This window comes from Alosa sapidissima, chromosome 15 (genome assembly GCF_018492685.1).
Source record: "Alosa sapidissima isolate fAloSap1 chromosome 15, fAloSap1.pri, whole genome shotgun sequence".
Taxonomy (NCBI): Eukaryota; Metazoa; Chordata; class Actinopteri; order Clupeiformes; family Clupeidae; genus Alosa; species Alosa sapidissima.
In genome coordinates, this window is record NC_055971.1 from 25,161,231 (window position 1) to 25,232,756 (window position 71,526).

Sequence of the window (71,526 nt, forward strand, 5' to 3'; positions counted from 1 at the left end):
ATTACATCAGATTCTGATCAGCGGAAGCACAAAACCTTTATGTCCTCTCTTCTCTCTGAGACGAGCTTGAACGTCCCCCTGACATTCGATTCAGATTTCCCTTTGACACTATGCACCTACACTCTCTGACAAACATCTGGATAAGGGTTATATCCCCTGGACCATCTCAGAGGAAAGCACTAGATCTAGGCCCACTGGCTTAGACTAAAACATCAACTATGGATTACACAGGTCATGCCTGCTGTCATTTTTGATGACTGCTATCTGTACCACTTTAAATCATGCGCTACGGGCTACCTGTTTGTTCTCTTCATATACTGTAAATACAATATATCGGAAATCATACATACATATGGGGAAGCATCCTTAAGCATAAGGATTTGATCAAAATCCTTGATACTCCCATTTGATATAAATTTGTCCATTCAATTACCAAAAGAATGTTTTGCCAAGGTATCATTATAAAAAATCATTACAAAGTTAAACACAATTGGGAAACCCAAAGAATAGCCTCTCACTATCACATTCAAACTCATATTATAACCCCTATAATCAGTGGGGTTGTTTTGTAAAGGTATTCTAGCTAGCCGATGGGTTCTACAAACCCATCCTCAGCACCGTCTCTTACCACAGGTAGACACAAGTCTGTTAGTGATCTGATGGATTATGGGACTGGTCTCCCAGCATGCAATGCAGTTCTGTGCAGCACAGAAATTGAACACAGGGCTGATGAGTACATCGGCCATGTTTTTGGGCATCCCCCATAACAGACGCTTCACAAGTGGAGACATCTCACAAAGTTGTAACATTAGGCACCATCATGGCTGATTTCACTGGAAATCCTTTCATAACACTTCACATCTGGACACATCTCACACGATGACTGGACGATGGTTTGTGCCAACACACTCTGCATTGTTTTACTCTGCTGAAAGTTGCCTAGTAAAATCACTGGGGGTATGGAGGGATTCTGTCAGGGTGGAAGCACTGCGCTCTTAAAAAGTGCTTGGACACTGCTTAAACAAACACTAACCAACTCCAACAAGCACCAGCCATATATCAGTCTGTGTTTGTTGCATGGAGATGTTCCGAGTTCGACATGTCCAAAAGTCATTCCTTTCTATCGCTGTCTAAACAGTATTGAGCTGGGAGTTGGTGTTCTGAACATTCTCATAAGACTGCAACCAACAACTGCCAACTTTTGAATGTTGGGGTTTGTTGGCGTTTGGAGCAGTGTGCAAGCACCATTTGATTTGAATCCTATTTTTCTGAGCAGGCAGCTCACTGGCCTACCTAAGCACTACCTAGCCGGATAGTCACCATCAGAGTATCATCATTGTGCCAAACATAGAAATAAACACTTACGTCATCTATGGAGTCAAAATATTTCCATTATTATATCATTGACAGAAGTCTGGTATTTCAGTCTGTCGTAAATTCGAAGTGATATTTGACTGCGTCTTGTTTATACTGACAGATACATTCATTTAGATATTTTCTCATATTTACCTACTTGTTTAAGGGGTACACAAATGAACGGGAATACTTCAGTAATGATGAGACATAAAGCCCTATGTGGAGCACACATAAACCAGTCTCTTGTTAGCCCAGATGCAAAGGCCAGTTTGTGTGGGCTCCCTCCTACCCTGGACCCTGAGTGGCCTCCCCTCATGTAATTAAAGGAGGAGAGCAGAGCGCCTCCTGCTGGAAATGCTGGTATTGCACTTAGAAGCAGGCAATATCCTGCAGGGAGGATCAACTGATTCCATGTGGACGACATACCGGTAATTTGTGGACAATTATGTGCATAATTTGTGTCATTCATGTGGATTGGCTGATCGTCCCAGCAGGAAATTGCCAGCTCAACCACCAATCCACATGGACGACATAATGTGTGGCTTTCAGTAATGTGGCACCTGATTGGCTTGTTTGTGAAGATGTGAGTGGAACCAAGTGAGCACATGGTTGCGGCCAGCTGGGAGGCTAACTGTCTGAAGCTAACCCTCCATATCCTGACCCTGGGGTTTTGCATTGCCTTACAGCCTTACAGCCACGTCTGCTTGAGCTTTGGCCAGAGACGTCCAGAGATGTCCGCTCCTTCACAGGGAAGACTCCCTCCCTCACTGGCACATGACATCTGGCTCCGAATGAGTTCAGTTGTGATTCTGATATTCTGCACCCAAACCCGCTTCACAAATACTCCACCCTTGGCCACACCTCTGCCCCGCTAACTGAGGGCGCTCAGAGGGCAGATCTAGATAAAGAGGACCCCTGGAGGATGACCCTTCTGTGTGACTAACCGGTCAGATGAAGAACTCATCGGCCTGTAGCGTGCGGTTCTGCCCCAGAGACGGCCCCGGGTCCCCCCCTGCTGTCCGCTCCTCTGTGGTCCGGACGTCTCTGCCGGGGGTCATGCACGCATCTCCTGGAGACGCCGCCGTGACCTCTGCCGCCTGCTCGACGCCGGCCGGAGACCCAGGCGGCCACATCCTGCTGATGCATGCCGCGTGCTGGGGCGCGTGCGGAGCCACGTGTGGGGGCGTGTGCGGGTCGGGGAGGCAGCGGCTCAGCTCCCTGGCCAGCGTCTCCAACGCTGAGGCCCCCACGGCGGCCGGCCTCTCGACCCGCGAGGACGACACCACCGCACAGCCTGTGTCCACGTTGGTCTCCGGCTCCTCTTCCTCCTCCTCCTCCTCCTCCAGGAGCAGGAAGGAGAGCGAGGAGGACGAGGAGGAGTGGTGGTGGTGGAGGTGGAGAGGTTGTGCCGAGCCGGGCGGGTGGGCAGGCGTGGGCGCAGGGGCAGGCGCAGGGCTGCTGCGCTGGGACGAGTAGCAGGAGCTGCCCGGAGGGGTGCTGCAGCAGCTGTCCGAGCCCACGCTCTCCCCACCCCCGCCTCCAGTCTGCCGCGGCGCATACGGCCCAGGTTCGGCCCGCGTTCGGCCCCCAGTCGCCCGACTCTCTCTCAGCTGCGCCAGCCGGCCGGTGGGGGAGAGGCCGGCGGGCACCGTGGAGCTCCTCGGGATGCCCGCTCGGGAGACGGGCAGGTTGGCAGGGGTCAGGGGGAAGGCCGACACCAGGGGGCGCTGTGCCTGGACACATCCTTTCACCTGGAGGACAGACAAGCAGAGCAGGCGGCTAGTGAGGTTTCCCCTTCACTGCGAATCGCTTTGGGTGCATTGAAAACTGTTACATAAAATGCAATGTGTGTGTGTGTTGTTACAGAGGAAACTAGAGCTACACAATGAACCGATTTTCAATCGAAATCGCAATTTCAAAGGCTGCAATTAATCGTGGAGGACGCCACTCTGTCCCAACGGTTAATCTGGTAACATCTATGATTTTTATATTCATGTCATCCTCCTTGTGTGACAGACAGTAAAGCTCACCAATCAGGGGGTTGTTTCTAGAAAAGTTAGTGAAGTTAACGACGTTGCTCAACCACCGTGGTACAACGCAACTTGCGACCAAACAAAGACATTGTTACACCTGTACACCATAGTTCCAACAACGTTGTTGATGATGCAGGATACATATCATTGGTGGCAACGTTTAATACCCCACCCCCTAGAATTTTTCTGCCACGGCCTATGTGATTAATGCTGCCATTGCATACCATCAGCAAAAACCTAAACCTCTTACAAGCATATAAAACAGTTGACTTAAGCCGACCAATATGAGTCATTATTTGTGTTAAATATCTAGCCTGGACGATTTTCTGGGTATCGCATAATTTATGAACTGTCTCGTGGCTTAACGGCAGCGCCGGCCAGAGTTCGCATCCTGTCTTTTCTTTTCACCTCTGAGTAAGAGTAGGCCTACGAGACACAATAATAGGTTTTGAACATACATTATATATGTATAATTACTCTACATCGAGACCAATAGGTACAAGACATCAGTCAAAAACATCTACGGGTCACACTAGTTCACCTGCAGATAGCGAGAAGCAAGAGGACAATCTCACATGATAAGAAAATGACGCTGGGATAACAGGTCACCTGCTTTAGCCACTACACCATTCATCACTGTGCTGATTTTAAGAGTCTGTGAAGATTATAATGCTAGATTTTCAAAAAGCAATACTCGAATTAACATAAGCAAGAATGAGCCAAGTAGGGGAGTCAGTCTCTTAATCAAAATAAAGCTACAGGATAGATCAATCATTGAGTCACGAGTGCAGAGGAAATTTGAAAGACAACCGTTTATACCGCCCCTCAGATTGAGCACTGCCAATGGTAAGTTCCCAGACCCTACATCTTGATGTGGGTCTGGCTCGTCAGGCTACTTTTCATGCACTATACATGCCCATTTAATCAGAAGTGGCCCAACTTAAAAGTGTCATTTGGAATATTGAACTGAAGCTTGACTTTTAAAAACCCTCTGTTTCAAACAGGACCAGCATTATGCAACAACATCCCACTATTTTAGATTTGTTTTCATACACAAAAAGGGCTGGTATAATTTGCAGTACCGGTAACAGAGAGACTGTTATCCATACAACTTTGTGAACCATTAAATCAGTGGGTCACTAGTGTACATGCTAGTGGAACCCGGGCCTACAGCACACAGGAAGAATCTGGTTAATCATTATATTATTTTTAAAAAAATGTAATGAAAGGATCATAAAGAGCAGCTGCCTGTAAAGGAAATGTTGATGGAAAAATTACTTTTGGAGACAAAAGGCTGGACCTCATGCCCAACGCCCACTCCATGTGCAGAGCACGGTTCAGTGACCCTTTCCTCTTCATTTGACTCCCATCAGTTTGTGTTGGTCGGACATCTAAAACCTTTCCTTGGCAGCTCGATAGCCTGTTTGTATTGGGACTGACAACCCTCACTGCTTCAGGAATTCAAACGTCCAAGCAGAGGACAAGACCGAGGCATCTGTACCGTGGCAGATTCCTCCCGGCGGGAAAACTTTTTCCATGGCTGCGTGCAGGATAATTACAGAGGAGCTCTCCCCGCTCCCCCGGCCTACTCAGTCATAGAGAATGTCTCTTGGCATGTCGGCACACTGAGAAAGCCACAATGACTGAGCACGAGCACAAGGACAGGCACAAGCACGCCAACCGCCCTCCCCCCCCAAACCCCCCCCCCCCCCCCCACCAAAACCCCTTCCCATAAGCCTCAGCGGAGCGACAGACAGAACTGCGGGTTTCCACTACCAGCGCTCCAGGCTTCCGTGCTGAAGTGAGACACAGAGGAGGAGAGCAGTGGAGAGCAGAATGATGGGGAAGAGAGGTGGAGAACAGAGGGGTGGAGAACAGAACGGTGGAGAACAGAACGGTGGAGAACAGAGGGGTGGAGAACAGAACGGTGGAGAACAGAGGGGTGGAGAACAGAGGGGCGGAGAACAGAGGGGTGGAGAACAGAACGATGGGGAACAGAGGGGTGGAGAACAGAGGGGTGGAGAACAGAACGGTGGAGAACAGAGGGGTGGAGAACAGAACGGTGGAGAACAGAGGGGTGGAGAACAGAGGGGCGGTTTCACGTGCACCAAGGCAAGCGGAGAGTAGGGGAGAGAAGAGGAGCGAGGTCGGAACAACGCAGCACTGGTTTGAGCCTGGGGTCCACAAACATGACCCTGTGTATAGAGAGGAGGCACTGTGGTTCTCTGGGCTGTGGTGGAGAGGATCGTACTCTGACCGTAATCACAGCACACATTCCTCGCTCACCAGATGACACAAATCTCTCAACCAAACGCCATCATTCTGCCTACAACTACATAACCAATGTGGAATGACAATTAGGCAATATAGGGAAAGAATGTCAAGCCACATGTTATGGTTACTGTGGTTACTATGAGAGCTTGTTGGCCAACAATGATGACATTCTGAGTGTAGGTGCAATGAAAAGACATTTCTTAACATCCCCTACAGATCCTACACCCTGCTTGCAGCGTTACTTTGAGGGGCAGCCATGGCCTACTGGTTAGCACTCTGGACTTGTAACCGGAGGGTTGCCGGTTCGAGCCCCGACCAGTAGACACGGCTGGAGTACCCTTGAGCAAGGCATCTAACCCCTCACTGCTCCCCGAGCGCCGCTTGTTGTAGCAGGCAGCTCACTGCGCCGGGATTAGTGTGTGCGTCCCCTCACTGTGTGTTTACTGTGTGCTGTGTGTGTTTCACTAATTCACGGATTGGGTTAAATGCAGAGACCAAATCTCCCTCACGGGATCAAAAGAGTATACTTATACTTAATACTTACACCACAAAAGCTGTAGAAGTGGCCAAATATAAAGATACACACAAAAGAGACTGCAGCCCTTATGACGACAAGACATGTGAAATGACACATCCACTGCTTATTTTTGTGCAGACGTCCAATTTACACATCAATACAGGCTTGGCAAACACTTGGACAAAACACTCATGGGATGACTAATGATTGATTTTGATTGATTTCAGCACTGATTAATGATTAATGTGGATAATATACAATATCAAAAAGATGACAATACTCATAATGGTGTTTACAAAACTCAGTCATAAAGGTGTTTACAGTTTCTTTGTGATTTATAACTTATAACTGAGTTTAGCCTTAGACAAACAGCCCAACGTAAGCGTTCGGCATGTAGCACCCTGACCTGAAAGAGGATCTTGTTGCCGTCCAGGTCCTCGGTCTGCCAGCGGGTGGCGCTGATGGGCGAGCAGGGGTTGGGTAGCAGCGGCACCAGCTGCCCGATCTCCCCGGCGCTGAACTGGAGCACTGCCGAGCCGCAGGGCTGCACGCGGACGCCCGGCTGCAGCTGCTTCAGCGCCAGCTGGAGGGTGACGCCGCGCGGTGGAGGAAGCTGGGGCGCGTACTCGCCCCGGTACTCCCGCCCCTGGTGCGGCCCCGGCCCGTCCAGCGTGAACCAGCAGAAGCCGGACTTCTGCTCCTCGGCCCGCCGGCCCAGCACCATCTCGTAGAGGCGCACGGCGTCCTCGTAGTTGTCGTAGGCGCTGTGCAGGGTCAGGCGCACCACCTCGCCCCCACAGTGCACCGGGCGCACCCCCCACACCGGCATCCCCGCGCCCAGGCTGTAGAAGTCACGGCTGGGCAGCAGGTACGGCCTGGCACACACACATCAGAAAACACAGCAATAATATAATAACTCATTATATTTATATAACGTATATAAGATAGAAATAGATTTTTTTTACAGTATTCATATTGCCACACTTATATGGTTGACTACATTTACCTTGATTTATATTATGTGAATAGAAGTGTAGTTATACATCCATACAGAGCACACAAATGATTACATATACAGGTTACTCATGATAAGGAATATATATAAATGTGTATGTATGAACAGTACAACTGCACTAGTATTCAGATCAGCACTTATCAGACTAATGTGCAGTATTTCCATAGTACTATTGAACTGTTCAGATAACACAGTCCTCTTCTGAGGGCCCCAATCTCTGCTCACGTAGGGACCAGAGTGGAAGGAGTCTCTCATTACAGTGTGTATGTGTGTTCATATTTGTCTGAGCACTCTTCGTGTAATAGAGTTTGTAACTTGGAGAGGTGCGGTTGCGGACCTGAGCAGGGCATTGCTGGGCGTCGTGCTGGACGTGATGTGGATGCCGGCCGAGGCTCGCTGGCCGCCGCTCTCCGTGTGGTGGTACTGCCAGGGCGGGCGCTGCAGGAAGTCTAGCACGCGCAGGATGCGCTCCTCGCCGTACGCCTCGTGCAGGAAGAGGGTGATGGCCAGCGCCGGGTAGCCGGCGGACGGGCACAGGTGCGGCCGGGCATAGCCCCGCAGTGGGCTGGCGCGCTCCGACACGTGGAAGAGGCGCATGCCCGGGCTCACCCACTTGAGCAGGCGGTCCAGGGTGTACTGGAGCAGCAGCGAGTCGCCGGGGTTGGCCAGCAGGTGCATGGTGACCGGAGGGAGCTCCGGAGACGGCACTGCCATCAGCTCACCTGGGGTGGGCAGGGGGGGACAGAGGGCAGAGGACATGCAGATTATAGGCTAAGGAATAGAGCTGGTCCAAATTCAAGGTCTGAAGTCTGACCTGACTGGGCATCTATTGTGCTGATTTTCTTTTGAGAAAATTAAGAGTTTTAGACATGAATATATGAAAACTACAGGCCTGCATCATGTACCTACACACAGCATGACACAAACCTAACGTTATGGTTACTATGCTACATGATACTGAATTTAGTGGTAATAGACATCATGGTAGGAAATACTTCTACTTACCGCAGCTGGATGACAGTTTGCTGTAGTCCGACGACCTGAGTATTTTAGAGAGACAAATGTTGCTTTCACAAAACGTCTGAATCGACATAGGGGCAATCACTGTTTGTGATCACTGATGTGTATCCTAAGACATGGTAAGGTGATTTCAATTAATTAACCCGACCCCTCGCTTGCGTGCCTAAGCTTGGCTTAATATGGTCGCCTCGCCCAAACAGCGTTTCTCCGCTCTACATAAGAGGATGGGGACAATCGGCTTTCCCCCGAGACATTCATTTTCGAAATCAGACGGCACAGCACGTTTGGTTTACCAATTTCATGAACTTCGTCTCTGGGACATACGGTGCTAGCGTTAGTGTTTGACAAACATATCTAAGCCGTAGACATAAATTGAACTTTAAAAGAACGCTATTGTACTTTGCCACTGTTCTTTTTTTAAACGTAACTACATGTGAAAACTGAAATCTTCTAAAGGCTATGTGAAAAGGATGAGCTGCATCGCTTCAATTCACGTGTTTTCTGGTATTGATCCTGGTTGTCAAGACCACCTAAAGACGGGTTTTGTCCATCAGTAAACCAAAGATGCATGATCATTTTAGTTTTCTATTTATATGTTGAATTAAGTAATCCCCCTGTTTTGATGACAACCATGAAGCTTATGAAAGTGATAATCTGCTAACTTCAATTCATTGCAATAAGTTGCAATAAAGCCTGCGCATTTACCATTTAGACTGCTTTGTTGGAGCAACTTTACTGTTAACTACATCATTCAGCAAGTTATAGTTATAGTCACAAAAACACCATATTTGTCATTTAAATTAATTGTTTTCTATCAGCAATTTAGGATAAAGTTACAGTGTTTTCTTATCCACTGAAAAGAGTGTGTCATAACCTTATGCCAGCCTGGATACCGCAAACAAACCAACAAAACAGCGGCTAGCAACCATCTGGCTAACCTAGCCCCCCAAAAGCTAGCTAACCAAGTAACAAACTTACTCTGCCGTCTCGGCTCCCGAGTCCACATTCTCATCGTCCGCTCTGTTATGAAATAAATGTGCCTTGCGTAGCATCGTCCAGAAGATCAGATGCCGAGATAATCCTTCTTACATGCTTTCCACAACCTGCCAAACTTACATGCTTTTGGACTTGTCGAAGGCACAGAAAAGTCTGTCCGTATCCATCTAGAGGACAATCTGGCAAGCATCGATTTCAGGGCACCTTGACGTCATCTGCTCCGTTATAATTAATTACATTTTCAGGCACCTTTATCTTTCATCGCACAAGTATCTTTACACAAAACATGTCTTATGCAGAAGAAAAGTGTGAAATGCAAAATGACTTCAGCAAATCGAGGGAGATAAAAAAAAAAAAGTTATTTTGCGAGGTTGTCATAATAACCATGAGTGTCCCACACAACGGGGTAATTATGGTTGTGTGCTTATGCACAAGCGGCAGATGGCGGTCGTCTCACCCTGGACAAAAGAGTATGAGCCAGACGGGTTAAGGAGGACTTAATATGGGTCCACACCGGGTGATGAGTGGTCTATGAGCACCAACTTGTTGAGGTCATCACATGTCAACATGCAGCAAGTTAAATCCCTTAATACAAGCCTTGCAGTTGTCTACTTAGGGCCTCCTTATACTACACAACTTTGACAAGATTTGGGAAAGATTCTTGGCAGACTGGAGTCTTTTGACAATCTTTCAAGAATCTTTGTCAAATGATTTTTTTTTTTGCCACCTGAACTCATTTTTTGATGGGTGACAGACTATGGACTATGGATGGAAAGGGGGGGGGGGGGGGTCCTTGGATAACAGATTGTGTGATCAGAGATAATCTATTCTCAGTTTTTTCCTTTCGAGAAGAATTTCATCACCAGAGTAGTCTTGAAATCCCCTGGTCAACATTTTGGGACTATTAATTCACACTTTGTACGTCTCCTTCACACACAGAGGGAGATGAGACACAAAGCAGCAAATCCATTTATTCAGGGTTTTTTCTACATTTAATATGATGAAAACAAGGCCCTGTACAGTCCACCTCAGCAGTGAGTACAATAACAATTATTTTACAATTTATACACTTTAAAACATGGTGTTCTGTTGGATCCTTCGTTAAATCCTGCAAAAAAGAGAAATGATTTTGCTAGACTGGACATGGCAGATCCCACTATCCAAAACCAAAATAGAGCCGACAGTCCCATTTTACAAATGGCTACACCAATTTGGAAAAAACAAATAAAAAAATAAAATAAAAACAAATCAAAACAAAATGAAAATAATCCAAAGAAACATGACCGACTAAACCACCCAACCCCCAGTTTTAGACTCTGAATGTGCCATTTCATCTTTCTTTTGAAAAGGCATGCTCTGGGGTCTCCTGCTTTGACCTGCAGGCCCCGTCCCTGTACAATTAAAAAAAAAACAAGAAAAAAAAAGAAAAAAAAACAGCCTCGCCCTGCCTTGCCTCCTCTCATGCATGCATACTGGCATAGCTCTGAGGTCACTGCCCAGGTGAAGTGCGACAGCAGAAATGCCCTCCGTCGCCTTCACCGGCCTGTGGCCTCCGTCTGAAGAGCCAAGGTAGGAGGAGGAGACACTGGGGTCCCCAGGGTCCAGGCTTGCGTCTCAAGCCTCCCTGCATTTACTATGGAGAGCCAATAGTGTCAGACAATTTGTACAACCAGCATGGTGCCACACAACAGAAGCACATTTACACCGACATTCAAAAAATAGATATATAATGGAACAAAACTACTCTGGGAAGAGACTCTTCTCCATTGGTTAGTGGATGGTCTCCAGGGAAACAGGTGGGTGTAAGCCAATCGTTGTCTCTTTAAGTTTGTGCACATTTTTTTGTATGCTTTCCTGTTTTGTTTCTAACAGGCGGAAGTGAAACAGTGAGGTGGTTCCACACTCCGACGCCAACTCTTCAAGCAACCCCGCACCCCCCCCCCCCCCCCCCCCCCAATACACTCTGCCCCCCCCCTTCCCACCCCCCAACTGGGATCCAACCCAGCTCCTCTGGGACCACAGAAGAGATTTATTTAAAATTACCAAGAGCACTTACCAGGTTTCTTGAAAACATTTCGGTACAGAACTCTGTGGTAGGAAAGGCCAGTCCCCCCACCCCATCCCCTCCCCAGGGTTTTGCCCAGAATCAATGAGAAAAAAAAGAAACCCCCAGTTCATGCGTGTAACACAGTCCCAAAAGAAAGCTCTCTTGTCGTTTTCATTTTCCACGTCACTGTATTTTGCATTCTTTATGCTACATATGTGTACACTTTGCGATCTTCGGGTGTTCTTGCCAAGTATTCTCTCTCAATAAGTCCTTCAATGCGCTTCTTAATCACCACAGGGCTGGGAAGGAATCGCGCTCTCAGTTGCTGGGTTACCTGGAGACGACAGAGTGAACAGAACAAGGAAGTTATTCATGAACAACATGCATCTAGAATCACTCAAGCAGGCCCTCCGCATGTGACGGGCATTAGAAGATCCTGCTTTCATGTTCTCAGACAGCCACAAGCTGCAGTTCTTCACTCAGCTCCCTTTCTGTGAAAAAGCACTGCACCGTTCCCACACGGATCACATATCCTGTTTTTACGCAGACGCCCATGACCTGTTCTCCTAATTACATAACTGCTCTTCAATGCACTGAGGTACTCAACGTAGCGCAGCTGGGTTACAATAAAGACAAAGAAAATAGGTGTGAGTGTAAGTGTGTGTGTGTGTGTGTGTGTTGAGAGCTTACACATGTGTGAAATACTTTTGATTCATTAGACTGTGGCACTACTGTGGACAATTTCATCTCGCAAAAATTACTCAAGGTTAGGAATACTGACATTATCAGCATTGGTGTGGATATTATAACCAACCGTTCTTCTTGGAAATGATCAAACAAAAACGCCGCCATGTTGCTGGTCTCACCTCTGCAACTAGAACATTGTGCTGCATCTTCTTTCTGGACTTCATGATGCGCACGATGGCCGCCTCGATTTCGTGCTTCCTGTCGTCATCCACCTTCTGCCGCGTCTCCTTGCGCTCTGGGTCCGACTCGCCCTGCTTGGCAGCCACTGCAGCGTTGCAGTACACGCAAGCACACACGCAAACACACACGCAAGCACACACACACACACAGACCAGATTCAAGTTAAAAGGTCATGTCAGGTTCAGCTAACATTGCAGTAAAGAAATCCCTTGAACACCAGCATTTGTGTGTGTGTGTGTGTGTGTGTGTGTGTGTGTGTGTGTGTGTGTGTGTGTGTGTGTGCTGGCGGGGGATGTGGGTACTCACCTGTCTGGATCTTTACTCTGTGCAGTTTGGAGGTGAACTGGTCGTTGACAGTGAACACATGTCCGTTCTCGATCTCCTTGGACTTGGGCTCCTTGGTGAGGACCCGCTGCGTGGGCTTCCCACAGGCCAGAGACTGCAGCGCCCGCACCAGCTCCCGCTCAGGGATGTCTGTCTCCTGCTGGATCTCCTACACACGCACCGACCGGTGGATGGAGATGGAGGGAGGGAGGGAGAGAGAGAGAGGGGGAGAGAGAACAAACTTTTGTTTAGTCACCCAGTTGGCAATTAGTACATCATGCTACCATGAGACCAAGAAAAAAGAAAAACTTGACAAAAAAAAAACAAAGTTCCCGTCAAAACTGGCCGCACACAGAAGCCACACAAAAGCAGTGGTCTGTGGTGGTTTGTTTTGCATGTCAGTAAACAGGCTTCTTGTGTTCAAAAGCTGACTGCTCTTGGCTATGTCCAGAGGCAGGGAGGGGCAGGCATTGTGCCAACAGTCAACTCTGGCTTGTGAAACTACAGGGTGACCAAAGACTTTAAGAGTCCTTTCCAAAACAGCAGCAAACTCAAGAGCAGGTCTAGTACTGATCTGGACCAGAGCCTGATCAAGTTCTCATCCATCACAGTCATCTCTTCTAAAGGGTAGAGAAATCTACAGCCAAGTCCAGATTTACTCAAACCTGTGCCAAATTTAGACATAAGTTTGACAAAAGTGCATTTCTATTTCACCAACAGGTTTGCTATGCCTGGAAATGACATAAGTAGTGCACCAATACAAAACATTGTGCAGTAGTTGTAAATTTGGTTAAAAAAAAAAAATCTCGGTCCAATAAAAAAAAAAAAAATAAACGAAACCAACATTTGCCATTGTGTATTAAACGTATGACCCTGGTGCTGGTAGAACCCACACTTATTTTGCTGGAGTTACAGGGGCAATGAGGCCTGTGTTGAGAAGAGGACTGAGGTGTTGATCTGTGAGGGAAGTTACCTCAAAAGTGGATTTCTCTCTGTTGTTGAAGAGCATGAGGATGGTCATCTGGAAGGTGGACACCTGCAGTATGTGCTTCCTGGTGTTGGAGCCTGTTACTTGGGCTCCACCGACGCCTGCATCTGAACCGTCCTCCTGGGAGATAAGGGAACGGGTAAGACGGTCAGACTAGAACAGCTCGAATCTCAACCTTCCTCCCGGCAAGGAATACAGCAGCTAAAACAGTCTGACTAAAATAACTCAAATCTCACCATCCACCTGAGCAAAACAGGCCATAGAATAGAAAGAGCAATACTGAAAAACAATTCATCTTTCTAACTACTGTACACTTTACTATCGATCCTTCTCAACTTTACAATCTTGTGCGGCATTCATACTACATTTTAAATTTGATTAGAGATCAAATTAGCTGCAACTGACGTCTCTTGTGGTGCCGGTCACCATACCTTAACCTGTTGAGGAATTAATTATTTTCCTGGTTCAGAATTCTACGCAAACAATCTATAGTTTCAGTGTTCTTTACACAGTCTAGGGGGAAAACCTCAACACCAATACAATACAGCAATCAAGCCAAAGTGTGCAATATTCCCTATAGAAGCAGTGATTTGTTTGCAGTGTCTATTTGAGTGTGGTGTATGAAATCTAGTGTAACCTTATCAGTGTATGTTTGTGCACTGTCTATATAGTGTGAAGTTTTTGCGTGTATCCACTCATTCATTTAATGTCAATAGTATAAAAGTATATTTTCTTATAACATCAGCTCCAAGACTGTTCCTTCATTGGGCAGCCAGATTGCATACAGATTGGTAAGGTGTAGAATATCTGGTTTAGTGAGCATGCAACACCCTGTTGGCACAATGTTAGTGTTCATGTGCACTACCTTTTTGATAGGGCCGTAGAAGGTGGCATTGAGGTCTGCAGAGCCCATGTGATGCTGCAGGGTGAGCTGTCTGCCGCTGTGCTTAGCCAGGTAGAACCTAAACCGCATCGTCACCACGGCAACACAACAACACAACATCAGTTACCACCCAACGGACAAGACACACCAGCTCAACACAGCTGAACTTTAACGCAAAACAAATTAACTAGACACATGAAACTTCACATATTGCCATCTCGAGTTGCAATCTATGCTTGCTGCATGAATTAGTAAAGAAACTCGGTTGGTATTGTTACTATTATCATGTTATAAGTCAAAAGCCTGTATTCTGCAAAGGTCAAGACCAATGAGAACAACCACAACAACAACAAAAAACACAATTGTTCCCAGACCTTCTGAAGACCTCAAAGGCGTGTCTGGGTGAGGGGGGGATGTTGCATTTGGGTGTGGCTGACTGGGTGGGCCAGTATCCTGTAGTGAGAACTCTTACTGTTAAGTCCACACCACCTAAAGACACCTGCAGAGAGAAGACAGAAATAGCGAACATTACATCAACGGTCAAGAATGTAACTTTTCGATCAAAGCGGTGCTATCCACTCTGGTAGTGAAAGGTGCAGTTGTGAGTCTCACCCCAGTTGATTGTAAATGCTGCCGGAACTCGTCCATGGTTGTGTTTGAGATGCTCATGTCCCTGAACATTCCTTCCAGTTTAGAGGTGAACTGACATCCGCACTCAGTCTGCAAACACACACAAACATCACGCTCATACAAAGGACGTCTACTCACTCATCTCACTTCAACAACAAGTCATAGAAGGGCTTCCCAAATCATGTGTCATTCTTAATCCTAAACCATTTCTACAAGCTTTACACCATGTCTAAATACATTTCTATTCCTAAATGTCAAATTTAACATTCAACATCTGTTCAGTTTTTACCTCTGCGCCTCCACAAAAACATTTGACCATCAACTTCAGTTTAGGAGGAAATACACAACACTGAATTGACAGCTTCAGGTCAATTCAGGAAACAATTTTTTTTTCTCCAGTTTTCCAAAGAGTCACAGATAGCGCCTTTATCAATACTTTCACTGACTTGGAAAGTTTTATTTTCCACAATTTAAACAGCCAGGGAATGTATGCCTACAATAGCGACTTGCTATAGTGGCTATGCGTCATTCACACTACTATGCAAAAGCAGAGACCTTAAGGAGATTCTGTTCCACACAGTGCTCACCTTGAGTTTGGAGATCATGTTTTTCTCAGAGTCGTCAGAGACGCTCTTGTTGGTGAGGAGTCTTCTGGCCAGGTGCTGCTTGTAGTACCTCTCAAACACGTCCTTCTCCTGCATGAAGCGGAACAGCACCATGGCCTTGTCCAGGATAGACTCCACCTCCTGTTCTGTCAGCTACACACACACACACACAACATGGGAAAAAGAAGCATGTGAGAGAGTGTGTCTGTGTGTGTGCACTCTGCTTTTAGTGCAGAGTTGAGTGCTTTAATGGTCTTTTCACATTAACACGTCACCAGTAACGATTTCAGATATTGTAGCTGTGCCAGAGACTTCATTAGAGTATCGCTATGCTAAGAGGGTAAATGACCCATGCTTGTGTTCCATGTTTATACGATATTTAAAAGGTGCCATGTGTAATGTCAATTCATACTCCACATTCTATAAAAGATGGGGCAGTATACCTCCAGAAAGTGAGTTGGTCTACCCTAGAGTAACAACCGAGACACGTGTATTGCAGTTTGGCTGGCGGTTATGTTGCCCGCATACCGCCTCCCATGGCCGAAACTGGTATTATGACACCTGTCGGGCTGTGGCTAGTAATTTAGCATGCTAATTTAGGTTGATCTCTCTGCAGCACTATACCTTGTCATTTTTTTTAATGACATCATCGCCCTTATTTCTTCTCATTCTTTTGATGCGTGTAGCTCATTTTTTTGGATATTTTTACCTCAATTCTTACACATGGCACCTTTAAATTACATCCATAAACATATATTTCAGAAAACTTGTAATGCAAAAAAATATTACCCCCTTGACTCCCTTCTTGAGCTTGTCGTCGATGAAGAGGGACAGGTACTCCGGTGAGCGCGAGTTCAGGTTGAGGAAGTACTCAAAGTCGCCTGCAATGGTCTGCTTGAAGAGACGGTCATTGTTGAAGGACTCCAAGAGGAAGCGGTCGAAACGAGACTTCAGGTCCAGAAGACCCTAGAAGAGATAAGGAGGAGACAACACTGACCACAATATCATCTACAGAACCTCCACTATGATCTATGCCAGTGGTTCTCAAACTTTTCACAATGAGTACCACCTCAGAAAACAATTGGCTCTCCAAGTACCACCACTATGACGGCATTAAAATACATTAGCGTAGGCCAATTTAACTACACATTTTACATTGTACATACTGTTTTGCGTTGTTTCTTGTTTTCAAGAAAGACAAAAACTAGTTTAAAATTTAACTTCAGTGATCGTATATACATACACATTATTTATTTTATATATATATATATATATATATATATATATATATATATATATATATATATATATATATATATATACACACACACATACACACACACATATACATACACATTATTTATTTTTATATATATATATATATATATATATATATATATATATATATATATATATATATATATATACACACACATATACATACACATTATTTATTATATATATATATATATATATATATATATATATATATATATATATATATATATATATATATATATATATATATATACACACACACACACACACACATACATTATTTATTATATATATAAAATTTGAACTGACTATTTAGTCTTTATGGAAAAAAAAAAACACCTTGGAGACTAAACCTTGGAGTACCACTAAAGAAAGTCTGTGTACCACCAGTGGTACCCGTATACGACAGTTTGAGAACCACTGATCTATGCTATGCCATGTCCATGTTCTACAGGCGGACACTGTTGTTCTTCAGCAACAGTCACATGAACAAAGTAAAAAATAAATTAAAAAATACTTTTGATAATATTCCCACTGAGCTTGTTTGAAATGCTGGCTGCAGAGACTGCATGAGGAGCAGTGTCCCCAGAGTGGTGTGTGGCGGCGTATTTACCTGGATGTAGTCCACAGGGTTCTTGCCCTCGCCCTCCTCCGACACCAGGGCTTTGCCTTGCTCCCTCAGGTACGAGCTCATGCACTCACACATGGTCTTCAGGCCGTTTGGCACTCGGCTGAACAGCTTGTACATACAAGCCAGGTCTAGTGACAGAAAAAATAATTTTTAAAACGCATAAATATATGGCATACATCAAGAAAAAAAAAATCCATAATAGACGCAAGAACCACCAAAGGCCAAGGTTTATCAATGGCTCAAAAAAAAAATGAAAAAAAAAAAAAAAAAACTTAAAAACGATACAAACTGAAAGATCCAATGTGCAATGTGTCCAACTTCTGCAGTAGTTTAAAGCATAGAGAGCTGTGCCATCGTAAACATGTAAAATCAGATCTCACCTTCCGTTTTTCCGTTCTTGAGCATGTGGACCAGGCCCGAGTTCTCCATCTCCACTATGGTCTTCATGTGCTTGGAGATGAGCTCGCGCTCCACGACCTTCACGATGGGCTCCTCCGTGGACTTGTCTAGGCAGTGCATCACCCGCTCGATCTCCTCGTTGATGCGCGCCTCCACCTTCTTGATGTAGACGCTGGCACAGTTCTCAGCTAGGAACTTCTGGCTCTCCATCTGAGGAGAGAGACCCAGAGAGGGAGGGGGGGGGGGAGAGAGAGAGAGAGAGAGAGAGAGAGAGAGAGAGAGAGAGAAGCACTAATTAAAAAAAAACACTTACATGGCCTCTACCTCAACAACAATCCAAAATATTTCCTCAGGTCTTTATGTAGACAGGCATAGTTCCTAGAACTTCTTGCGTCTTCACACCACACCGCATGGAACTGGGGGCAAAATAACTCTGCAGGTCTGTGCAAACCAAACCTTGTTGTTGCCATGAAAAGTTAGGCCAGAACGCACCAGCCCCCATTCAGGTACAACTGCCTGCTATGATTACACTACACATGCATAGGTAGCATTGGCAAACAAATATATTCTGAACAAACCAACCTACCACAAGGTCTGTTTATAAGAACAAGAATAAGAATGAGATCAGCACTGTAGAAGAATCCTGCAGTTAAACTCAACATGTGATGGAAATTATCTCTAAATCAAATCTGTGTGCGGTTTAACTGTATGCAAATCAATCTGAATTGATAAGAGTAGACAGCTCACCAACCTGGAAAAATTCAGCTGACATTTCTAAAAACGGAGCCTCGAAATCTTCTTCGTAAACGGACCTCCCTTCGAGGCCTAAAATCATCAGCATCTGGCAGGCGTTACGGATGGCCCCCCTGAAAAGGAAAAAAGGAGAGAAGGAGAGAGACAAACAGTGAATCAGATGAAGAAATGGAAGAAACTCTTGGCCTGAGAAGCCTTCACAACGTGAATAAATCAACAGAAGTGGGAAAAAAACAGCCATCCCTAGCAGCCTCCCTGCTAGCATCATGCTAACTCACTCTGGCATTCCCACTTCTACTGCAATGCTAATCAGAGTCCGTGAGGACTGTTATTTGTGGAGGTGGTATTTATGAGTAGTTCATCGTGTGCAGACACATCATAGATCTTGTTTACATAAAAAGCTGTACAAAAAAAGTTAATCAATAAGCCAGCCTACTGGGCCTTATAATATAGTTTAACATGTTCTCAAAGTCCTTTCAGGTTTTTATTTCTGTGCAGTAGTATCATTTTCCTTATCTCAAGACAGTCTGGGAATAAATAATTCAAGGAAGCAGCAGTTGGCCCATCTTGGTCACTTCACTATTTGCCCTCTGCAAATTACTCTGTCTCTTATCAGTGTCCGGCCATAAATGCCCACGTTGATCTTCCAGGGTAGATACGATTAACTACCAAAGGCAGTGCAATTGAGGCCACATTTCCCATTAGGTCCAGTCTCTGTGTGTGTGTGTGTGTGTGTGTGTGTGTGTGTGTGTGTGTGTGTGTGTGTGTGTGTGTGTGTGTGCGTTCGTACCGGTCCACCACCTCTCCCTTCCTCTCTCGGGCGATCATGTCCAGCAGGGTCTGCCGGAGGTGGTCTCGGATGCAGCCGTAGCGCACCACTTGGTCTCGGAAGATGATGAGGCCCAGGTTGTACACGTTCTCCACGTTGTTCTGCTGCACGTATACCCGGTCCTGGGAGAACAGGCACAATAACAGCAGGCATCAGCCATCAATGAACTACTGCGTTTATATTATATTAATATTAAAAAACAAGAGATATTATACAAGAAACATTTAGAGTGAGCAAACGACGTAGATAAAAAAGCCTAACCCTCAAACCCTAATACCAAAACTAGTCTGAAGGACTAGACTGTTTTCATGTTCCATTTGTACTTTTCATATTTCATATCAAGTTGTATTCCCAGTCGTAATTCCCAGTTAGGAGCAAACTAACAGACGGTAGCATCTTGTTCTTTGACTTGTGTTACAACTGGAATGCATCCATGTCAGTTTTTACTTGGATGTGACGCAATTCCCAGTTACCAGTTACCACTTCCATGGCAAATGGAACACAGCAATATTACAGTCCTATTTGGGAAAGAAAACAAACAATTTAATGGCCATCAGTAAGCGCCACACACCATGTACATGAGGATGTCTCTGATCATGACCATGGCCGTCTGGTGGTCGTTCCAAGCCTGGTTGAGAGTCTGCAGGAAGTTGTTGTTGAGGGAGTTTAGCACGTCTTCTCGTACCTGCAGGAGAGACGAGACAAGAGAGGTGAAAGCGCTGCAGTTACGTTACGTGTCCTCAGGGAAAAGAACAGGACTAAGCAATAATCAGAATTTCATACTCTATTTGATTTTGAGGTGTTTTTATACCTGTGCATGAAATGGGATGCACTATACACTGAAAACACTGTGACTGAAGGCATACAATTAATACCCAAGTGGGCCTTCAGAGAAGAATAAGCCTACAGGGTCACTCACTTGAAAGGCATTACACCAAACATGCTCTGACTTTTCATTTCACTTTTCATAACACATTGCCATTGACACACACACACACACACACACACTTTGAACCACATTTCCCTTAAACCTGTTTTCACTGGAGAGAGTATGTGCAGAGCATGAGGCTGCACAGCTGTCAGTCCAGTCCATAAAAGCTTCAGATGATTCTCCAACACACACACACACACACACACACACACAGCTGCTCTCCACCCACATGGCGTTTGTCAGCTCACAACGCTCACTGTCGGGGTCATTTAGAGGCCCACCATTAGCCCTTACCCACTCATTACCAGACACTGGCCCCAGCACTGGTCTACACCATTAATACGGAGACAAGGGTTCACTGCACAATTCGCAGACTCATTATTTCCAATGACAGGCCTGTGAGACGGACTAAATGTTTAAGCTCGATGACATGGAGAGACAACTGGCAGGATCATCCCCGGCACGCTAGGAGGAGCTGGCTCCTTTGTTCCAGAAACAGGGCTCGTTATTCTCGTTTTGGTGGTGTTAGGGGATGGCCTGGTGACCCCTGTGACCTATGACCTGCGACCCCTAGCTCAGGACTGCACCCCTTAACGATGTTTTGAAGCAGAGGGGCAGAAAGCAGTGCTGCTGCTACCAGACCAGACACAGTCAGCACTGCTGAGCTCCTACTCTAGGAGGAAAGAGCCGATGACCTTTCAGCTGTAAAGCCATCAGGTTCTGAACAGGTTGTGCAAGTAAATCTGCGGGCTGTGTGTGTGTGTGTGCGCCTGTGTGAGGGAGAGAGAGGGGGGGGGGTATGTGTGTGTGTGTGCCTGTGTGAGGGAGAGAGAGGGGGGGGGGGTATGTGTGAGTGAGAGATGGAGAAACAGTATGTGTTTGTGCCGTCTGTGTGCGTGCGCCTCTGCATAGCCAGCAGGATTACAGCAGCTACCGGGCACTTGGGAAATGAATGCCAGCCTTGACCTCGAGTCTCTGCATAAATGCCCCACAATCACAGATAAGCCCCTGTGGCTCCAAGGCAACCTGCTGTTGCTGGGGCAGGGAGTCTGCCGCAGCGCCCTCTCTGGGTCAGCATGGGAACTGCTTACCATCTCCCCCCCCCTTGTACTCCATAATGGCTCAGTTAAACCAATGTCGGAAAAAAAAAAAAAAAAAAACTATCAGCGTCAAAACCACTACACACAGTCAAAAGAGAAGCCACCACAAGTGAGGTGGACCTGGCTCCAAATGTTTATGCCGCAGCTCCAAAACAGCTCTTCCTCTGGCTCTGAAACTCTTTGCAGACATCTCTCATCATCATCTCTGCCGACTCTTCCCTCGATCAGCACTGGGTGCACTTCTTTGGAATGCAAGTGCATGATGGCCTCCGGACTGTTTTCTGCAGTCACTGGGTGAAGCTGGCACTTGACACATGGACCCGCATTGGATACTGACTCTAGGAACAGATCTGGGCCTGGCGTGGATCCTGACGCTATTGCTAACCCACTGGACCTCTCCCAGACACGGGCCAGATCCGGGCCACACAGTCCAGGAGAGCGCATACACACATTTCAGCCAAGATTACGCAACTTTTTTTGTGCATTGTAGCCTTTATTAATAAGGCCCCAGGAGAGTATGCACACAGCAACATGTTTTTGTAAATGCATCAAAACCTGACAAACACAAAAACAAACGCACACACGCACCCACGCACACAAGCAAGCACGCACGCACGGTCATATGGAGAGAGACGTTTGGCATTTGGTAGACATAACAGCGAATTTACAGTGGCAGAGTCTCCAGGTATGTAGGCTCCTGAACCACTAACCGTGAGCAAATAAGCCACACCATAAAAAACTAGCATTCAGCAAGTTAAAGCATGGACTCATTTGAATAACAAATTTACAGTGCGAGCCCAGCCAAATATTTAACATCACGTCATTACTCCAGTTAGCCCAGAGGGGTCCCCTACAGCGTAGCAGGACTGGACAGCAAGATTACGGCACAGAAAACAGGGGAGATAAGGAAGCAGGGGAGGGAGAGAGAGAGAGAGAGGGAGAGAGAGAGAGAGAGAGAGAGAGAGTGAGGCCATCCTTAAAAATATTTTCGTTTGCCGTAACCCGACCGACCCTGTCAATTTAGAACCGACCCAAATATTTTTTTTTTTCCCCTTTTAGTCCGACCGACTTGCCGGTTGTAAACTTGCGTTAATACCGACCGATTGTTTTTTTTTACTCTAAACAACCAATACAAATGCAATAAAATAATAGTTCTTTTAGTAGGCCCAAGTATTGTGAATATAAATTGCCTACATGCAAACGTGGCTCACTTAAAAAAAAACCTGTGGCGTCATCTCTACACCATTGGTTTTACGCATGTCACTTCGTTTCATTCACACAAACTGATAACGCTGTTACTAAGTTCTGGAAGAACTGTGGCCAGATCTTTTCTCATCCCTTCTCCCCCTAGTCTAGCGGTGACCGTGTCGGAGTATTGAAATTGGTTGTGGTCTATTCAGCATTTCTCAAAATATGGGTCCGCAACATGGAGACTGCTGAGTCGTGGAGTGAAATTAGGCCCGGTGCTTCATCTGATAATTTGCTGCGCAGTTGATCAAGAAACCGCGGATCGACGAAAAAAGAAAACAAACGTTTCTGCTATCGATGTCATTAAACATGGAGCCCTACAATTAAGTGGTGGTATGAGCATTCATTCAATGCGCGTCTGCGCGAGAGAAACTGAAACTAATCGATAACGTTGGTATCAAAGCTCCGCTTCAACCTGTTGGAAGGCTATTTATTTATTTAACGAAACTTAATAGAACGACGTTGTTTTTTGTAACTTCCTTAGAAACAGAGCAGAGACTGTATAATACACTGTATAGCATTGAGTATTGTATAGTCAAATTTCAATATAACGTGGTCAAGAGCTATTGTAGCCTTCTTTCTGGGTACATGTAGATGAGCCCTATGACCCAAAAGTCAAAGAAGTTTGAGAAAGGCTGGTCTATATAACCTGCATCAGAATGAGGTTTGCAATGGTGCGCCTGAAGGCACGGGTTGAAGACCCAGTCAGTTAAGTCACGATATGCACATTTGTGTAAATTCATTCCTAGGTAATCAACATGACCAAAATTGAACTTTTTTTTTTACTTTGAATCTTGAAAAAAAAAATATTGACCTACCTACCGACCCATTTTTTATTTTTTTTGGCTGTTACTGCAAACAAAAATATTTTTAAGGATGGCCTGAGTGAGTGAGTGAGTGGAAAAAATGGATCCGAGGAAGGTGAAAGAGCCCGAGAAATCCACCTTACATAACACTACGGCTCACTTTCCTACTCTTAATTAGTAATGACTGGAAATAATTTATGCGGTTGCAGAAACGATTTGCTTTTTTGTATTATTCATTTTATATCTGCTAGATAAATGACATGCCTGGCCGCCCAAGACAAGCAGCTGCACGTCTGCACTGCAGTTCTAATCATCCTTAATAGTCTGAACATGCAACCTGCTTGTATATCCTGTACCCATTACAGGATAACTGCCTGATAACTACGTCTTGTTGCCATTATCAGCATGCACATTGTTAAGAGAAGGCACTTTAACTGAAGGTCAGGGATGGGTGTCTTAGCCTAGGTAATGTCAGACTCGCTCGCTTCAACTCATTTTTCACTGAGGCTAGGTCTTTACTCTGGAGAGGACTACACACCCTTTGTCAGAGCCAGTTTTTAGGTTTTGCAGGATAATGCTGTCCAGAAAGCTGCACAGGCTGTTTCGAAACCTTGAGCATCTATCAGGCTTTGGGTTTCTGAGATCTCATTATTAAAAACGTGAGGTAGGTTACCAGGTAAAGGCTGCAACAAATGGTTTTCACGGTCGATTAATCTGTTTCTTGATTAATCAATGAGTTGTTTAATCGATAAAATGTCAGAAAATGGTGAAAAACATTTCAGTGTTTCCCAAAGCCCAAGATTAGCCAAAAGCATTTAGTTTATGGTCATAGAGGATGAATTTAATAGTTGACAGTTAACTGTTGCAGCCAGGTGATTGAATCCCTCATCTGGTGCTCATTGCCTGTGCCTCTAGCCACATCTGAATCCAGTGAAACCACAGTGACCACAGTTAGCTGGGTTCTGCCAAATGTGAGCTAAGTGGTTGCTCTCATCAATTACACTAACTAACACCACAAAACAACACAAGGGCTTTGATGAAATGAGGCTCCTTGGGCCATGTGAGAGAGGTGACATCTTACTTTTACTAGCCTTTATTGATATGACAGTGAAGAGCAGATGGGAAACAAGTGAATATGAGAGAGAGAGAGAGAGAGAGAGAGAGAGAGAGAGAGAGAGAGAGAGAGAGAGAGAGAGAGAGAGAGAGAGAGAGAGAGAGAGAGAGAGAGAGAGGACGTCAGGACAGACTCAATCCTGGGTCCTTGTGAGCACTGAACCCTTATATGTGGTGTGGGATGCAGACAAGAGGTGAAGCCTTACTTTGTTGATGAGGTGCTCGGTGACGACCTCTCGCAGGCCTGTGTACAGCTTCTCCCCGTGCTTGTGGAGCACCATGGTGTAGGCGTTTCGGTAGAGCTCCTCGAAGCTCAGGCCGCTGTTGTTCTTCCTCTGGATCTCCTGAATGGCATTCTTCAGAAGGTCCCAGATGTTGTTTACGTACTTCTCATCCATAGTCATCTGTGGGGACGAGAGGGACAACAGAGGTGCATTTAGACAAATGTTCCCAAAAGTCTCAGGGAAACCCCCCCCATCACAGCTTGAGTTCTCATTTGGGGCAGTAATGTGACCAATGAAATCAAGAAGTGAATCTGAACAGGTAATCATTGGACAAAAGCCTCTGCTAAATACGATATATAAACTTAATCTGAATAGGTTTCTGTGATTTTAAAATGCTTGGTACAGTGACAGTGGCACTCATAGTCATTCGCTTGAATTTGGCTCCAGAAGCCCTGAAAATTACTGTATGTGTGTGTACAGTGTGTGTACATTGTGTTTTGCACTCGCTAGTCAGCAGAGGTAGGAAGTTAATTCAGGTTGTGGTGAGCGTTTAGTTACGCAGACAGAGAGAGACAGTCCGGCGTGGCGCGGCGCTGTTTTTCGCCCTCCACTGAGCGGCCCGGTGAGGGCTAGTGCACAAACTGAAAACGGTTCGTTCCGCTGGAGTGGGCCTGGCCGACGCTCTCCCTCAGGTGCACGGGAAACTAACAGCAAGGGCATTTGCATGATGCAACGCTGCAGTGATCAGATGTAATAAAATGCAAAGCATCCATCTCTCATACACACACACACACACACAGTGTAAACCCATTCCAATGACGATGTGTGAGATGCATGGGGGGCCACACTGAGCAGTGATCGAAGCGTGGTGCGAGCAGCATGCAGACAACAGTAATCCACTCCACACTTGGGATCAAATATTAGGCTAGGCAGGGCTTGGCTGTCTCCTGTGTGTTAAAAAGTCTGCATAGACAGAAAGGGCCTGGGTGGCTGAGCTACCACCTAGGGCAAACACAGGAATAAGCACAAGTTAGAGAGAGAGAGAGAGAGAGAGAGAGAGAGAGAGAGAGAGAGAGAGAGAGAGAGAGAGAGAGAGAGAGAGAGAGAGAGAGAGAGAGAGAGAGGAGAGAGAGAGAGAGAGAGAAAGAAAGAAATAGACAGTGAGGGCAAAGTGAGTGTGACAGAGATAGAGACAGAGAGAGTAGTAGAGACAAAGAAAAATAGATAGAGAAGTGTAAGTGTGTGTGTGTGTGTGTGTGTGTGTGTGTGTGTGTGTGTGTGTGAGTGAGAGAGTGAGAAGGGCTGAACGAGAGGAAACCTAAATGCATAAGTAATAAGTGGGTCTATCAGAGAGCCATAACTGGGGAAGCAGAAGAGAGACTGCGGGGGGTCTGAGCAGGGTAGGAACTACTATTCTGTCTAACACGCAAAGTTAGCGCAAAATTAAAAAGGAATAGGCTAATTAAACTTACAGTGGAGTGGGCGCATCCTCCTTGCAATCACAACCACACTCTCCTTCACTTAGCTATTGGGTTTGTGTGTCCTTTAGCGCCACAGCAAGCTGAGGATGCAAGTGCTGCGGGCACACAGGATGTGATGTTAGCACGCTGAGGCTCACCGGTGCCGCAGGCCTATACGCAGCAGCCCACGCAGCAGCCAGCTGAGGGACAGCTGTGGCCCAGATCTGGCCCAGATTAGTCAGCTGGGGAACAGCTGTGGCCCAGATCTGGCCCAGATTGGGCAGCTGCCTGCCAGAGTGTGGGCTGAGCGGATGCCAGAGGCAGCTGGTCTTTGGGAGGAAGGTGTCCTCCGTGCCCTCAACGCTGAGTTAGGGCATAGAGAGAGAGAGAGAGACACAGGGAGAGAGAGAGAGAGGAGAGAGAGAAAGAGAGAAAAAGAGAGAGAGACCGCTGCACAACGGAGCCCCAACGTATACACAGGAGTCTCACTATGAGATGATGGGCCTGTAAACAGGCTGTACAGACGCTCATCATCAGGTGACGTTAGGGGACATTGCCTGCGGCAAATACTCCTGGTGACAGGAAACTACCTCACAGACTGCGGAGAATGTTTTGGCCTTTATGAAGCATGAGCACCACAGTCCCGTAGACAAAAGTTCAGACACACATCTCTGTTTCCTTGTGCTAATGAGTCTAAGAACAAGTCTCCATTTACCAATGGTGGTATGAATCTAGCCAATTAGAAGACACTTTCTGAGACCACTGTGGACTCTCAGACTGAAACTCAGCAGATTTAAACAAAGCCTGGATGTTGACCTAAATTTACCAGAGTATGGAATATACAACCAACCCATTCTGGCATTAGTCCTCCTAACAAACATGGCCCCCCTTCATAGTGAAAGCTAACAAGTTATATTCAGAAAAGTACAGGACAAAGTAGAATATACAAGATGACTTACAATTCTGCCCGGAGAAACATTGCCAAAATTATGGGAAATGTATTATAGCCACCTGGCACACGCTATATTGCAACATTGCTACTGAAGTTTTACAGCTTGATTTATGCCACATCAGTAAACTGCCCCTTCAAGGAATCCAGCAATGCATCTAGACATTCTGTATCCACTACAAGTTTTGTCAGTATCGACAAGAAGCTGAACACACTGTGATGGAACAAAAATGCATAGGTTACTCCATTGAATAATGCGACACTTTTGTCAATTTGCATAATATACTTAATTCAAATGTAACTTAATAGAAAAATACTCTTCAGTAACAGACTTCCTATTCTCCTTGCTGTGGTGGATATTTTGTTTGGTATGTACTTTTTGATCAATAGCCCTGCAACTTCTTCAGTGAAGTGATCTGCCACATTTGTGGTCACGTAAGCCTGAAATGAGGCAGTAAAAACCACAACAAACCTCTCTACCCAAACAGGAGGCTAGAAAGGCCAGTTTGCTATCTCTGAATCATGAGAAAACAAGCTCAGCAACACAGGAGAAATTGTCAGAGACACAATTAGGGCTTGAGAGCTTCTGCAGCTTGGGTAGTTAGATTTCTGGGTCATGAGATCATTAAGGTATAGATGCCCTAGTGGCGGTCTATAATGCTACCCCTTCCAAATGAGTGGTGCCACCTCTGCAGCATGCATGTACCCCCCCCCCCTACACACACACACACACACACACAAACACCTCTTCAAAACAACATCCTCACCACAAATGCAGAAAGCCTCTAGACTGGATCCAGATCCTGCTTTGGCTTAGAGTGGGTTATTTTATGGGGTACACTGGCTGCTGCAACTACTACTGTCAACTCAATCGCAAGGACCCTGAGCACTGAGGGATGCAACAGAACTGACTGCATTCCATCAGGCCAGCGTGAAGACAGTCTGGACATTGCAGAGATGATCTGAGCCACCAGAGGACATTAGCCTAGTGGTCCCCATGCTAGCACATCTACCAGACTTCACGATAACTAAGACTAATCACAATTTTGGTTTGAAAAGGCAAAGGGCAAGCATTAAATGCAAAGGGTTGGTCATTTAGAGATGCTGAGAGGTTAAAAATGAAATGCTTTCTAGACAAAGACTGATAAGGTGTTAGGGAGTTTACAATATAGGCCTAAATAAGACTTGATCACACTAGGGAGGTAGGCCTACATTTATCACCTCAAACACACTGTGTAACTGAGAGTGCAAAACAAATATGACCATAGCAATCATACAGATGGCTAGATCCAGTCTTTCACAGGCATCACAATTAATGGAAATGTCCATTTTATACAGACCTGAATATAACCTACAGTATACTGATGTTTGTTTGTTTCAGTTGTAGGGAATACAACTAGTGAAAAGTGAGATTGCTTGATCGGCTTTATAAACAAACCCAAACTGAAGGTTTCCACTGCCTAGCCTAGCACACAGCGTCATATGGACCCTTAATAACTGGTCTTACTATCCAGATAGATAACAAGAATTTCAACAGTAGTTTCACAATATCTACATAACTGTAACGTTAGTTGGATGTTTACAATATGCACGACAAATATGACCATCTCAGATAGCCAAGTTAATAAACAGTTGGACGACAGGCCCTCTTCCTTCTGTGAATGACAAACGTCTCAGTGGTATAACGTTAAAATGTTCAGCCGCAGCCAATTGGAGTGAACTCAACTGGTATTGCCACCTTACACCACTCCATTATTTCTATCAATCTAGAGAGCTGTGTTTCTCAGTGTATGAACCTGAAATTGACGTTTAATGGTAGTGTTGTAATGCTGTAATACTTGCTGTTGTAATGCTCATGATCAACATAGCTAGCAAGCAGTTTTAACTTGCTGCCAAAAAAACATAATCCAGGATTTATTGCCACGTAAACAGGGAAGAGATAAGATACTGTGCCACTACAAATTATTATAATAACTCTTAACACAAACTGTGGAATACCAAAATACACCATGAAAAAATATCAAACAAGTTTATACGATGGCTAACGTTAGCTAACGTTACGTGCCATCCGTTTTGAAACTGACCCAGCTACCGTTAGCAAGCTAGCAAGGCAGCTAATGAGTATCAACAGGGGCCTTTGCTAACTAGTTAGCTAGCTAACAAAGGTACGACCGAACTGTTTAGCTAACTAGCTAGCTAACGTTAGCTAAATAACGAGTTGCTTGGTACGATTTGTTCAAGCTACTTCAGTAAACTAGTAGTAAACTGAATGACAAATCTGACAATGTAATCATGTATCGTGATACATAATATATATATATATCGTGATTGATAGCTGTAAAAGTAGCTAGCTCCAAATTCATCATTATACGTTAGGCCTACAGATCTGCGCACACATCCTCACTGCTTGAGTAAAGGGCTAGCCGAGAAAGTTGTCCTGTCTACGGCCAGTACTTACAGGAAAAGCTCGTATTCTCATCTTGGTGTCCTTCTTGGGGCCGCCTTTGCTAAGGTTGGACATACTTGGGTTTCTTTCTTTAACTGTAACTATTTACATGAAAATCTTCTCTGGGAAGGGACAAAGGAGTAAGTTGGTGGAGCCGACTGTCAGCTTCCACTTGACCTTCCCCGAAAGTGAGTGTCCCCTCTCCTCGATTAGTTGTTGACAATCCGCCGCCGTTTTCACTCAACTCTACCTCCACATTCAATGATGGCGGACCACCAGCTCTCGCTGAATGAGGCTTATGAAGTGCAATTCACGCGAGAATGAACATTTTCTGTTGTGAAAATATACCCATGCATTTCTAAATAGGCCTTTAGGCTACAGGAGATTATTACTAAAGTTATAGTTGTAAAAAACATGCAACTATGATGCATTATAAGCGTTAATTATGTTGTAGCCTAATCTACTACTAACATCCCGAGTTTAAGTTTTAACGTTATGGTTATAGTTTTTGGCAAACACTTTTGTCCAAAGAGGTAGGCTAGCCTACATACTGAGTAATACAAATAATCAAGGTGGTGCCTCAAACATCGTCTATGAATTAAAATAGGTGATGAATGTTTAGCCTACAGTAAAATTGCCCCCATCCTGTACCTATGTATACATGTATACGCGTTTATTTACATACATTTACATTACATTACACTAATAATAATTAAAACAAAAATAACAGAGGCCTTTTATTTTGTAACACTAAAACGCATATAGCGTAAAGCCTGAACATTTCTAAACATTCTACTCTTTTAACAGCACAAAGTAGCAAATAAATAAATAAATAAATAAATATAATAATAATAATAATAATAATAATAATAATAATACAAACAACTGAAATTATATCCCGAAGGTTAACTCTTTATTCATAAAGCCAAACATGAGAGGGATGCTGGATTAGCTGACAATTATTCCATAGGCTACTTAGAGATGTAAATCAAGTATGATGTGAAACAGCATGCTGATTGTAGGCTACCCTAATGGAATTGCAGACAGTAGGCTACACAATGCGGCGACTCGTGCCTCGACAAATAACTGGGTTCAGCCACTTCTCGTGTGTGTCTGGGAGATAACTAACAGCGCTCTGATGATAAACTTCACCCGCATCCATGAGGCAGTTCGACAACCCGAGATTTCAAGAATTGTCACTTTTACCCCATTGACTACAGAACCTGCCTATTACTCAAAGACGACATGTTATTTTTTTCCCTCAACAACGACAACATAGCCTACCGCAGATCTTTCAGGATATAGGCCTATTTCTGTGGAAAGGTAACCTATATTGACGAAGCTTCAAGAAAATAAGATTGAAAAGATGTGAAGTTTATGAAGAGGGCTTTATAAAATAAAGGAAAAGCAATGGTGAGTAGATTAGCTTACACTTTTCATATATAATTCAACTGTCAAATAATGAAAAAGATGTAGTCTATGTATGGCGTCTGTGAATTCATGAAGAATTTATCAACATGTGATATCTATAATTGGTTATTTTTCAGCAATTGCCCAGTAACACCTCGCGTCTGCAAGTCAATGGCAGTCTTTGTGCTTACCCTTTATATTCTTGTGTTGTCAGTATGGATTTATCAACACGTGTCTGAAGTCACTTGTGATAGAAAAGTTTGGAGAAGACACTTGGGACAAACTCAGGTAGGCTATGCTATAGAACATCATATAGTTAGGAAAGCAGCATCTCTCATGTACAGTAGCCTAAAGAGTATTTCCAATTAGTTCCAAGAGGCGGCAGTACAGCTCACATTATTAGGTTTACCAGTAGCCTACACTGTTCAAAAGACATGAAATGATTACAAAAATGACCTTGTTGATTTTTATTTATGTTTTACTTTAATTTATTAATATTTTGCAGGAATGAGGCAGGTGTTCAGGACACCTTCATGACTTATGAGGTGTACAAGGATGACATAACGATGAAATTAGTCTCTGAGGCCTGCAAACTACTTGGTAACTCATCTGCTGCATTGGTGTAGTAGATTCCTAGTCATTCCATGATGTACCAAATAATCGTTATGAATGAAGGCTATACTGTATGTATTGAGAGACATCATATGTCGCTCCTGTGTGTGTGTGTGTGTGTGTGTATGTGTGTGTGTGCGTGTTTTTTTTTACTGAACAACTCATATACTGTGCTGTGTTAAATTGGCTGCTTGTTCCTGCATTTTACCAAACAACTGATCACATACTGTATGTATTTTAAGATGTGAAAGCAGACATCGTGCTGAGACAATTTGGGGAGTACTTCTTTGAGTTCTGTAAGAGGTCCGGATATGACCACATGTTGCGGACCCTGGGAGGAAACCTTTTTGACTTCATTGAGAATTTGGATGCTCTCCATGGCTACCTGTCTCTCTCCTACAAGGTATCTTCAAAGTTGTTGGCAACTGATGTACTGGACAAGACATTGGGTTGTACTGATATGAATGTACAATTTTACTGATCATAAATCACATGAATAATGTGACCTGACATACTCTTTGTTTTTAGGAGATGAATGCACCCTCATTTCGAGTGGAAAAGAACAAAGATGGCTCTATGCTTCTGCATTACTACTCTGACCGTAGGGGTCTCTGCCACATTGTCCCTGGTAACTGCTGGAAAATACAGTACATTTGCATCACATTTATTCATTTAGTAAAAATTTTGCTTTTACCCAGAGCACTTACAAAAATGAGGAATAACATTCAAGCTACATTCAAGCTTTGCGTTACATTACATTTATTAATTTGGCGGACACATTTATCCAAAGCAATTTACAGCAATGGAATAACATTTAAGCTATTACGGTAATATAGCATTTTAACATTTAAGCTTTTAAACTACAGAGTTATAGCTACAACATTAGACTAACGTTTACAGTACAGAGGAGACTATAGTTAGGAATTAACACAAACCATAATGCAGAGGAGACCTAGGTAGCAATTAATACTAGTTCTATCAGTACTAATACACGAGGATGAGAGTGCAAAAGTTCTAAGGAAAAAGTGTGGGAGTTCTAGGAAAAGTGTGCTCGAAGGAGAAAGTGGTAGAAGAAAAAGAGGTAGAGGAGGAAAGAAAGGGAAGTGCATGTTAGGTGTGTTGGTTGTTAGAAGTGTTAGGAGAGGATATACTGTACACAAAGTGGAACAAAAAAGTGCACATCACTTTACTTGATGTGGATGTTGTACACTATACAGTTTTATCTGACTACAGGTCGGGAAGGTATATTCACAGCGTTTCTGAGTGTAGCGTAGTAAATATTTGATGATTTATTCACTCACGTTACAGGTATAATTGGGGCAGTGGCGAGAGATTTTTTTAACAGCACAATAACAATGGAGATAGTGGACCACACGGAGGAGCTGGAGAGGACAGCTAAGAAGGAGCATGTAGTCTTCCTCGTCACGCAGAGACTGGCACTGCCCGAGAGACGTGGTGTAGATGATGCCCCGATGCCCACTACCCAACCCCCAGCCGAAACCCATCACCACCGCGGTGCCACGTACTTGGGGAAAGAGGTAAATTTTGTATAAAGAGTTCCTGAATAAGCGTGAGGTTTATTGTAATCGCTAATACAGATCCCTGTGATTTCCGTTTGTAAAGAATGACATTTTTGCAGAAGAAGCATCAGACTCTTTGCCCCTTCAGGAGGAACCACTGGGAGATGGTCAGAGGTTTAGTACATCTTGGAAAAGGTACATGACAATCAACACTACAGTCATAGACAATCATGTGAGGGTGAAGTAGTAAACATGTTATAAGCAGATACTGAACTCCTTTTCCATGTAATTCAACCCTGATGTTACCCTGGAAATCCAGAGTTCTCGCGAGAGCACAATTTGAATTGTGCCCGCAAGATACTCTGGCCACGAGCAATGATCCAAATTTCTTCTATCTCTCGAGCGAGAGGGACCAATCAAATCGGTGTAGGCGGGACAAAGGCGAGCTACACTGATGACTGACACTGATGAATTGTTGTGATTGGTCGTAGCGTTATCCAACTGCGTGCAGTGAGAGTTTCAAATGCATGCTTGGTGCCGCCCCTCGAATTGGGCCATTTTCATTACTCGTGGCCAGACCCTTAATCTGAAAGATTCCAGGGTCTGGTTTACCAGGCTACCCTGATGTTGCAATCAGTTTCAGATATGCATCAAGGGTGCAGATGCATGTGTAGTAAAATAAGCATTTTCCTCTACTTGTTGTTTAAGGTGACTTTCATATGACCTTGTTTGTTGTCTGCAGGGAAACTCCTGAGAGGTTTTGAGCCAGTGTATCCTGACCAGCTCTTTATTGACCTGAAGACGTTCTGCAGTGCCTTCCCTTTCCACATAGTGTTTAATGAGGAGGTAAGGGTATCTGCCATAAAGCCAGTGACAGTAATGTTACTGCAGAGTACTCAGCATCTTCACCTTGCCAGCAAATATGCTTTCATATTACGGCATAGCTTAAACTAACCAAAATAAAACACTTATGGGATCTCTGAATCCACAGTGCAATCCAACTGTAACTTAAACACTAAGAGAAGTTGTATGATAACTTTAAATTGTAATCGTTTTTAATAGTACATCCCATTGGGAGGAGGTACATCAGTGCACTCAGTACCAGTACTCAGCACTCAGCACTCAATACTCAGCACTCAATACTCTGCACTCAGTACTCAATACTCAGCACCAGAAGCATCACCGACGGTCAGCCCAGGGTTGAAGTTCATAGACACACACACACAGAAAGACAGACATCCCTTAGGGATGAGGTACATCAGTGCACTGAGTACCAGTACTCAGCACTCAGTACTCAGCACTCAGCACTGAGCACCAGAAGCATCACCGACTAACAATCGGTCACACACACACACTGGGCTAGACCAGATGTAACAGAAAGGAGTGTGTGTGTGCAGCTGGAGGTGAGGCAGGCCGGTGTGACCATCCAGAGGATTGTCCCGGGCCTGCAGACCATGGGCATCCGACTGGACCACTACTTCTGCATCGTCCACCCAGGGGTTCCCTTCACCATCCCCAGCATCTGCACGTTCATCAACAGCCACTTTGTACTGCAGACGCGCAGGGACATGATGCCAGAGTGCTGGACGGACAGGCCCATGCTGGAGCTTAGAGGTGTGTGGACACACACACACACACACACACACACACACACACACACTCACTACACATGGACACATAGACACATATATGCACACATAGACACACACACACTCACACACACACAACACACACACATGCACGCACAACAGCCACTTTGTGTTTTGTCCATACCAGTCAGACCAGTCAGGTGAAATAATATCTTATGGGTTTCCTTCCCTTCTCTACATATACTCTTGCATAACGCCCACAACACACACACACACACACACACACACCTATACCCGTTTATCGGACTATAGGGACAATTTTGGATTTTTTGGGCAAATCAGACTTGGCATAGGGCTGCGAGGACACCAGGTTCCAGTGGTGCTAGAGCTACAAAAAACATACCAAAAATCATGAAAAAAATCAGGGAACCTATACACGACTTAAAATTAAAAGATTTTCTTTGCACAACTGAGATATAAAAAATGGCTATTTTTCAGACTTTTTGGTGGTTTGTAAAGACTTCTCTGTAACACTGTCTATAAGGACAGTGTGGTGTACAAGGTCAGTGATGTCATCATACACATACACCAAGTATAACCTGTTTTGAAAGGACACATGGCTTATAAGACCAAAGTGATGTCATCATACACATACACTATGTATAACCTGCTTTGAAAGGACAAGGTCTGTAAGGCCAGATCACCATACACATACACCAAGTATAACCTGTTTTGAAAGGACGCATGGCTTATAAGACCAAAGTGACTGAGACACACCATTATAATAATATGGAATATATTAAGAGGTCATTTTTGTTTTCTTTGTTGACATCTGTTGTGCATTACAATTTGGCACACAAGTTGAAATAAGTGTGAATAACATCAGATTGAGACATCATTTGCAGATGATGTACACAGGCAGCACAATCACTCCATTCTACACTTCTTCCTATAGAAAACATCAGTACCTCCAATCAAATTGTCAAGTTACAAAAGTTTACAGATTACACCACGGCTCTTATCTGATGGGGTCTACCTACCCGTGGGCCAAATGTTACTACTTAACTAGGTTTGTTATTATTAACACACAACACATTCGTTGAATCACTGAACTATATTTGATTTGGTCACCTCAAGAATCTCTTCCTTCCTTAACAAGGACAGCATTTTAAAAAATAATAAAGGAAAATAAAAGTGAATCCTGACATTAAAAGGCCCAGGCTAACCACAAAGCAAAACAAACAAAACAAAAAACTGCCTGTGAGCAAAATAAATGAAGTGACCTAACCCATTTCTGAACACAGGACACCAACTTGTAAAACATGCCTAGAAAGGTAAAGGCTCAAGCTATCCAAAAGAGCATTTAGCGTTTAGCATTTGAATGCCTTTTAAAGGCCAAGCCTCTGTTGCGGACAAAATCTCTAATGTTTTGAATGGATCTGGTCTCCAAGATAGGGTGTTCCTTTTCCTTGCACTCCAGGCACTGCCCGCTGGTGGCAGTGACACCGTTTTCAACAAAAGGCCTTAGATGTTTCATCACCGCTTGTATCTCCTCCTCAGACCATGGTCTCTTCATACACCACCTTGATGAAACACAGAAACCTGAACAATTAAAAAAATATTAGAAGATAAAAAAAGAAAAACAATGTACTTGCAGGTAGGGATGTTGCTGTTCAAAATTGCCAAACAAACTGGAACTTGTGTAGACAAAATGTATGTGGTAATAAATTGAGATCTGCTAAAAATCAAAGTTGGATTGTTTTCATTAACATGACATTTCATTACACTGCTTGTTAAAAACAAAATACACCCAGCTTCTTTATATGCTTTATATGCCTAACCAAACATAATGTAAGTGTTGACTGCACATTAGCAAGTGTGCCTAGTGATGGACATGGCACCGCATTTAAATAATACCTTGAGTAACGGAGTCAGGGAGATGAGGTGAACCAGAAGTTACACAGGCAGAGTTCCCCTGGTCATCTAAAAAAACATTGCACAGTATAAATGTATGGGCTTAAAGAGCCTGTCTGCCAACCAATCAAACACCATGGGCATAGAGGGGATACATGTAAAACTGTAATATATTCTACTACCATGCACATAACAAGCAGACAGCCAATTCTATATTATAATAACTATGCTCATGGCAAAGTTGTTGAACCGGGTGAAGTAAGGAGAGCCTGACTTTGCAACCATACCTTGAGTGATAATTTTACTAGGAAATTATGTACATTTTACACAGGCCAAGTCTTCCCTGTAGTTTTAAAATGATCATGCAAACTACTGAACACATCAAAATACTAACCACAATGCATACATGTATGTGTCACAATGAAAAGAGATGACAAAAAGGTAAGCTTCTAACAAAGTTTCTAACCATCGTACTACTGGACAATTCCTGACAAACACTTTTAATACACTCTAATGAACCCACAGACTCCAGCTCATTACATGATATGTTTGGCAAATGTTGGGTCCATCATTGAGATTATACCTTGAGCTGCAGTCTCGGAGAGATGAGGTGATCCAAAAGTCCCAGAAGTCAACATTTCTTCATTGTCTAAGAACAACAAAAGACAAAAAAAAAAACAATGGTATCAAATACACAGCTAGGGTAGGCAATAAAAAGTTCCTACATCTGTGAAATAACAGTAGGTCGTCATCTAAATGTCAATAAAAAAAAGCCTATTTTAAATATTTCACCAATACAATTACAACATCCGCAACACGGAATACAACAATTTCAGTAGCCTTGGGACCCCATTTTAACAGTACCTTGCAATGTGGAAACATTAGGGAGTTGCTGTGATCCTGTATCCATTTTGTCTATGTCATCTATTAAATGACATTGTAAAAAGGTTATTACAGCAACCATACACACCAAGCAGATTTAACAATGTGTAAATGATTCATACCACCAATTTCATCCAGAGATTTTCCTTGAATCCTTCCTTTCCTTCACACTTCCCTTCTCCATAGCCATAAGCAGCTTTGAGATCTTAGCCAGCTGAATCGTTGATTGGGGCAGTCGATAGTACTCCCTATGCACCCTAATGTCATGGCCGAGAAAGTCGGCCAGCTGGTCCAGTTCATTATCTTTCAAGTTCATGACTTGGCTTATTGTGGCGATCTGTTTGCGAAGGTTAGTTGATCTGAGGTTTTGAGGATCTTCGGCTCCACAAGCATCTGCAAATTGACCAAACTGTCCTCTGTAATGACCATCACTACAAGGAATAGCGAAGAGGTAATTGTTGTTTTCAGTTACTCCACACTCTTTCCTCTTACTAATGAGGAGTGACAGGTTAGCAGTCATATCAGGGGTCAGGATCACAGCAACCTTTCGTCCTTTTTTCCCCCTCAATTCCACTCTGGCGAATTGTTTGCAAAGTCTCTTCTCAACTTCTGTAAGCCCAGTGCTTATGTCATCATTTAGTTGTGACACATCACGATCTTCAAAATTGTTTACAGTCATCCTTGCCACTTCACCTTCCCTTCTCCTATTAAACAAAATGACTTGACAGAGGGTCACCTTTGCTAGTGCTGCATAAGTGCCTGCTGTTGGGTTATCGGCTAGTTTCTCCTTAGCCAATTCCACTTGCTGACCAAGATATAACTGCAGCTTCTGAACGTCTTTGGCCAGTGGAAGCCTGGTGCTCTTATTGTATTTTGCCTCACTCAGGTTTGATAAGGCAGAATGGGAAACTAATTCAGACCACTTTGTTTCATGAAGTGTATGAAACCTCTTGATGGAATCGACCCCCTCTTGGTCCTCTTCCATTAGGGCACGACACATGATGAGGTCACTTATCTTTCTGAGAGAATGCCCAATTTTAAGAGCCAGACTTGGGGCTTTGAATGTGTTGTGTTGGTGATCAAAACCTGAAACTCTCTTAACAGCACCAGTAAGAGTAAAGAAGTTGCCTGGTTTTATTGCCTCTTCCATGTTATGGATTCTAGTTGTGTGGCGCAAAGTCACAAGTAATCTCCCAAGTTCCCTTACTTTCTGTCTTATATACTCATGCTTTGATCTGTCACTCCCATGCTTATTAAAGAGGGACTGGGCAAACTGCATGAGATAATGATCATTCCTTATTGCAGTGGACACGTCATCCTTGTGCATTTTGCCCAGCACTGACCAAAGTTCACTTGAAATTGGCTGGGACATTGTAAATTGAGCAGATGCTATACCAATGACCCTCTCTGTCCACTCAGGTCCCTCTTCAACATTATTCTCGGGTCTTAGAGCACATCTTTTCATATGTCGAGAAAGTTATTTTCTGGATAACATACCCTTACAGTACAAGCAGTAATCATATGTCTCAGGGCTGCTACTCTGTTTGGAACTCCTTTTCACTTTAAGACAGCCTGACCCTGTGGTTTTAACAGTCGAGTTATGCTTGAAGTTGCCAAGGTTTCGGAATTTCTCAAGAAGAACCCTTCTGTCCTTTGATGATTTGGGGAACTGGAGTGCCTGTGCGATTTCAGCATTTTCATTTACATGCTTCTCGAGATGACGTGCAAATTTTGTTTGAGGTTTCCCACATACAAAACAATAATTGACTTGGCTTTTAAGGAATTTTCCTGATTTGGTTGGGGATTTACTTTGGCCAAGAATATCCACAGTGCTTTCTGGTTCTGGTTCGGGGTCTGGTTCAGCAAAAGTAACTAAATCAGGCATATTGGTATGGGACTTCTTGGATGGTTCAGGCAACTTGACACTCAACTCTGTTCCTGAGCTTTCTGAATCCGATACAGACTCAGAGCTTTCTGGTTCTGGGTGAGCAAAAGTAACTAAATCAGGCATATTGGTATGGGACTTCTTGGATGGTTCAGCCAACTCGGCACTCAACTCTGTTCCTGAGCTTTCTGAATCCGATACAGACTCTGGGATGTACTCATCACCAGATGAGACATCATCCTGTAAAGTATATTAAATTAATTAATTACAGCATATTTTAATAAACAGAAACACACATGGGAAGGATGGTGTCAAAAACAAACTGCTAAAAGCCATCATATTGATATTAAGCATATTATACTTCAATGTTCACTTACATCTGATATATCCCAGTCTTCTGAGGACTTCTGGAGGCAGATTTTGTGCCACACACCACAGCATTCTTCAGACAAAATTAGACAAAAATTTATCAATTGTTGACCAATTGCATACTCATTTTCTTATTAAATGGAATAAGCTTCACACTTATGAAACATACACAATTAAGAAATGCTAACAAAATGAACTGTTCAGTACAAATGCACCGTTTGAGTGATGGCTAAAACTTTAACAAAAAGTACACGTTTCAACCATTAAGGTAGAATTCACTGGAGTGGCAGAGCCTTTACATTACCCATTTGAAGTCAGTTAAAAAAAAGTATGTAGTGATCCCACACATTAAATTCACTCACTAACGTTCATAACGAAAAACAGAATGTTTTGAAAAATGACTGTTCAAATGGTGCATTCTTATGGTATTTCCAGACAGATAATTATCTAATTAAACTTAAAAATATGACATAATATGGCATCCTCCTAACAATCAAGAGATTTGAGATTCTGATTATAAACTGTTACTGTAAAAACAGACACATTAGCAGCCTGACCTGACCAAACACGGATTCTTTTTTTAATGCGTAATGTGCAAGGTGTAGGCCGTTTTCAGAATGAATCCTTGGCTCAAAGATTTCTGGCAGAATGGTCTAATGTGGAACAGAAATGCTGAAATGTTTATCCTTAATACAATTAATTAAGCTAATAAGGCTTCTGAGAATAAAAGGAAAGTAACTGGAAAGGTGTGGAGACACCTACAAGCATTTGGATTGCCAATTGCTTGGTGGATCTATTGAATTAGTTCTGGATTTATTAGGCCTAAAGTTTATGTTCATCATTACCTTTTATACAGTATATTTATCATCTCAATTAGCCAAACTAAATTTGAAGTCCACTTGAAAAGCCCACTCGATCTATTATCAACTCAGATGCTTAAATATAGACCCAGTGACTTATTGGAAGGCACAAAGTTAGAAAAAGTTGAAAGTCGAAGGGTTTAACATCATCTTCAAAGTTGAGCGTATGTACAAAATGACTTCATCAATGTCCTGAGCGCACCATAGAGTTGATGGCATTTTCCTTGTGTTGATACTCACTTACACATAATGAAACGTATGCATAATGAGACGTGCATTATGCTTTTCAGCCAAGCTAATCTTTAATAATGCTGACGAAGCAGCACAAACATTTTCCTATGTTCACGTACAGTAGCGCATCAAACCAAGAAATGTGCTATTTGCATTGGTAACATTGCAAATATGGGCTTGTTGGAATTTGTCTATACAACAATTCAAACAGTGGTGTTTCGTTTATTGTGCGATTGGGTTAACATTGAAAACAACTCATCTATAAGTTGTAATTTTATTTCGGAGTCACACAAATTAATAAAGTCCATGAAAGATGGATTTATCCGCACTGCAGCGAACCGGATGAAAGAATGAAACATTTGCAAGGATTTAAGGTTGTAGCCTAACTTAGGTCTAAGTCTAATAACAAAGAACAATATAGATAGCCTAATAATATAAATGATAATAGCAAAGGAATTAAGGACTTGTTCAACATCCAAAGGCGAAAGTCTCCAGGCATAAGGAAACCCTGCGTGATAGATTTGTGATGCGGCTTCTCCGACTCCCTGACCCCCCCAATAAAAAAAAAAAACCCCTTCGCTTCATGTTAATGGCCCATTTCAATTCCAAAACAGTAAAATTTGCCAAAAGGCGACTAATTTACAGGTATGCTCTCTGTTATCTGCCATGTGCCTCATCTTGCAAACTCACTTGCCTGGCACGTCATAGTATCTGCTACTCCAGTGTCTTTCACCGCAATGGTGTGACTTGATAAAACATTCAATCAACATGTTTTTATGATTTATAGGTGCGAGTCTGGAACTGACCCATGGCATGAAATGAAACTACTTATACTGAGAAATGCATTAATTAGGAGAAGATGAAAAACACACTTACGTTTGCATCTTACACCGTGCCATCTGATAGATGTGAAAGGTGAATGGCATATCCAGCATTTGTCAATTCTCAACGATTCAAAAACCAGCTTATGGATTGTACACTGTGACAAACATTTTCAAAACATGAAATAAATATAAAACCTTTACACACACAAATTGTATCATGAATTGTTTTACTTTCACACAAATCCATGTACTTTTCTTCAAATCCATCAGGAGAGATGAGAAGGGGTAAAGAAGTTACTTTTATAATATAGAAGCATATATATTCAATTCCTGTGACTTAAGTTTAGCTAACTGTTGGGGTGTCACTCATCACACACACAAAAGAGAAAGATATGCTTCTCTTGTGATGATGGCAAAGACAACAATTCCTCTAAATAATGAAGTAAACCTTCATCTGACATTTAAAAAAAACAGAAACACATCTAGTTTCGGAACCTGTGTCCAAAGCCAAATTTAGATTTACCCTGCTTAACTTCTATCATCTGTAAAAAAAGAAATGGCAACAGGGATCTCTACCAATCAATGGCTTTGCTTAACACTAAAAGTTAAACTCCAGGTCCAGGGTAAATCAACCTACAGCCCTGTTGTTTGAAGACAGCGAGTGCTAGGAAGAATGAAAAAATGTTCTACAATACAGACCACTAGCGAAACAGCCGGAAATTAACTGATGGGGGCAAGGAAACTGATTATTCTCTTCTTCCTAGCCACAGCACTACATAACCTCAAACTGCAAGGAAATAGGTTGATAAACCCTGGACTATCTGGAAAACCCCTGGAAAAATCTGTGCACGTGTTTGCAATACAGACGTCACAACATAGTATGAACAGCTTTGTTCACCCAGCTCAGTCATAAACAAAAGGCAGCAATTTTACAGAGAGCATTTTTAACATTTTTAACATTATTTAATGTTGGCACTGGCACTTAAAAACACTAAATGGGTAAATTGCAATAAATGGGCTTAGTTTTGGAGCCAAACGTTGGAGTTAGAATGAAAACCTCTGTGACAATTGTGGCAACAGCCACATAATTTTCGTTATGCATTATTTGTATTGGTTGTTTAAAAACGGGAAAAAAGTGATCCGATTAATCGATCAATAAAGTACTAGATTAATCAATTACAAAAAGAATCGATAGCAGCAGCCCTAACTAAAACAATGAAAATTGTGTTCCATGAAACATCACAGTACTTCTAACCATTGTTCAATTTCAAAACACAGGTAATTTCAAACTCACCTCACAAGCAGAGTCATTTGGCACAGCTCTGGATGATTGACACCCTGATCTTGATTCGGTCTCTGTACAACAGAACACAGGGAGATTCAGTGCTTGACTTTCCTCAAGTCATAATATACTCAACTCACATCCCTGACAGACGATATTCTACTCAAAATGTCCATCAAGACATAAAAAAAAGTGTGGCAATATCAGGCCATTTTCATGCTGCAAACCCTTAGCAGGCATGACATGCATTGCCAGAAGTTAACAACATTTACTCAAAACTATAACTGACCACTGGCAAGCTCTGCTGAGAACACAGGGGATAACACCTCCTGGTGCTGGACACCAACTTCTTCTGTGAAAGAGGGGATTGGAGAAGTGCCACACTGACCTCTGACACAGTGCACCTAAAAAAATGAACAGCAATATGCAAAGATGAACAGGCATCAACTGGTACAGATGGGAATACTCCATACAGTATGTGCAAAGACAGAATATTTAACAAGATTTAGTAACCATTTTGGATAAGGGAGGCATGTCACTGCATAACAAATTTCTTAACTAGCCACTTTACAAGCATGTGCTGTAGTTTCTGCATATGTGTGTGACACAGGGGAATATTCATGTTATGTGAGGACAGTTTATAACACAGACAAACTCATGGTATGCAAGGACATGGTCCTTTGGACTTCTAATGACATCCTTGATCAAACTCTAAGTCTTCTGTTATTGAACTCCCAGTGTATGGCACACTCAGTAAAAAAACAGTGTTGGGGGGACACCATGGTTAGTAAAACCATCCATACTGAATAGAAAGCATTTCCACTGTAGCTGCAAGATGTTTACTAAAACACTGAACATTGTGTTCCATGGAACATCACAGTACTTCTAACCATTGGTCAATTTCAAAACACAGGTGAAATTGTTAGCGGCTAACTGAAATAAAACCACCTATATGATAGCCAATCTATATGTATGGTGAAGGGTATGTGAAGCTATTTTAATTTCAATTTCAAAGCTCAAGGGAACTTCATCAGGATGCATAGTATCCGGTATCCATGAAACAACTGGCCTTTAAAAATAAAAATCTGCCTGGCTCTATGGGAATTTAACATAGGGGTATGTATACTTATGAGCACTTGTATTGTAAGGAAGAACATTTATTTATTTACAATACATAATTCATTCACAAAGAAAATTGGTGTCTTTAAAAGGTTGGATTTTTCCTCATTTTTTTATTAAGACATTAAGATCAATTTTCAAAAGATGATATTTTTTATTCTTCTTTTTAGTCAACTTTAGCATGTATATGCTAAGGGTATGTAAACTTATGAGCACAACTGTACTGTAGGTACACATTGATGCCACAAGTAAGAATGTGTATTAAAGAGACAAAACGCTATTCCTCAACTAGCCACTTTACAAGCATGTGCTGTAGTTTCTACATCTGTGTGTGACCCAGGGGAATATTCATGTTATGTGAGGACAGTTTGTAACACAGACAAACTCATGGTATGCAAGGACATGGTCCTTTGGACTTCTAATGACATCCTTGATCAAACTCTAAGTCTTCTGTTATTGAACTTCCAGTGTATGGCACACTCAGGAAAAAAACAGTGTTGGGGGGACACCATGGTTAGTAAAACCATCCATACTGAATAGAAGACATTTCCACTGTAGCTGCAAGATGTTTACTAAAACACTGAACATTGTTTTCCATGGAACACCACAGTACTTCTAACCATTGGTCAATTTCAAAACAGGTAAATTCAAACTCACCTCACAAGCAGAGTCATTTGGTGTGGCTCTGGATGATTGACACCCTGATCTTGATTCAGTCTCTGTACAAGAGAACACAGGGAGATTCAGTGTTTGACTTTCCTCAAGTCATAAAACCACATATAGGTATACTATACTCAACTCACATCCCTGACAGACAATATTCTACTCAAAATGTCCATCAAGACATAGATAAATGGCCTGATATTGCCACATTTTTCATGCTGCAAACCCTTAGCAGGCATGACATGCATTGCCAGAAGTTAACAACATTTACTCAAAACTATAACTGACCACTGGCAAGCTCTGCTGAGAACACAGGGGATAACACCTCCTGGTGCTGGACACCAACTTCTCCAATCCCCTCTTTCGCAGAAGAAGTGCCACACTGACCTCTGACACAGTGCACCTAAAAAAATGAACAGCAATATGCAAAAATGAACAGGCATCAACTGGTACAGTGTCTATTTCACTCAAACCTTTAAGTTTATGACAATGAAAACGATGTAGACAGGGGAACAAAGTGTGAATTGATGACTATCTGTACCGACAAAGATTTTCAGACTGTACCTGCAGTATAATTGTAATTCATTGATAAATATGTCCCTTACGAAACTATATCATTTCTAAACATTCATACATCCCGAAATAAACAGCTGAATTCAAACTAACCTCATGCGCAAGGTTGTCTGGTGTGGGAGTGGATGACTGACACTCTGCTCTCAATTCGGTGTCTGTTGAAGAGAACACAGGACATGAAGACACAGTGCCTTGCAAGACCCCAGTATTTGGCAGGCATTGCTTCTTCAAGCAGGGACTCACCTCTGAATAAGTCTGTAGAGAAAACATTGGGTTCCAAGTCATGGGCGTGGTCACTAAGCTCTGCAACGGAGTGTTGGCCAGAAGGGAAGCTTCCACTATTTCGCTGTGTATAAAAAGTTGAACAGATGCAGATGAGGACTTGAATATCACATAAGTTTATTGTAAAGTTGTACTAAGACAGAGTTTAAAGACACATGTTCTAAATGTTTAGCAACTGTATAGGATGACAAGAAAAAAATGAAAAATATTTAAATACCAACGCAACATACGCAACAAAACATTCTATGCTAACTATGTGGTAAATAATGACTAGAAAACATTTAATTACAATAATAATAAAAAAAGTAAACAGTAAAAGACTGTATAGATATGCTATTGTCCAAGTAAAGGAACTTACACCATAAACCACTGCAAATTAATATGTTTCTAATGCTGTCAAAATAATGATAATTCTACGACGGAGTATTAGGGCCACACAAAAAAAAAAAAAAAAATGTTTGCCATGACGAGATTAAACTCGACATTTCGAGAATAAAGTTGAAATGTCATTTCGACTTTAAAGTCGACATGCCGATATTAAACTCGAAATACAGTTTAAATATAGCCTACACTAACACACAATATGTGACAATCATTATAACACTGAAAATTGTGTTCCATGGAACATTAGAGTACTTCTAACCATTGGTCAATTTCAAAACACAGGTAAATTCAAACTCACCTCACAAGCAGTGTCATTTGGCATAGCTCTGGATGATTGACACCCTGATCTTGATTCGGTCTCTGTACAAGAGAACACCGGGAGATTCAGTGCTTGACTTTCCTCAAGTCATAAAACCACAAAGGCATAATATACTCAACTCACATCCCTGACGGACATTTTGAGTAGAATATCGTCTATCAAGACATAGAAAAATGGCCTGATATTGCCATATTTTTCATGCTGCAAACCCTTAGCAGGCATGACATGCATTGCCAGAAGTTAACAACATTTACTCAAAACTATAACTGACCACTGGCAAGCTCTGCTGAGAACACAGGGGATAACACCTCCTGGTGCTGGACACCAACTTCTCCAATCCCCTCTTTCGCAGAAGAAGTGCCACACTGACCTCTGACACAGTGCACCTAAAAAAAATTAACAGCAATATGCAAAGATGAACAGGCATCAACTGGTACAGATAGGAATACTCCATACAGTATGTGCAAAGACAGAATATTTAACAAGATTTAGCAACCATTTTGGATAAGGAAGGCATGTCACTGCATAACAAATTACATCATCAAGCCGCAAGAAACAGCTGACAATGCACCATATACTGTAGGTACATATTGATGCCACAAGTAAGAATGTGTATTAAAGAGACAAAACGCTATTCCTTAACTAGCCACTTTACAAGCATGTGCTGTAGTTTCTACATCTGTGTGTGACACAGGGGAATATTCATGTTATGTGAGGACAGTTTGTAACACAGACAAACTCATGTTATGCAAGGACATGGTCCTTTGGACTTCTAATGACATCCTTGATCAAACTCTAAGTCTTCTGTTATTGAACTCCCAGTGTATGGCACACTCAGGAAAAAAACAGTGTTGGGGGGACACCATGGTTAGTAAAACCATCCATACTGAATAGACATTTCCACTGTAGCTGCAAGATGTTTACTAAAACACTGAACATTGTGTTCCATGGAACACCACAGTACTTCTAACCATTGGTCAATTTCAAAAACTCACCTCACAAGCAGAGTCATTTGGCGCGGCTCTGGATGATTGACACCCTGATCTTGATTCAGTCTCTATACAAGAGAACACAGGGAGATTCAGTGTTTGTCTTTCCTCAAGTCATAAAACCACATATAGGTATACTATACTCAACTTACATCCCTGACAGACAATATTCTACTCAAAATGTCCATCAAGACATGATATATGGCCTGATATTGCCACATTTTTCATGCTGCAAACCCTTAGCAGGCATGACATGCATTGCCAGAAGTTAACAACATTTACTCAAAACTATAACTGACCACTGGCAAGCTCTGCTGAGAACACAGGGGATAACACCTCCTGGTGCTGGACACCAACTTCTCCAATCCCCTCTTTCGCAGAAGAAGTGCCACACTGACCTCTGACACAGTGCACCTAAAAAAATGAACAGCAATATGCAAAGATGAACAGGCATCAACTGGTACAGTGTCTATTTCACTCAAACCTTTAAGTTTATGACACTGAAAACGATGTAGACAGGGGAACAAAGTGTGAATTGATGGCTATCAGTACCGACAAAAGATTCAGACTGTACCTGCAGTATAATTGTAATTCATTGATAAATATGTCCCTTACGAAACTATATAATTTCTAATCATTCATACATCCCGAAATAAACAGCTGAATTCAAACTAACCTCATGCGCAGGGTTGTCTGGTGTGGGAGTGGATGACTGACACTCTGCTCTCAATTCGGTGTCTGTTGAAGAGAACACAGGACATGAAGGCACAGTGCCTTGCAAGACCCCAGTATTTACCAGGCATTGCTTCTTCAAGCAGGGACTCACCTCTGAATAAGTCTGTAGAGAAAACATTGGGTTCCAAGTCATGGGCGTGGTCACTAAGCTCTGCAACGGAGTGTTGGCCAGAAGGGAAACTTCCACCACTGAGTTGTGTCTAAACAAGTTAAACAGAAAAAAAATTGGGCAGCAGTGGTTGTAACAGTAGGGGAAATATACAAAACATACAGATAAGCTTGCTGGCATCATCTGGGAGAGAGATAGCCTGGAAAATCCAGACCCTGGTAATCTAGAAAGATTAAGGGTCTGGCCACGAACAATGTAATGGCCCAACTCGAGGGACGGCAACAAGCATGCATTTAAAAATCTCACTGCACGCAATTGGATAACACTACGACCAATGTGTACCGTCCTCCAACGTTACAGTGCTGTCTTCATCAGTTTAGCTGGTTCCCCGGGATATCGGGGTAAAAGTAACGTGCATCATTGCCAGAGTGTCTCGCCGAGACAATTCCATTGTGCTCTCGCGTGAACTCTGGATTTCCACGGTAGGAGAGAGACACGATTGACTGAAAACCAGATTGAAGACCACCAAGATGTGACTTCTGTTTTTTGGTTATGATTGTTGGCACTAACAAACGATAGGTATTGTGTAATCTCTGTGGCCTCATGAAACGGACACAGCTTAACACAAAGAGAGGATTTCATTTTTATCAAGATGTCAAAATATAGGCTATACTTTTTAAACCTTGACACCAATTCATATGGGGATAAAATCAAAATGACCCACCTCTTTACGCCAGGGCCATTCTTTCCCACCATAGTCATAAGTGATTTCAGTTCCAGCCATAATTTCCTTCAGTGCAAAAAGGCAGAGATGTGGCTTCCCATCTGCTTCGATCAACTTCATTCTGCAATTTGGTGCCTTGTGCTCATCGTTTACCAGTCGTCCAAATGACCCATCTTCAAGTGCTCCATCAATACTGCAAATGTACAAACATCATGCACTAAACAGACGTTTATAGTGACACTTTTGAATTGTACATGCACAGTTGATGCAAGTTAAAATGCAACATGAGATCTTTACTTCAGAAATCCTGACTTCTCACTATAGTAATCTAAACATATTAGTCATTCTGAACCTACCACCATGTCTTCCGCTTCCATGTGAAGTCAAACATGAAGATCGAACATGCATTGTGGTACAGTTTACGTCTATGTTCAGCTTCAGCTGCATCAATGAGCTCCCCTCTATACTCCACCACAAAGTCTCCTTGATTGAAAACAGCTAAAGTGAAGATACCACGACCTGCAGACACAACCTTATTAGAGTAACAGGGGTAGCAGACTATATCTATTGGATAAAACTCAGCAATGCAAATAATCACATACAACTGAATTATTCCTATAAATTGCTACAATGCAACGTCAATTCAAGAACCAGTGACATGTAACCTTCAGTCTAGCCTACAGTGTGTCAGTCACTCACCTTTAACTGGATTAATATATTTGATCTCTAACATTGAATTCTTGTCTCTTCCTGCAAGGATGTGATTAGTGGCATCCTGAAGAGGAGTAGTTCTCCATGGCATGACAGAAGTTACTAAGGAAATTAATAACAAAAATGTAAACAACAAAACAACTTCACTACTCATCTCACTAATACCATGTATATTCAAACAGTATGTTCAAATACTAAATGACAATGCATACAAAGAAATAGAGAAACAGAAAATGTAGGCTATGTTAAAGGATAAACTCAACGGAGATCTAAACAAAGCACTCATTTACCACAGACCTTAGCTTAGCCGTCAAAATTCTATGTGCTGGACATTAAGCTTGCCAAGCCATAACCTCTGGCTATAATTTCCACACGTAGGAGATAATGTTGGGCTACTTAATATTTAGTCTATTAGTTGTCTAGATGGGCACGTCCTCCCTTACCTCTTCAAAGAAATTGGAACAATTCAGACTTAAAATAAAGTTTAACATTGATAGTCACGATTGTAGCCCCCCTCCCTCCCCCAATACCACTGTGTGCTGTTCGTGGTTTAGGAGCATAAAGAGCAACGTTGTAATGTAGTTTGCTAGCGAAATTGACGTTAGTAAAAGTCTGACGCCTCTGATGAAAAGCAAACAAAAACAAAATACATTTACAGCCGTCTGACAACGTATTCATAAATTACTGTCATTCGTCTATCTAAAGCCTTAGTTTGTCCAACGTGACCTCTTCAATATACTTTTCCCATCCGATAGCTAGCAATGCTCTGAATATAGTGTTAATCTTACCAAATGGATGAAATAAGATCGATATACCATCTTTCAACACTACTGGTCGTAACTGATCTGCCAACATTGGTGTTTGCTATTCCTTGACTAATTTCTTTGTGGTAGTTTTAAATATCCAGGCCACTTACCTGGATCGGAGGGTTCAGTCTCCCTGCAATAGCATTGGCAATAACAATAGCATGCACCTAGCCAGCTAACAGTAGCCTAGGTCAAGTACATTTCCTACCAATAGGTAATTCTGGGAGAATCGCTGGGAATAAAAACGCTTAATCTACTTGGAATACAGTCTATTGGTGCTATCTCTGGGCTGTAGTAGGCTATATGGAATTAACTGGCTAGGCTACTTATCACACAGTAGGCTATTTTTGTTTAAGTCTTTAACATTATGTCATTCAACAAGCATTTACCTATATTACATACCACAATAACACTGCTATTAGGCCTACCTATTAAAACGTTTTGTTATGGATTTCTTACCTTCTCTCCACAACGTGCATTTCCAGAAGAACTCCCAGCAAATGAATCTGGTGATCACAGGTGTAGCAGCTGTCTTCTATCCAGCCAATCAGTATGAGCATGCGCAGTGTTGATTTAGCGTCTAATTTCGCGCGTTGTGTATAATTTCCCGCGTTGTGTATAATTTCCCGCGCTTGTGTGTCGCAGCATGCAGGGACCACGACCACCGATAGGGGGCAGTGGCGGACACACAAATATACAAAATATGTCAGGTTTTTGGTACATAAGGACTTTTGAGAAAACCACTTTTTGGGTATTAAAACATGCTGAGAAAAGGTTTTATAGGGTTTATTTTTATGAGGACAGCCAACTGTCCTCCTATACGAGAGGGTCCTCGTTGCTCTTTTAAATGTCTTGAAAACTGTCCTTCTATGCCCTGAAACAAACACACACACACACACACACACACACACACACACACACACACACACAAACACAACACACACACACACACACACACAACACAACACAACACACAACACACACACACACACACACACAAACACAACACACACACACACACAACACAAAACACACAAACACACACACACACACACACACACACAACACACACACACACACCTACAGGTCAGATGCTGTGGATGCCCTCGCTGCAGTGCATGCTGTACTTGGCCTCGCCGCTGCTCCGCAGCCTGCAAGAGCTGGAGGAGCGGAGCATGCACCTGTCGGACATCGCGCCGCACGACGCCACGCGCGACCTGATCCTGCTCAACCAGCAGCGCCTGGCCGAGATGGAGCTGTCCAGTCAGCTGGAGCGCAAGAAGGAGCAGCTGCGCCTCCTCTCGCAGCACCTGGAGGAGGAGCGCCGCAAGACGGAGGCGCTGCTCTACGCCATGCTGCCCAAACACGTGGCCAACCAGCTCAAGGAGGGCAAGAGAGTGGAGGCAGGTGAATGACCAGCTCAAGGAGGGGCAAGAGAGTGGAGGCAGGTGAATGACCAGCTCAAAGAGGGGCAAGAGAGTGGAGGCAGGTGAATGATTAGCTCAAGGAGGGGCAAGAGAGTGGAGGCAGGTGAATGACCAGCTCAAGGAGGGGCAAGAGAGTGGAGGCAGGTGAATGACCAGGACTAGGAGGGACAAGAGAGTGGAGGCAGGTGAATGATTAGCTCAAGGAGGGGCAAGAGAGTGGAGGCAGGTGAATGAGCAGCTCAAGGAGGGCAAGAGAGTGGAGGCAGGTGAATGACCAGCTCAAAGAGGGGCAAGAGAGTGGAGGCAGGTGAATGACCAGCTCAAGGAGGGGCAAGAGAGTGGAGGCAGGTGAATGACCAGGACTTGGAAGGCAAAAGAGTGGAGGCAGGTGAATGACCAGCTCAAGGAGGGGATGGGTGGAGGACAGAAGGAGAGAGGAAGGGAGGGAGAGATAAGTAGGATGAGAAAGAGGGGGAAAGAGTGAGAGAAGGGGAGAGAGAGAAGATAGAGACAGGGAGGGAAGGAAGTATAGAGAGAGTGACAGATAGGGAGGACGGAGGGAGAGAAGAAGAAACAGGAGGGAATAGTGTAAATGAAACAAATAAATGATAGGAGGATGGGCCTGTGGACATTTATTGTAGTGCTTTTTAGCATCAGTGTTCCTCTATTACTTGTTTTTGACAAAGTGTAATTTCAAATGAATGTCTCATATGTGTTTACATGATGCAGGACATCATATTTATACAGACAGACATTCCCACTTAAAAGCCTGCGTTTTCTTCTCCTCCAGGTGAATTTAAAGAGTGCACCATCCTCTTCAGTGATGTGGTGACCTTCACCAACATCTGCTCCGAGTGTGAGCCCATTCAGATTGTCAACATGCTCAACTCCATGTACCTCAAGTTTGACCGGCTCACCACAGTACACAACGTTTACAAGGTGTCACCATGGCAATGATACACAAATATTTAAACATTGTAGGCTTATACACAATAACAAAGTACTTTGTAATTGCACATTGTTGGCTCAGTTTAATAAGTAATTAGCATTAACACTCCTCCATTACTTGTTGTTGTGTTTTTGACACAGTGTAATTTCAAACGAATGTCTCATATGTGTTATTTACATGATGCTGGACATCATATTCGTACAGACAGACATTCCCAAAGAAAATCCTCTGTCACAAGTACAAAGTGCTTTGTAATTGCACGTTGTTGGCTCAGTTTAATAAGTAACACAGTTTTGTACTACAAGGTGTCTCTCAACCATGTCTCAGGTCCTTGGCTTGGAAAAAATGTGACGACCACTCATTGACGACTATTCTCATCTATACTCCTGTCATAAACAGGAGGACAGAGGACAGGGGTCACAGAAAAATACTATTCACACATATTGATTACTGGTATGTCTGTTATGTTTTTTTCTTCGTAGGTGGAGACGATTGGAGATGCTTACATGGTGGTTGGCGGTGTCCCCATCCCTGCCTCTACCCATGCTGAGCAGGTGGCCAACTTCGCCCTGGGCATGGTCATAGCAGCTAAGTGTGTCACTAACCCAATCACGGGACAGCCCATCCAGGTACAGTAACTGCGGGGATGCATACGCCAGAGATGGTCAATCAAGAAAAAAACTTGCACAGCACACCATTATTTGCCGTTGAAAAATAAATAAATGAAGTGTTTAATCCATCAAGCCAAGGCGCTACCCAGTGAGGTGATGTACAAGCGTTTCGGTCCTCAGACCTTCATCAGTGCAAACTATACACAAAGGTGAGACGTCTACTTTATAGTCCGTGTCTACTGGGTGGCCGATCTGTCAATCAACCTGACCACTAGCTAGGTAGGTTGAAGTGTAGGCTCAAAGAGTCGAGATGTGAGATGGCCCTCAGGCTCATTAGTAAATAGATAGTCTGACCCAAGATAATCAATGAAAATAACAATAAAAAAATCACAGGAAAAATAGAAAAACAAGAAAAACATGAGGAAAAATCAAGTGAATATTAAAAAATATAGATGTATAATCAGATATATAATCAACAGATGATGGGAAACCCAGCTTCAGAAAGTACAAGTCTTACCTCATCTTTGTTCCAAGCATTCACTAAACCAGCCGATTCTTATTAGCTTAACTCTTCAGCCAGGTAGATGAGCTAGGTTATGGAAATCACCTGTTTCAGGTAGCAGCAATACATGGCAGAACTTTTACTTTCTGGAGCAGAGTTTCCCATTTGTGGTATATAATACACTAACAGGGAGAAAAAGTTGACAGGCTGGATTAATGGAAGTGACACAGTGACAGTTTTATTGCTTATACTTTTGTGGTAAATGTTTGGTTGCACCAAATAGATTTTCTGAATAGGGCTGCACAATTAATTGATGTTTAATTGAAATCGCAATTCAAACTAATTAGCTAATCGCAAAAGATGCAATTAATCTGGCAGCTTCTTACTCTCTCCCAATTGTTAATTTCATCACATCTATGATTTATGTTCATGGTTCATGTCATACTCAATGTTTGACAGGCAGTGAAGCTCACCAATCAGAAGTGGCCCAACTTAAAGCGAAATTTGGAATATTGAACTGAAGCTCGACTTTATAAAAATATATTGCAAATGAAATTGCTATTGCAACAACTGCCAGAAAAATTAGAAAAAAATCTAAAAGTATTAGATATTTTACCCAAATCGTACAGCCCTATTTCTGAATGTTCAATTAGACTAAGAGCACACTGCATATTACCAGGTAAGAGTATGCAAATGAAGAATATGTGAATCATTGCCTGGGGTAGTGTGGTCAAGTTGCAATTAAAATCTAATTGAAGCCTTGATGCATCAACCCTCAGTAGACATATACTGACTGAAGTGAACACCTCCATTGTTGTATCACATGAGGACAGTTACTTAAGATTGAAGATGTCCTTTTTTAATGCAAAACATGAAATGGAAACAATTGGACGGGATCATTATCACTTATGCTGTTTTCCAGTCATTAGTCTTTATTCAAATTATTTTCTTTCATCTTTAACTCACGAGGATTGACGACAACCTCACCCTACCTATTTCAATGAAAAAAGTAAATCACAGTTAGATTCATGAAAGGTTTTTGTCTGGTCAAAAATGGTCGGCCTTCAAAAAGAATGTCCAATATTTCAAAACTTAATGCGTGTAAATACATGGCTATGTTGCCAAATGTCACATTTGATACAGTCACTTGGATGTTAATATAGGTGTGGAATTTTGCACACCAGTCACATAATTTGTTCATTGGTTGATTTGTTATTTTTTTGGCTACCTCTAGTACAGTTGCAGGTTTAATTTATGCATATTGCTTAATTTCTCACTGTTCTATTCTATTTTTGTATTTTGCCTTTTTTGTTTCAACGATGCTCTCATTTTGTCTATATATCCAACGCACCCCTTTGCTTTACAGTTATTTTTCAGTTTATTTTTTTTTAATCATTTCGAAAAAAATGAATGGTGTTTCCAAAAATAATTGTGATTGTGTTAAATAGTTGGGATCTCATTACTGACCAAAATAATCGTGATTATGATTATTGCTATAATTGAGCAGCTCTTAACATTAAACTCAGTATGTCATTTCTGACGCAGCAGCTGGTTGCACCAGTCAAGGTTGTGCTTTCTGTTCTTGTGTTTGCTGGCCCAGATTCGGGTGGGGCTACACAGCGGTCCGGTGCTGGCGGGAGTGGTGGGCGAGAAGATGCCCCGTTACTGCCTGTTTGGGGACACCGTCAACACCGCCTCACGCATGGAGAGCCACGGATTGCCAGACAAAATTCACCTGAGCCCCACAGTATACCAGTAAAGCTGACCCACACACACACACACACACACACACACACACACACACACACACACACACACAAACACAAAGGTACACAAACCCACACAAACAAACACATACAGTATATTCACATACTGTATACACCAGAGATGGTCAACACACACACACACACACGCACACACACGCGCACACACACACACACACACACACACACACACACACACACACACACACACACACACACTCTCTCTCTCTCTCTCTCTTTCTCACACACACACACACACACACACACACACACACACACACACACACTCTCTCTCTCTCTCTCTCTCTTTCTCACACACACACACACACACACACACAGACCTGAAACAAGGAGTGTGCAAATGAAAACACTCATGCACATGTGTAGTGTGCATATACGCAGGCATGCACACACATATAATGACTAAACATTTCTTTGGCCTAGATAGTTCATGGTTATGATTATTAATCACATATAATATCATGTGTAATTATATTGTGTCACAACTCACAACGCTTGCTATAATAATGCATTGTAATTGATACCATATAATGATGTTGTAAGGTATAGTGATAGATTGTAATTGATGTTGTATAAGTGTGTAATAAAGCGTGGTGTGTCTGCGCTCTAGTGTACTGAGGCATAAGGGCTTTGAGATGCTGGAGCGGGGGGAGATCGAGATCAAGGGGAAGGGGAGGATGCGCACCTACTTCCTGGAGAGGAACCTCACTGCCACTGAGAGCCAGATCATGGGCCGCCGCCGCAGCCACAGAGTCACAGAGACCAACCCAGGTGAGAAGAGGGCACGCACTCCTGTGTTGCAGAGAGCGCACGCACATCCAACTTAGTACAGGTGCAGGGTACTTAACACTAACGTTGGTCTAACACCTGATGAAGACCAACATTGGTCGAAACGTTGTGTAATTAAAATCACTTCGGGAACAGCAGCAACAGTGTGCGGGTATCAGGCTCTACAATCCTGCCATGCCAGGTGAGGAGAGGGCACAGGGGTAGAGGGCAGGCTCTACACCCCTAAGTCGCTACATCCTCCCCTCCCTCCCGTGCAATTGAAACTCTCCTAAACGCGCATCTCGTCTGTGATTTGCTTGAATAGTTTGTTATGTTTTTATGGGCTAGGTTTGCCCAGGTTGTTTGTTGCTGTTTTTGGAGCCTGGGCTGTCCACAGAGATCGTGTTTTTTTTACAGTGTATTCAGGACACAGGCAACTAACGGATGGTGAGGTGATGTTTGCTGTAAGTGACAAAAAAATGTTAGCCTAAAAAATGCGCGGCATTGCTTAGAGCACCTTTAACACTAACGTTGGTCTAACACCTGACGAAGACCAACATCGGTCGAAACGTTGTGTGATTAAAAGGTATCAGGCTCTACACTCCTGCCATGCCAGGTGAGGAGAGGGCACAGGGTTAGAGGGCAGGCTTTACACTCCTGCCATGCCAGGTGAGGCAAATTGACGCATCACTCAATGACACAGAAAATTCTGAAATGACGATGCTTTGGTTAAGGCTAGTGCACTGGCACACACCAAATAGCCTACACCTTTCGGACAAAAAGAGCTGCTGTGTGGCTTTGCCTTCCTTGAGATTTCCTCTAGTCTGTGTTGCAGCCTGAGTAGATATAATGCCTATTGTACTGACATTGGCCTCTGGAGCACTGTGTACTTCAATTCTACTCACTGTGGCGTACTCTTTGGACGTCTTTACAATGTCCAATGTCTCACTACAGTTTTTTCTCACCTTCTTTCTCATCTCTCTCTCTCTCTCTCTCTCTCTCTCTCTCTCTCTCTATCTTTCTATCTCTCCCTCTCTGTCAGCCCTTCAGAGGCAGTGGATTGACGACTGCCAGACAGCTGTGCCCATGCAGTATGGAGAGAGCCCTGCTGAGACGCAGACTCCTCAGAACAGGGAGGCTGCACCCAGAGAAAAGAGCCTCTCAGGTAGAGTGTCCTACAGTAGGTAGTGTCCTACAAGAGCACCCAAAGAGAGGAGCCTCACAGTTCAAGTGTCCTAGGTAGTGTCCTACAAGAGCAGCCAGACAGAGGAGTCTCACAGTTAAAGTGTCCTAGGTAGTGTCCTACAAGAGCACCGAGAGAAAGGAGCCTCACAGTTCAAGTGTCCTAGGTAGTGTCCTACAAGAGCACCCAGAGAGAGGAGTCTCACAGTTAAAGTGTCCTAGGTAGTGTCCTACAAGAGCACCCAGAGAGAGGAGTCTCACAGTTAAATTGTCCTAGGTATTGTCCTACAAGAGCACCCAGAGAGAGGGGCGTGGTCAAGAATTAAAAGGGTCTGTCTGATCTGAAATACTGACAATATGATTTGATATAAAAGTAAGAGTGAGTGAGTGTGTGTGTGTGTGTGTGTGTGTGTGTGTGTGTGTGTGTGTGTGTGTGTGTGTGTGTGTGTGTGTGTGTGTATATGTCTAAGTGTCTGTGTGATTGAGGTCTGTGAGTGAGAGGTGACTTAAATATGACTGTAACCACTTAACAGGTAAGACGCGGGACTCTGAGAGCTACGGCAGCCTGCACAGCGAGGGTCTCTCTGAGGACCAGAGCCCAGCACAGGCGGCGGAGGACAAGATGACCCAGTCCCCCTCAGCACGGGTCGAGCCCACAGAGCCAGCCCGCTCAGCAACCCACCGGAACAAAGGCCCTCGGACTGCTTTCTGCACCCTGCTGTGAACGTATGGCTTATCTGTATCAGTGTCCTTTTTTGATTGTTATTATTGGCTCAAAAAGCATTTCAACTCTGCGTAGGTCTTCATCAGGGAGATAAAGAGAGAACCTAAGGGTTGAAATGTTGTTTGTGCCTATAAAAAACACTCATAAAATGAGAGAACAAAAAAACTAATGCAGACTTTTTTGTGAGAAGAATCTGCTGATTTTTTACTCATCCATTCCTGCACCAGGCATGTACGCAAATGACCCCTTCCTACTGATGTCCTGCACCAGGCATGTACACAAATGACCCCTTCCTTCTGATGTCTGTGTTTTCACATCTGTTGGTGTTCTGTTAGAATCGGGGCCATTTGGCAGCCGTGATTGCGAGAGGTGCCAGAATAGGAGACTCGAAATGATAGATAGAGAGAGGGCACTCAGGGTCAGCTATAACATGTCTTCTCTCCGTGAAACAGAAGCTGACTAGGCTACACTCAGAAGAGACAGGACTCCAGATCGGCCAAGATTAGAGCCAGGTCCACCCCACAGCCAGTCGCCCTCACAGCAGATGTCTTGGACAGGATTTAAGATCAGTTTGATGTTTGGAAGTTCACATGATTCCCCTACGAAAAAGAGCTATAGAATCTTACAGTATTTTGGGACAAAATATTATTGTAATCTTACAGTAATACTATATATTATAGGAATCATATCAGTAGTATTTTGGGACATGCTCTAAAAGTACAATAACACTGTATTGTAGGAACACTATAGAGGATAACAATATTATAGAGGTATTACAGAACGTCATAGAAGTATTATACCAAAGAAATACTACAAATCTTTGTAATATGTAGTATTACTATTGTTCTTTTCCATAAGGGTTCCCAAAAAGCACACTGTAAATGTCCGCATGTTTTGTTCTAGAACACACAAAAGGGGTATGGGATTGCTCACCTCAGTCAATGTCATTGTGGAACAAGTGTTTAAAATGTCATAACAACATGTCTGGTTTAATGTAATATTTTGACTAACTTTTAACTAAAAATGAATGAGCTCCCATTTTGATCTAGTACAGAGAGATGTTTCTGCCTTGTTTTTATGTTATGATGAATTTGCGTTAAAATGCAGGTCTATGATATAGAGCTCAAAAATATCTTTGTAATACTAGGCCTACCTGGAAATGTAATAATCTCCTCAACGAAGTATATGTGAAATAAATCAGTATGAATTCAATACTGTGTATTTATTGCACATAAAACATGTATTTCAAAGCAAAGGCAGAACATTGTCATGTTCTGTGTTTTACCCTCAGCATATTTATGACTGACAAAATACACTATAGTATAGTTGAGAATTAAATCAGCATGCAACGGGTATTAAAGAGCCAAATGTTACTTCTCAATAAGCCGATCTCATGGCAAATATTTAGTTAGTGTTGCTATAGCATGTGAAAACAGTGATGTTCCTGATTTGATGCGCTCCGTGTGGCATCACCTGACACCGCGGTGCCATCACGACCAGTCACCTGCCGGCCTGTGCGGCCTCGTCAGTGTTTGGTTATCCGATCCGAAGACAGCGGACTGTCACGGCGCATCGTGAGGAGCGTTGGGTTGCCGCATCCGGATGGGTGGCGGAAACCAAATCTGTAACCGGAGTCAGTCGTGTTCAGGTCAGATGAAACAGAAATCAGCACGGTGGGGTTTGACCCAAAAAGCACATAGACCAGTGGACTAAGATTGACTGGCTCGATTGACTCTCTATGCGTCCAGCGAACTGTCTCTCCATCGATCCAATTTCACCGTCTCCAGTGGTCATGCTCTGGTTCGTCCTCGGGTTCTGCTTTGTGTGTTTGTGTGTGTGAAGTTAGCCTAATGAGTCCTCCATCACGGGGGTGTCAAACGAACTCTGGTCGGACACACACTTGGAAACAGGTCTGTTGGTGTAAATATCGTCCACAGGCAGAAGAAAAGTCACAGTTTTCACCTTGGATCTGAAGGGGGAAATATGAGAAAATGAATTAGGCCTACTTTCATTCATGAGTAATTTATCTACATATCTTGATTCCTGAACCATACTATGGACATATATTTTTTTATATACTGACAAGGTTAATGTGCATTTGTGGCCTAGAAGATGCTCGTTCATAAACTTGGTGTTTTGATTTTTTGAAATCCTTTTTGAAGTCCTTACCTATTTTGGTTGACATAATCTTGTAGGGAGCGCCTATTAGCGAGTCTGTCCCTTGCACTGCTGTGCTCCTCTCTTGTTGAGCTGTTCGGTGCCGTCTGTGGCCGGTTGTGGGGCCCATCCTGTAGCCTTGCCCACTTGCTGTGGTTAGTAGTGGATTTATCCTCACTCTTCCGGCCTTTCGGAGGCCCGTCCCGGCCAAGCTTCAGAATGTTGGAGGAGACTGAATATCTTCTAACAGTCATGATGATGTTCTCTGGTGTGGAAAAGAAAATATCTAACATGGGTCTACACCCGATCCATCAGGCTACCCTGCATAATGTAGGCTAATACAATTCAACACACACAGCTATTTGGATTAATCACTATAATCATAAGTTAAATTGAATAATTCAATTAAATTCAATAAATCAATTTCAATTTAAAATCCGAAAATGTCGAAATTCACTCAGCATAGGCTACTGTGCACATAACCATTCATACAGGTAAGCAAGTTGTAGCCTACGGTAGGCCTATTTCTCTGTACATAACAGCACCGGGACATAAACGTGAGGCCTAGGTTAGCCTGCTGTAACGTACCTTTGAACTGTCCCTCTAACGCAGGTGCCGAAACATTCCGTCTTAAATGTGTGTGTCCCGTGTTGTTCTCCACAGAATCGCTGTCTGGTAATGTTTGTATGGAATTATTCTTTTCTTCCTCAGTACCCAAGGGCACTTGTTTCAACTCTCCGCGCAACGCTCTGTTTTCTGTCTCCAGTTTCTGGATTTCAGTTTGCAATTCCATGATCACCTGCGCAAAACTCCGACTGCTGTCCATGGTGCTAATGCGGCGCTCGCCCGTCTGTCAACCACACCTGCTATCTGGATTCTTTCAAACAACCTTGTTCTCCGTCTCTTTTAAAGAGAACCCTGGTTTACTCGCCTCCGATCCTTTTTACGACTCTTTTTGTCTTTCAATCTCAGCCGGGATCTTGTCCTGAGCAGATTATGTCGCCTTTCACCACCTACTCAGCTGGGAGCGCTTGGGTGATTGGCACTCGGGCCGATGTTTTATTTATCCTCGGCGGGCGGTCTAACGTTTCAGGTTAGGGCTTGTTTGGAAAGTGCCTCGGAGATGTCAAACTGTCTCAAGAAAACAATGAGACAGAGAGTAGGCTATCATGTAATTCAGAGAGCATCTAGATTTTTTCTGTCTCCAAGGAGATAAAACAAAGCTGATGAAGTTTTAATCGAACTTGCTGGCTTTACAGATAAAGGACCCTGATTAAGATCTCGAGTAACTGATGCGAGTCCCATGGCCTCCCCAAAGACATAAAATATTCAGCAACTCAGTCAACGTAAAGCAACAATAAATCTAAGGTGTAAAAAGAAGGTGAAGACAGGCTGCCCCTGTTGGTTCCATCTCTGCTTTAGGTCAAGGGTAAAATGAATTCTCTCTAAATGTATTTAATTCCCACAGGAATGGAATAATAAAATCATATTGCTGGAACACACACACACACACACACACACACACACACACACACACACACACGCACGCACGCACGCACGCACGCACGCACACACACACACACACAGGCTCACACACACAGGCTCACACACACACACACACACAGGCTCACACATCTTTTAATATTTGACAGCCATCTCCTTTTCCTCAGATACTTAATCTCAGAGTTGTACATATCAGTCCCTTACCAGATTCAAGTGGTTTCCAAGTGTTAGTTACTCTTAACTCTTTACTATTAACTTCATACAATAGATAACAATGTGTACAGGAATGTCTGTTTTGGGCCTTCCGTTCACTCACGCTGAGTAAATCACGCTGAGTAAATCAGGCAACAAAAATATAAATTATTAGATATCATACAAACATGGTCTCTAATTGTATCTCAAGCCTCTCCCTCTCACCTTCAATGAAGAGATATATAACTGCTCGCTTCTAACCAGCAGGTTTCATTCATATCCACATGATGAACACAACGGGAATCACTGTCAGAAATAAGAGTTGAGCAACAACCACATAATACACATTTCAATTAAATCCAAATTAAATATGACAAAGGACCAATCAGAATGTAATGACCCTCATTAAGGGCTGTATTTGTTATTCATCACGGACGGTCCAATAACACAAGCAACCCTGCTGAATATGCATCGGACCACACGGTGCACACATAAAGCACAGGTCACAGTGAGGTCTGATAATTACAGGCCAGGCATAAAATAAAGATAAATAAAAAAAAATGATTCATCGGCTTTTTGATGTGCACAATATAGTCTGCATGCAATCAGTGTCAAATGAAAGTCTGACCAAGCCTGCAAAATGTACTCCATATAGATCAATGGGAGTGGGACAATAGCCTAATGCATGCTGAAATGACAACCTTTTTAGCATGAATCTATTAGAGACCACAACAATTTGATCTCTATTGTATGGCTTATGGCATTATCAATATTTTGAATCGTAAAATGATTCTTTTTGCACTTTAGAAGTGTGTGTGTGTCAAGATTGGGGGTTGTTTACTTGGGGGTTGTTTACTGTAAATTCAACCACACTTACAATAAGTGTTTGGTGTCTGTGTCTGCCCCTATATAGTTCAGCAACCCCTGTGTGTGAGTGTGTGTGCAGAAACCTTATGTCCAGAGTCTATGTAAGCTCTGAGCAGGGATGTGTCCATTTCTCACCAACATAGTTCTCTCACACACACACGGCAACCCAACTCCCACCTCCGCGTGTGGCCTCGTCGTGATTCATGCATCTTACATGAGTGTCTGCGTGGAAGAGAAACTCTATCGCAAGCACAAAAGGGGCCAGGTTCAACAGCGCAACACACAGATGTGTGTGAGATTGGTACAGTATGTGTGTGTGTGGAGTGTGTGAGTTTGTGTGTGTTTGCATGTGTGTGCATGTGCACGTGGAGAAGGTGTTTGTATATGAAAGTGTTTGTTTGTCTACCCATGTGTATATGTGGAATGCGAGGGTGTGTGTGTGTTTGTGTGTATGAAGCACGTGTATGTTGTGTTAATGTGTGTTGTCTATGTGCGTGTAGGTCACAGTGTGTCTTTGTCTATGTGTATGTGGTGAGTGTGTAAAAAGGGTGTGACATGAAGACCGTATGCTATCACAGTGACAACACATGACACAGTGTTAATCAAGACTAATGTTGATTGTTTTTAAAGGGTTCTGTAATAGATACTTACTGTGCAGAGTACAGATATGTAGATAGTTGGACTGTTAATGGTATAGTATTTTATGGTAGATAATAGGTGCTGTATGCTGGGCACTGTTAAGAGTGGGATGTTAAATCAGGCTGTGTAATTAGATCAAGACGAGTTGTGTAGTTTTTGGTATTGAGCAGTGTAAAGTAAGACTCCTCACTTACTCTTCATAGACAGATTTAACCAGATATGACTCATCTCTCTCTCACACAGACACACACACAGATATACTCATCCATAGGTTCGCCTTGAGACTAACTCTTCGCTCCGGTGACTTGGGGGCCACTTCAAATTGTTTCCATTTACTTGTGGTCCGTCCTGAGGCTTAGTATGAATTAATAAGGAGGCACTCTGTTCCTGTCCACTACATGGCCAGTAATTATACCCATCAGACAGAGGCACAGGCCTATACTATTCCATCTCCATGCAGGATGTTTCCACGGAGAGGAGGCACTCATAACAAAGAGCTGCTTTCACTAAAATAAAAGACATGAAATTGTTACTTTCTCTTTCAGTTGGCTGCAATCAATTGCTTTATTTACATCCAGATATATTTATTAGATAGTATTAGGTTTACTATACATATAATACATCTGGATGTAGATATATTTGCATATATATATATATATATATCTTTTGTTGGTCAATTCTGTCAGGGTTGTGCAGGAGGACCCAAGTGCAAGACTCAACCAGGCAGACTTAGACAAAACAGGATTTATTTTAAACACAAACTTTACATTTAAAGAATTTCTTACTTACAGGACTTACACTAGACACACTAGACAAACAGAGACGATCCGACAAGGAACAGAGAAACAGGAGGGTAGAAATACACAGATCAATTAACAGAGAGACAGAGGACTGGACGAAACCAACGAGACAATAACAGGGAACAGGTGAGGCAGAAATGGAGGGAAAAACAAACAAGACAGGAAGCACAGACCAAATAAGGAGATGGGCAGAGACAAAGACAGGTGACAGGCAGGTAACACAAAGCACATGGGGAACAGGCAAACACACAGGACAATACACAAAATGGCCATCAGGGTGGCACAAACCCAACGGTCCGGGCCCGATCCTGACAGTACCCCCCCCCCCCTCTACGGACGCCTCCTGAAAAGTCCAACCAGGGTGGGCGGAGGGGGCCTGGATGGAGGGACTGGTCCGAGAGACCGGGGGCAGACTCAGACACGACAGACTCAGGGGCAGGGGAAGGGACAGGAACAGTGACTGGGATGGTGACGGGGACAGTAACAGGGACGGTGACTGGAATGGTGACTGGGACAGAGACAGAGACGGGCACAGAGACGGGGATGGTGACTGGCACAAAGACGGGGACAGGGACAGACCACTCAGGAGAGACAAGAACAGAAGGGCTCGGGCAGAGGCGGGGCTGGCTCAGGAAGAGGCAGGTGGAACCGACTCGGGCAGGGGCGGGACCGGAGAGTCAGAGGGAGGCGGAACCAGCTCGGGCAGAGGCGGAGCCGGAAAATCAGAGGGAAGCGGATCCGGCTCGGGGAGAGGTGGGGCTGGACAGACAGGCAGAGGCTGGGCTGCCGGCGGGCGACTGGGCTGCGGGCACAGGAGCGGACTCAGCTGCGGGCACAGGAGCGGGCGCCTCTGGGCTGGACACTGGAGGCATGGTGTCGGATGACCGGGTTGGCCGACGCTTGGCACATCGTCTCCTCCTGGAGGGAGCCTGAGGGACCTGGATGAGTTCCAGTTCCCCCCAGAACTCCTCAGGCTGGGGTTCTGGACCTGAAGCAGCCGGCTGAAGGCGCAGCACGCCCACCCTAAGCCCCTGGCAATGAGCTGGAGGGGCAGGGTCAGGCGGGAGACTAGCAGCCTCACTGGAGGGAGCAAGGAGCGACTGAAGGCCCTTAACCAGACCCGAGAGCTGGTCAGCCAGGGTAGCCATTCCTGGAACCTTCTGTAGCCAAGGCCTTGAGGAAATAGTCCTTTCCATCAAGGAACAAATGGCATGCCGGCGCTCCAAGTCAGTGGACTTCACTAGCTCCGAGTTGAGCCTGCTGAGAGTGTACTCCACTTGATTTAGCTCCTCCATTGGGAAGTCAGAGTTTGCTGGGTCCATTTGTGGTCGGATCGTACTGTCAGGGTTGTGCAGGAGGACCCAAGTGCAAGACTCAACCAGGCAGACTTACAGACAAAACAGAATTTATTTTAAACACGAACTTTACATTTAAAGAATTTCTTACTTACATACAGGACTTTGACTAGACAAACAGAGAGACGATCCGACAAGAAACAGAGAAACAGGAGGGTAGAAATACACAGATCAATTAACAGAGAGGCAGAGGACTGGACGAAACCAACGAGACAATAACAGGGAACAGGTGAGGCAGAAATGGAGGGAAAACAAACAAGACAAGAAGCACAGACCAAATAAGGAGATAGGCGGAGACAAAGACAGGTGACAGGCAGGTAACACAAAGCACATGGGGAACAGGCAAAAACAAACACAGGACAATACACAAAATGGCCACCAGGGTGGCACAAACCCAACGGTCCGGGCCAGATCCTGACAAATTGCCACTTTTTCATAGGCTACAATTTGTGTAAAATGTCATCCAAAAGGCACATGTTATCTCCTTTATTATTGGGTTATTCGTCATATGATCATCCCAGTGATGCATGTCTAAATAAGACAAACAAAATCAACAAAAACAAAATTAAACAGAAAAAAAGGTTTTTATACGTCCCCATAAAACAGCAAAAAAAGACTCTCCAAAGCTAGTTTGGCTCAAAAACAGAAAGCATCTGCTAAATGCCGTTAAAATAAACATAAAAACATTGAGACGGACACTCAGACTCCACATCACCCTCTCCTTCAAGGTCCCTCTGACTGCACAGATGACCAAAACATCACTTATTGCCATTTAAGGCACTTTATCACAACTCAAAAGTGTGCCAGAATAACCCAAAAGCCCAAATCAGTGACCACTTGTTTATAAATAATCTTCTTTCTGTAGTAAGCATTGACATGTTGGTTTCAGATTTGATTGGTTGCCTGCAGGTTGATGAAACATGCTCTCCAGGTGGGATCGTTCAAAGACGCAAGACTCAAAAGAGTTGTTTGGTCCGGCGGCCATCACTGGCAGGCGGGGCAGGGGAAGAAAGGCCCTTTGTTGCGTCTCGCTGAGGCTGCGACCGCCAGACAACACAAAGGCCCATTCTCGTCACGCAGCTATACTTCACACACGCGTCCGTCTATTGAGTGCGTGGAGGACCTGCAATTATCTGTAATTACGCAGGCGATGAGCCCCACCGCCAAAGGGAGTGAAAGGAAATGACCTGCCGCTGCCGTCCCAGCTGGCTATACGCCGCGTCTGGCTTCTCTGGGTAACAATGGCACGGAAAAAAAAGCCTGTCAGCGAGAGCCTGGCTGTCACCTGTCTGCATGTGGAAGAGCAGTCCGACTCCCCAGAGGACGAGAGAAGGATGGCTCATAGGATTAAGCGTGTTGCATGGGATTAGCTGTGATTGGAGACGGGAATGCAAACAGATGATCACTGAAAAAAAGTTAGAGGACCCTCAGGGTTGTGGTTAAGGTGCAGTATGACCTGGTCATATCTGCCATATCAATTTCCTTCATAAAGTGTGTAGCATTATCTCTGAAGTGTGCAACATTAATTGGCTTATATAAAGTTATGCAGTATGTACAAGACCTTGGTGTGAGTGAAAACATATAGCCTTATATGACCTTTTATATCTACATAAATCATAATAACACTGATATAAACAGATGTCCAGGGTTCCCACTCTAAGTCAAATGTAAAATTAAATTCCATGACTTTTCCCTGACAAAAAAAATGAATTTCCATGACTTACTATACTATTTGCTAACGTATAGCGTTCAAGAATATTTTACTTTTTAGAGTGAGAGATGAATAAATGGACATTGAATAAACAAAGTTGAGATACTCAAGAAAGCAGTAAAGCAAATTACCAGTCCTGCGTGGAAATATCTGCATTAATGTATTTTGGCTAAACTGCTACAACAAAATTCCCTGATATTCCTTGACGTTGCACCAAAAATGATAAAATTCCCTGACTTTCCAAGTCTGGAATAGACTTTCCAAAATATTCCAGAAATTCCATGACCCGTGGGAACCCTGGATGTCTGTAACCTAGCCTACATAACAGTGTGAACATTAACTTTCAAGCCTATTGGGACCTTTAGTTTAGTGCATCTGCTTCAGCATGTAAAGCTTAGATTAACCACATCCACAGGTGGACATTAACAAAATTTATTTAAATGTTATACATAAAACTTAGTTTCTTCATTCATTTGTTTTTTTTTTTAATTTATCCAAACAAAACTTCATATATTGTTTATATATATGTATATAAAAAAGGAACATTTTAAATATTAATTTTTCTTATTTACAATTTAAAACAGTACATGAAATAATAATAATAACAACATTATCAATCGTAAAAATGTTATAAAACAGTAACTGCTCATCTTGAAAGACTGCGACGGGAGTGTGTGTGTATGTGTGTGTGTGTGGGGGGGGGGTTCACATGGTTAGGAGGAGACAATGTGGCAATGCGGAGGATCTCTACATTCAGACAGGTACGGGAGGTGCGTTCAACAGGGTGAGCAGGTGGATAGCACGGGCGGGGGGGCTGGGCTGACTGCCCTTGGGCAGTACAAGCTGTGTGTGAGAGCCATGTGTTTGTGTGTGTGTGTGTGTGTGTGTGTGTGTGTGTGTGTGTGTGTGTGCGCATGTGTGTGTGTGTGCGTGTGTGTATGTATGTGTGTGTGTGTGTGTGTGTGTGTGTGTGTGTGTGTGTGTGTGTGTGTGTGCGTATATGTGTATGTATATGTGTGTGTGTTCCCGCGCGCGCGTGTGTATATATGTGTGTGTGTGTGTGTGTGTGTGTGTCTGACTGGCTAGCGGTTGGGTGCATGTGAAGGTGTGTGTACAAATGCAGAGCAGAAAGCCAACATGACCCCTGCTGAACGCACCTCAAGCTCATTAAGGTCACTGTTTTTTTTTTCTTTTCTAAGGGAAAGGGTGTAGGAGAGAAGGCAAACTGCAGGTGGAGGAGAGTGTGTGCAAAAGGAGTGTGTGTGTGTGTGTGTGTGCGTGTGTGTGGTGTGTGTGTGAGAGTGTGTGTATTTGCTGAAGACATTATTTGTATGAGGTGTCTCTATGTGTGTGTGTGTGTTCGTGTGTGTGTGTGTGTATGTGTGTGTGTGTGTGTGTGTGTATGTGTGTAAGAGAGAAATAGAGCGAAAGAGAGAGAGAGAGACAGTCTGCTATATCAGGAAAAGCAAGGCAGGTGTCCTTCCACATAAAAAGCTACACACTACAGTAGCCAAGGCCTACGACTAGTCATCCACAGGACTGCAACCTTTCACCACGACTACACTCCTTTATCGTCAGCTTCCCTTTTGTCACACCTCCGCCGTTTCACAGCTCACAGTTTCCCCTTCCGACTGCACAGATCAAGGCAATAACACTGAACATCAGCTTCCAGGCGCCATTTTGGCTCCAAGGCTCCTCGGTTTCCAGCCGGGCCTACAGGCTGCTCAGCAGGCGCTGTGCCGCTCCGCCCCGGGCTGTTTTGTGTGGGGTATCTTCAAAAGGCACAAGCAAACACAGACATCTTAGACAACGCATGGGTCTGTATGGATACAAAACTGGTTTGAACTGATGTTTTGGAGATGATAGCTGATGTTTTGGAGAAAGAAAAGTCTTCTCATTTATCAATTATTACAAATATTTTTAAAAAATTACACAACATGATCATAAAAAGAATGAGTGGTATTGCAAAATACAAGTGTGAGCATATTTTGGTATGTCATGCATACTGTATGTTGAAATATGATGTATTTCAGGAGAAGAGGTGATGACAGAGAGGAGACGAGAGAGAAAGAGAGAAAGAGGAAAGGAGAAAAGAGAGGAGAGGAGACGAGAGATAGAGAGAGAGAAAGGAGAGGAGAAAAGAGAGAGGAGAGGATATGAGAGAGAGAGGGAGAAAGAGGAGAGGATAAAAGAGAGAGGAAAGGAGACGAGAGGATAGTGGAAAAGGAAGAAGGGGTGAGAAGAGGGGAGGAGAGAAAAGAAGAGGGGAGGAGAGGAGAGGAGAGGGGAGGAGAGAAGTCGAGGCGAGCCATGTGATATTTTGAGGCATGAGGAGTGAGAGAGAGGAGACGAGGAGAGGAGGGAGCAGAGAGGAGAAAAGGAATGGTGAGAGGAGAATGACAGAGCGAGAGAGAGAGAGAGAGAGAGAGAGAGAGAGAGAGAGAGAGAGAGAGAGAGAGAGAGAGAGAGAGAGAGAGAGAGTAGGGTGAGCGGTGGAGGCGAGACATACCCCCTTTCGAGGCTGCAGGATGTGAGGAGTGAGAGAGGGTGGAAGGACTGGAGGAGGAGCGTACACCACCACAGAGCTGAGAAGAGGAGGAAGAGGAGAGGAGCAGAGCCGCACAGGAGCAGAGAGACAACACACACGTCAACAACCACACCGCGGGAGCAGAGAAACAACACACATCAACCACAACCACAAACTACACAAACTACAGCTGTACATCAAGCCCACTCATGTAGGAAAACACAGACACAGATACAGACACACACACACACACACACACACACACACACACACACACACACATGCTGCAACAAGCACACTCAAGTGGGAAATGGGAAAACACACACACACACACACACACACACACACACACACACACACACACACACACACACACACACACGCTGCAACAAGCACACTCAAGTTGGAAAACACACACACACACATACATGCTGCAAAAAAGCACACTCGAGTAGGAAAACACACACAGACAGAGAACAAAGGCACAGAAAAAAGGAACAGGGGCATGGAGATAATGGAGTCAGAATTACAACAGCTCCATGACAAAAAAAGTAAGAGAGAGAGAGAGAGAGAAAAAGAGAGAGAGGAACAGTGAGAGTCAGAGAGAGAGAGATGAACAGTGAGAGTCAGAGAGAGAGAGATGAACAGTGAGTGACAAAGAGAGACTGAGAGAGAGAAAGTAAGAGGCAGAGAGAGAGAGAGAGAGGGGAACAGTGAGAGTCAGAGAGAGAGAGAGAGAGAGAGGACAGGAGGGGACAAAGAAGAAGAGTGGAGAGGTGAGATGAAGCCCATTCCACAGGTGGGGTCTCAGACAGACTCAGGCTTTGTGTTATTATAAATGTGTCACACACTCCAACCTAATGGGAGCCCAGCTGTCCACACACCAAGCCAGTCACACAGCAGTCACACCTGTCCACGCCTTCAGTCCACTCACAATCACTCGCCCATCAGGTGCCATGCAGTTAAACAGGAATAAAACCAAATCTGGCGCACTGCTGTGGTCTTATGCTATTCTCACATCTTTTCATTTTTTTTCCTTCTGCCTTAAGTCATTCTTTTGTTTACTGCACTTAGCACTTTATTGTGAAGCACTTTGGTGCGGCTCAGCCGTCTGTAAATGTGCTATAGAATTTCTTGAATTTACCCTTGGGGATCAATAAAGTATCTATCTATCTATCTATCTATCTATCTATAGAAATAAAATTGGACTTGACTTGACCTTAGCAGGGGAAGAGGTGACCAGTCTACAGTAAC

General features: G+C 43.4%; 5 protein-coding genes across 17 annotated transcripts in view; 1 reads left to right on the plus strand and 4 right to left on the minus strand.

The window, feature by feature from the left end:
• LOC121684229 (protein FAM124B) overlaps window positions 1-9,888 on the minus strand; it is a 10,987-nt gene extending 1,099 nt beyond the window's left edge. The window contains exons 1-5 of one of the 2 annotated variants that reach the window (XM_042064210.1): window positions 9,332-9,888; window positions 8,201-8,235; window positions 7,533-7,917; window positions 6,587-7,055; window positions 1-3,107 (exon numbers count right to left, since the gene is read on the minus strand). The exon at window positions 1-3,107 is cut by the window's left edge and continues 1,099 nt beyond it. In XM_042064210.1, coding sequence (XP_041920144.1) covers window positions 2,304-3,107; window positions 6,587-7,055; window positions 7,533-7,917; window positions 8,201-8,235; window positions 9,332-9,378 — 1,740 coding nt within the window. In that variant the 5' untranslated portion in view covers window positions 9,379-9,888 and the 3' untranslated portion in view covers window positions 1-2,303. Of the gene's footprint in view, window positions 3,108-6,586; window positions 7,056-7,532; window positions 7,918-8,200; window positions 8,236-9,193 lie in introns of both variants that reach the window. The other variant, XM_042064209.1, reaches the window with a different exon arrangement.
• Window positions 9,889-11,384: 1,496 nt separating this feature from the next.
• On the minus strand, window positions 11,385-30,069 carry cul3b (cullin 3b). Of its 2 annotated transcripts, none has more exons than XM_042064195.1 (16): window positions 29,795-30,069; window positions 24,910-25,107; window positions 20,077-20,190; window positions 19,467-19,627; window positions 18,675-18,789; window positions 17,905-18,133; window positions 17,507-17,652; window positions 16,405-16,581; window positions 15,598-15,768; window positions 14,993-15,100; window positions 14,755-14,879; window positions 14,363-14,459; window positions 13,483-13,617; window positions 12,492-12,678; window positions 12,125-12,273; window positions 11,385-11,592 (listed from the first exon to the last, which is right to left on the minus strand). In XM_042064195.1, the coding sequence occupies exons 1-16, from the start codon at window positions 29,855-29,857 to the stop codon at window positions 11,461-11,463; spliced, it is 2,307 nt and encodes a 768-aa protein (XP_041920129.1). In that variant the 5' UTR covers window positions 29,858-30,069; the 3' UTR covers window positions 11,385-11,460. The 2 variants fall into 2 exon arrangements, with proteins under 2 accessions (XP_041920129.1, XP_041920130.1); XM_042064196.1 differs by having other exon boundaries at window positions 12,125-12,270; window positions 29,795-30,068.
• Window positions 30,070-30,838: 769 nt separating this feature from the next.
• LOC121684221 (guanylate cyclase soluble subunit beta-2-like) lies at window positions 30,839-59,667 on the plus strand. The gene is made up of 16 exons (XM_042064197.1): window positions 30,839-31,195; window positions 31,407-31,480; window positions 31,698-31,792; window positions 32,047-32,207; window positions 32,333-32,432; window positions 33,113-33,342; window positions 33,444-33,519; window positions 34,067-34,170; window positions 34,722-34,938; window positions 51,661-51,981; window positions 52,792-52,940; window positions 53,433-53,579; window positions 55,664-55,818; window positions 56,458-56,618; window positions 57,658-57,780; window positions 58,331-59,667. Exons 1-16 carry the CDS (start codon window positions 31,193-31,195, stop codon window positions 58,519-58,521), a joined length of 2,307 nt encoding a protein of 768 aa, XP_041920131.1. The 5' UTR covers window positions 30,839-31,192; the 3' UTR covers window positions 58,522-59,667.
• Window positions 36,013-51,404, minus strand: LOC121684218. Of its 11 annotated transcripts, XR_006023068.1 has the most exons (23): window positions 51,034-51,404; window positions 49,757-49,870; window positions 49,414-49,576; window positions 49,058-49,250; window positions 48,316-48,424; window positions 48,166-48,227; window positions 47,789-47,903; window positions 47,496-47,557; window positions 46,772-46,886; window positions 46,480-46,541; window positions 45,759-45,861; window positions 45,609-45,670; window positions 45,231-45,345; window positions 44,937-44,998; window positions 43,450-43,564; window positions 43,173-43,234; window positions 41,931-42,033; window positions 39,972-40,036; window positions 37,832-39,834; window positions 37,692-37,751; window positions 37,411-37,476; window positions 36,831-36,896; window positions 36,013-36,515 (listed from the first exon to the last, which is right to left on the minus strand). XR_006023068.1 is itself a non-coding variant. In XM_042064193.1 (18 exons), the coding sequence occupies exons 2-18, from the start codon at window positions 49,857-49,859 to the stop codon at window positions 39,762-39,764; spliced, it is 1,641 nt and encodes a 546-aa protein (XP_041920127.1). In that variant the 5' UTR covers window positions 49,860-49,870; window positions 51,034-51,403; the 3' UTR covers window positions 39,643-39,761. The 11 variants fall into 11 exon arrangements, 2 of the variants coding, with proteins under 2 accessions (XP_041920127.1, XP_041920128.1); XR_006023069.1 differs by having other exon boundaries at window positions 36,013-36,496; window positions 37,692-39,834; XR_006023067.1 differs by having other exon boundaries at window positions 37,692-39,834.
• A 9,094-nt stretch (window positions 59,668-68,761) lies between the features above and the next one.
• dock10 (dedicator of cytokinesis 10) overlaps window positions 68,762-71,526 on the minus strand; it is a 95,807-nt gene continuing 93,042 nt past the window's right edge. Inside the window, 2 exon segments of the mRNA XM_042064176.1 lie at window positions 68,762-69,517; window positions 70,255-70,330. Of these exon segments, the coding sequence (XP_041920110.1) occupies window positions 69,459-69,517; window positions 70,255-70,330 (135 nt within the window). The 3' untranslated portion in view covers window positions 68,762-69,458.

Bases quoted from the DNA above. Each gene is read 5' to 3' on its own strand.
- cul3b (XM_042064195.1), bottom strand. From the start codon at position 29,857: ATGTCCAACCTTAGCAAAGGCGGCCCCAAGAAGGACACCAAGATGAGA. The intron at 18,134-18,674 runs GTTGGTGAGCTG...CTCTCTCCTCAG, and splicing joins TGTCAGCTGAATTTTTCCAG to ATGGAGAGCCAGAAGTTCCT. The intron at 11,593-12,124 runs GTGAGACCAGCA...TGTCGTCTCCAG, and splicing joins ACAATGTTCTAGTTGCAGAG to GTAACCCAGCAACTGAGAGC.
- LOC121684221 (XM_042064197.1), top strand. The intron at 33,343-33,443 runs GTAAATTTTGTA...ACATTTTTGCAG, and splicing joins CCACGTACTTGGGGAAAGAG to AAGAAGCATCAGACTCTTTG. The intron at 52,941-53,432 runs GTGTCACCATGG...TTTTCTTCGTAG, and splicing joins CAGTACACAACGTTTACAAG to GTGGAGACGATTGGAGATGC.
- LOC121684218 (XM_042064193.1), bottom strand. From the start codon at position 49,859: ATGCCATGGAGAACTACTCCTCTTCAGGATGCCACTAATCACATCCTT. The intron at 46,542-46,771 runs GTCAGTTATAGT...TCTCTTGTACAG, and splicing joins CTCAGCAGAGCTTGCCAGTG to AGACCGAATCAAGATCAGGG. The intron at 45,862-46,479 runs GTGAGTTTGAAT...TTTTATACACAG, and splicing joins CAAATGACACTGCTTGTGAG to CGAAATAGTGGAAGCTTCCC.